At 36.2% G+C, this 72,089-nt stretch overlaps 1 protein-coding gene across 1 annotated transcript; it reads left to right on the top strand.

Moving 5' to 3' along the window:
- The first annotated feature begins 16,347 nt into the window (after nucleotides 1-16,347).
- LOC105442888 (hyalin-like) lies at nucleotides 16,348-69,322 on the top strand. Its single transcript, XM_030975937.1, has 9 exons — nucleotides 16,348-16,437; nucleotides 20,927-21,178; nucleotides 45,022-45,273; nucleotides 47,672-47,923; nucleotides 61,103-61,357; nucleotides 63,428-63,676; nucleotides 64,291-64,404; nucleotides 68,340-68,427; nucleotides 69,031-69,322. The coding sequence occupies exons 1-9, from the start codon at nucleotides 16,374-16,376 to the stop codon at nucleotides 69,296-69,298; spliced, it is 1,794 nt and encodes a 597-aa protein (XP_030831797.1). The 5' UTR covers nucleotides 16,348-16,373; the 3' UTR covers nucleotides 69,299-69,322.
- The last annotated feature ends 2,767 nt before the right edge of the window (nucleotides 69,323-72,089 follow it).

Below are 72,089 nucleotides of genomic sequence, written 5' to 3'. Positions count from 1 at the left end.
ATCAATATATACAGAGATACAATCAATTTTCCATAAATATGCTGACGTCATAATATGCAAATTCCTATTTTTAGTTCGAAGGCCATTATGATGATGTCAAAATATTTTTAATAGGCAAATGAGACATTAAATCATATTTCCGACTCATTCTCTATCAAAATATGAAAAAATATTGGGGGTCCAGTTCCATCCCAAAGAGCTATAATGGAATTTGTATAGGCATGTTTTTGCCCATATATGCTATGTATTACAAGAGCTCGCGCGCATGGACATTTATCTTGAATGGACGCTCATCTTGTTATTAATGGTCATAAAGAGATAAACATGGTATCAAATTGTTCGAAAAAATATGAGAAATATCATGACAAAAAAATGGCGATTCTATGTGGTGTAATGGTGTTACGCGCGAAAACGCGCGCGCATGCGCGTGTGCGCGATTTTTTATAAAATGCTTAAAATGACTTGAAACGTATGCAAAATAAATTTGAGACGATTTTGAGCATTTTTAAAATTTGCGCGCGCACTGACGCGCGGACGTACGCGCACGCGCGCGTTTTTTGACCTGAAATTGACCGGACTGATATTGACCTTAATCATGATAAATATGATTGAAAAATCACTTTTGGTTATGAAGATATGATCAAGAGTTTATTTTCAGAAAATTTCACAAAATGGCGCCTAGATGACGTCATCAGTCAAGGTCAAGGTTGAAAACCTTACTGTGTTTTGTCAATATGCCTATACATATGTGTGCCAAATTTCAAAGCATTTGATTGAATAATTTCAAAGATATCTTGCTAACAAAAAGTGGGTCGAAATAAGAAAAATAAATAATAAAGGCGATTTTAACAAAAATATAAGGTGGTCTGTATTAGATACAGCCCACCTGATAAATAATAAACTAGACATATAATACTTGTTTGGAACAAGTATAGGTGGGCTGGTCAACTAAAATTTGAGACGAAATAGAGCAAAAATAAGCGAGATACTGCTTAAAAATGCTTAAAAAACAATATGTAGATTCATGATGTGAACGAAATTCACCTTCTATAGGCATAACACGCAAATTATGAAATGTCCGATATGTGCCCTTTAATCGTAATTTTCACTATGATGACGTCATCCAAATGAAAAATAGTTATTACTGAGCTTGTAGAGAATTATCTTAGCTACAACATATCAAAATTTGGAAGAAAATCGATCATTATTTACAGAGATACAATCAATTTCCCATAAAAATGCTGACGTTATAATATGCAAATTCAAATTTTGAGTTCCAAGGCCATTATGACGACGTTTTGATACTTGTGATGGCCAAATGAGACATGATTTCATATCTCCGACTCATATTCTATCCAAATATGAAAACAAATTGAGGTTCCTGGTTTATCCAAAAGAGCTATAATGGAATTGGTATAGGCAAGTTTTTGCCCACGCGCGTAACACCATTACAAAACATAGAATCGACATTTTTTTTTCTTTCATGATATTTCCCATATTTTTACAAACAAATTGATACCATGTTTATCTCTTTATGACCATTAATATGAGAAATATCATAAAAGAAAAAAAAATGGCGATTCTATGTTTTGTAATGATGTTACGCGCGAAAACGCGCGCGCATGCGTGTGTGCGCGATTTTTTATAAAATGCTTAAAATGACCTGAAACGTATGCAAAATGAATTTGAGACGATTTTGAGCATTTAAAAAATTTGCGCGCGCACTAACGCGCGGACGTACGCGCACGTGCGCGTTTTTTGACCTGAAATTGACCGGACTGATATTGACCTTAATCATGATAAATATGATTGAAAAATCACTTTTGGTTATGAAGATATGATCAACAGTTTATTTTCAGACAATTTCACAAAATGGCGCCTATATGACGTCATCAGTCAAGGTCAAGGTTGAAAACTTTACTGTGTTTTGTCCATATGCCTATACATATGTGAGTTAAATTTCAAGGTATTTGATTCAACCATTTTCAAGTAATCTTGCTAACAAAAAAGTGGGTCGAAATAAGAAAAATAAACTAGACATATAATACTTGTTTGGAACAAGTATAGGTGGGCTGGTCAACTAAAATTTGAAAACAAAATAGAGCAAAAATAAGCGAGATACTGCTTAAAAATGCTTAAAAAACAATATGTAGATTCATGATGTGAACGAAATTCACCTTCTATAGGCATAACACGCAAATTATGAAATGTCCGATATGTGCCCTTTAATCGTAATTTTCACTATGATGACGTCATCCAAATGAAAAATAGTTATTACTGAGCTTGTAGAGAATTATCTTAGCTACAACATATCAAAATTTGGAAGAAAATCGATCATTATTTACAGAGATACAATCAATTTCCCATAAAAATGCTGACGTTATAATATGCAAATTCAAATTTTGAGTTCCAAGGCCATTATGACGACGTTTTGATACTTGTGATGGCCAAATGAGACATGATTTCATATCTCCGACTCATATTCTATCCAAATATGAAAACAAATTGAGGTTCCTGGTTTATCCAAAAGAGCTATAATGGAATTGGTATAGGCAAGTTTTTGCCCACGCGCGTAACACCATTACAAAACATAGAATCGACATTTTTTTTTCTTTCATGATATTTCCCATATTTTTACAAACAAATTGATACCATGTTTATCTCTTTATGACCATTAATATGAGAAATATCATAAAAGAAAAAAAAATGGCGATTCTATGTTTTGTAATGATGTTACGCGCGAAAACGCGCGCGCATGCGTGTGTGCGCGATTTTTTATAAAATGCTTAAAATGACCTGAAACGTATGCAAAATGAATTTGAGACGATTTTGAGCATTTAAAAAATTTGCGCGCGCACTAACGCGCGGACGTACGCGCACGTGCGCGTTTTTTGACCTGAAATTGACCGGACTGATATTGACCTTAATCATGATAAATATGATTGAAAAATCACTTTTGGTTATGAAGATATGATCAACAGTTTATTTTCAGACAATTTCACAAAATGGCGCCTATATGACGTCATCAGTCAAGGTCAAGGTTGAAAACTTTACTGTGTTTTGTCCATATGCCTATACATATGTGAGTTAAATTTCAAGGTATTTGATTCAACCATTTTCAAGTAATCTTGCTAACAAAAAAGTGGGTCGAAATAAGAAAAATAAACTAGACATATAATACTTGTTTGGAACAAGTATAGGTGGGCTGGTCAACTAAAATTTGAAAACAAAATAGAGCAAAAATAAGCGAGATACTGCTTAATTTTTTTTTAAAAACAATATCATGTAGATTCATTACGTGAACGAAATTCACCTTCTATAGTCATGACATGCAACTTAAGAAATTTCTGATATGTGCCCTTAATTTTTACTCTGATGACGTCATCAAAATGAAAAATGGTTATTAAACTTGTAGAGAATTATCTTAGCTACAACATATCGAAATTTGGAAGAAAATTGATCGATATTTACAGGGATACGGTCAATTTTCCATAAATATGCTGACGTCATAATATGCAAATACGTATTTTGAGTTCCAAGGCCATTATGATGATGTCACGATACACTTAATGGGCAAATGAGACGTGGAATCATATCTCCGACTCATACTCTATCTAAATATGAAAACAAATTGAAGGTCACGGTTCATTTCAAAGAGCTATAATGGATTTTGTATAGGCATGTTTTTGCCCATATATGCTATGTATTAAAAGAGCTCGCGCGCACGGACATTTATCTTGAATTGACGCTCATTTTGTTATTAAAGGTCATAAAGAGATAAACATGGTATAAAATTCCTCGAAAAAATATGAGAAATATCATGAAAGAAAAAAAATGGCGATTCTACGTTTTGTAATGGTGTTACGCGCGAAAACGCGCGCATGCGCGCGTGCGCGATTTTTTAATAAAATGCTTAAAATGACCTGAAACGTATGAAAAATAAATTTGAGACGATTTTGAGCATTAAATTTTTTTTGCGCGCGCACTAACGCGCGAACATACGCGCACGCGCGCGTTTTTGGACATGAAATTGAACGGGCTGATATTGACCTTGATCATGATAAACATGAATGAGAAATACCTTTTGGTTATGAAGATATGATCATGAGTAAATTTTCAGAAAATTTCACAAAATGGCGCCTAGATGACGTCATCAGTCAAGGTCAAGGTTGAAAACCTTACTGTGTTATGTCCATATGCCTATACATATGTGTGCTAAATTTCAAAGCATTTGAATGAACCATTACAAAGTTATCATGCTAACAAAAAAGTGGGTCGAAATAGGAAAAATAAATAAATAATAAATAAATAACTAGACATATAATACTTGTTTGGAACAAGTATAGGTGGGCTGGTCAACTAACATTTGAGACAAAATAGAGCAAAAATAAGCGACATACTGCTTACAAATTCTTAAAAGACAATATCATGTAGATTCATAACGTGAAATAAATTCACCTTCTATAGGCATAACACGCAAATTATGAAGTTTTTGACATGAGGCCTTTAATCAAAATTTTCACTATGATGACGTCATCAAAATGAAAAATGGTTATTACTGCGCTTGTAGAGAATTGTCTTAGCTACAACATATCGAAATTTTGAAGAAAATTGATCAATATTTACAGAGATACAATCAATTTTACATAAATATGCTGACGTCATAATATGCAAATTCGTATTTTGAGTTCCAAGGCCATTGTGATGATGTCACGATACACTTAATGGCCAAATGAGACATGGAATCATATTTCCGACTCATACTCTATCTTAATATGAAAAAAAATTGAGGATCCCGGTGCATTCCAAAGAGCTATAACGGATTTTGTATAGGCATGTTTTTGCCCATATATGCTATGTATTAAAAGACCTCGCGCGCACTGACATTTATCTTGAATTTACGCTCATCTTGTTAATAATGGTCATAAAGAGATAAACATGGAATCAAATTCCTTGAAAAAATATGAGAAATATCATGAAAGAAAAAAAAATGGCGATTCTATGTTTTGTAATGGTGTTACGCGCGAAAACGCGCGCGCATGCTCGTACGCGCGATTTTTTGTAAAATGCTTAAAATGACCTGAAACGTATGCAAAATAAATTTGAGACGATTTTGAGCAATTAAAATTTTTGCGCGCGTATTGACGCGCGGACGTACGCGCACGCGCGCGTTTTTTGATCTGAAATTGACCGGACTGATATTGACCTTAATCATGATAAATATGAATGAGAAATACCCTTTGGTTATGAAGATATGATCATGAGTTTTTTTTCATAAAATTTCACAAAATGGCGCCTAGATGACGTCATCAGTCAAGGTCAAGGTTGAAAACCTTACTGTGTTTTGTCCATATGCCTATACATATGTGTGCCAAGTTTCAAAGCATTTGATTGAATAATTTCAAAGATATCTTGCTAACAAAAAGTGGGTCGAAATAAGAAAAATAAATAATAAAGGCGATTTTAACAAAAATATAAGGTGGTCTGTATTAGATACAGCCCACCTGATAAAGGCGATTTTAACAAAAATATAAGGTGGTCTGTATTAGATACAGCCCACCTGATAAATAACTAGACATAATACTTGTTTGGAACAAGTATAGGTGGGCTGGTCAACTAAAATTTGACACAAAATAGAGCAAAAATAAGGGAGATACTGCTAAAAAACAATAACATGTAGATTCATGATGTGAACGAAATTCACCTTCCTTAGGCATAACACGCAACTTAAGAAATGTCTGATATGTGCTCTTTAATCGTAATTTTTACTATGATGACGTGATCAAAATGAAAAATGATGGTGACTGAGCTCGTAGAGAATTGTCTTAGCTACAACATATCGAAATTTGGAAGAAAATCAATCAACATTTACAGAGATACAATCAATTTTCCATAAATATGCTGACGTCATAATATGCAAATTCGTATTTTGAGTTCCAAGGCCATTATGATGATGTCACGATACACTTAATGGCCAAATGAGACATGAAATCATATCTCCGACTCATACTCCATTTAAATATGAAAAAAAATTGAAGGTCACGGTTTATTCTAAAGAGCTATAATGGATTTTGTATAGGCCTTTTTTTGCCCATATATGCTATGTATTAAAAGAGCTCGCGCGCACGGACATTTATCTTGAATGGACGCTCATCTTGTTATTAATGGTTATAAAGAGATAAACATGGTATCAATTTGTTTGTAAAAATATGTGAAATATCAATGAAGAAAAAAAATAGCAATTCTATGTTGTGTAATGGTGTTGCGCATGCGCGTGCGCGATTTTTTATTAAATGCTTAAAATGACCTAAAACGTATGCAAAATAAATTTGAGACGATTTTGAGCATTTAAAAATTTTGCGCGCGCACTTACGCGCGGACGTACGCGCACGCGCGCGTTTTTTGACATGAAATTGACCGTACTGATATTGACCTTGATCATGATAAATATGAATGAGAAATGACTTACCGTTATGAAAATATGACCATGAGTAAATTTTCAGAAAATATCACAAAATGGCGCCTAGATGACGTCATCAGTCAAGGTCAAGGTTGAAAACCTTTACGTGTTTTCTTTATATGCCTATACATATGTGTAGCAAATTTCAAGGCATTTGATTCAGCCATTTTCAACTTAACTTGCTAACAAAAAAGTGGGTCAAAATAAGAAAAATAAATAATAAATAATAATAAAGGCAATTTTAACAAAAATATAAGGTGGTCTGTATTAGATACAGCCCACCTGATAAAGGCGATTTTAACAAAAATATAAGGTGGTCTGTATTAGATACAGCCCACCTGATAATAAAGGCAATTTTAACAAAAATATAAGGTGGTCTGTATTAGATACAGCCCACCTGATAAATAATAAATAATAATAAAGGCAATTTTAACAAAAATATAAGGTGGTCTGTATTAGATACAGCCCACCTGATAAATAAATAAATAAATAATAAAGGCAATTTTAACAAAAATATAAGGTGGTCTGTATTAGATACAGCCCACCTGATAAATAATAAAGGCAATTTTAACAAAATTATAAGGTGGCCTGTATTAGATACAGCCCACCTGACTAGAATTTAATTCGTCACGAGGACGAATAAGGTGGTCTGCCTTCAAGTTATATAGACATGTAAACAATGATGATCATGATGATGATCATGATGATGATGATCTTGATAGTAATGGTGATGACGATGATAATGATGATGATGATCATGATCATGATGATGTTGATGATCATCATCAACAGACCATGAACAGACCATACTCGAAAATCAACATAATCCAAGCAGAAATAATGTCGATATCGCTCGCAGAAGATAGGAATGTAGATTCCAGATTTGAGAAAATGTCATCTCCCTTAGGAATTACATGCAAAAAGTAATGGATCAAGTGAAAATAGGGTTATAATAAAGTAAATATGGCTGTTTATTACGCGATTTGCGATTCTACGTGTTTTAATATTCAAAGGAGATGGTACAGTGAAAGGTCAAAAAGATTGTTGGAGACGCCCGGACTCGAACCAGGGACCTCGAGGTTGGAAGTCAAGTGCGTTACCGATATACCAAAACATTTCCCATTACGATAACACGTAAACGGAAAATGAAATTCTCAAATCCCACTTTGCAAGTGAAATATGAGCATGATCCCAGCATCTGATCGAGAAATAAATGAGACATTTGTGATAGCTTATTGTCTCAGCTACAACATACTCGATGCTCAGCAAAAACAAAGCTAAGACGACGGACATATTGCTCGTGAAAGACGGAAATGTAGAATCCATTTTTCAGAAAAAGTCTTGTCCCATAGAGAATACACGCAAAATGTAAAAAATTGACATGCCTCCTTTAATCGCCATGATGTTTTCATCAAAATGAAAATTTGTGGATACTGCATGTGTAGAAAATTGTCTCAGCTTAAACATATCAAAACTTGGATGAAAATTGATCTATATTTACAGAGATACAATCAATTTTCAAAAAATATGATGACGTCATAATATGCAAATTGAAATTTTGAGTTCGGAGGCCATTATGATGACGTCACAAGTTAATTGAAGATCAAATGAGACATGAAATCATATTTCAGACTCATACTTTATCAAGATATGAAAAAAAATTGGGGTCATCTTGCATCCTAAAGAGCTACAATGGATTTTATATAGGCATGTTTTTGCCCATATATGCTATGTATTACAAGAGCTCGCAAGCACAGACATTTACCTTGAACGGAGGCCATCATGATGACGTCATGAGTTAATTGAGGGTTCGAACGGACATATACCTTGAATGGATGCTCATTTCGTTATTAATGGTCATAAAGAGATAAACATGGTATCAAATTGTTCGGAATAAAATGGGCAATACTATGATAGACAAAAAAAGGCGATTCTAGGTTGCGGACGACCATTATGAACACAAACGTGCGCGCAAACGGAAAATGGAATTCTCAAATCCCACTTTGTAAGTGAAATATGAGCATGATCCCGGCATTTGATCGAAAAATAAATGGCACACTCATGATAGCTTATTGTCTCAGCTACAACATACTCAAAGCTCAGCGTAAACAAAGATAAAACGACGGAGATATTGCTCGCGAAAGACGAGAATGTAGAATCCAGTTTTGAGAAAAAGTCATGTCCCATAGAGAATACACGCAAAATTTGAAAAATTGACATGCCTCCTTTAATTGCAAAAATACGCCATGATGCCTTTGTCAAAATGAACACAGTTAGTAACTGCATTTGTAGAAAATTGTCTCGGCTAGAACATATCAAAATTTTGAAGAAAATTGATCAATATTTACAGAGATACAATCAATTTTCCAAAAATCTGCTGACGTCAATATATGCAAATTGAAATTTTGAGTTCGGAGGCCATTATGATGACGTCATGAGTTAATTGAGGGTCAAATGAGACATGAAATCATATCACCGACTCATAATCTATCTAAATATGAAAGAAAATTGGGGGTATCTATCCATTCTGAAGAGCTGCAATGAAATTTGTATAAAATCTTTACTCTGAAAATAATTATACAAATTCTGTGATCTATGCCAACATATTCAAAGTCCAAGCTTCTGTTTTATTGGTCTTTTCATGAAAACTACCTCGAAATAACAACAATAATAACGCAAATAGATCTGTGATAGTACGCCTAACCAATCTGCGATTTTTGCACACACACAAAGCATACAGAATTTCAAATGCCTTCCAGCGCACAACTCAGGCGGGTCATCACGGCGCTCAAGCCATCGTTTTACACAGCGCTGCAGTTACTGCACTACACTGTATAGATTTGATATCTGTATGTTTGATTTCGTTTAGCATTGGTTATTTGAAACTTTTGAACTGTAAATATTTTAAATAGACTCTTGATGTTGGATTTCTTTTCTACTGACCTGTTAACGAAAGCATGAGGGATAAACAAAAAAAATAAGGACTGCTCTGTAATTGGATGGTGGTGGAAATTATCACTCCCTCGATTTCGTTCAAATACTGGCCCTTCTATTACCCCCTCGGCTTTGCCTCGGTTGATAGAAGGACCGGTATGAACACCACCTTGGGAATGATAATTTCATCCTCATGAGCAGTCAATATTTGTATATTTTCACTGAGACCTCCGGGACCTCTCTGAAGTTCTTTGTATCATCCATGCAAACTATCATTTTGTTGATAATTTTGTTTGATAGAACATGTAGTTTTAATAATGTATGTTAAGCCAAATTAAACAATTATTGTTACTCATGTTTTGATTTGGAACAAGTTCTAATTAGAGATGAGTGAAAATATGAAAAATGAGAATGGGAGGATTGAGAACAGTATTCGTAAGAAACTGGATGGGAAATGGATAATTAGAATAAGGATGGGAATGAATGAAAAACAATCATAAATAATGAAAGTGAAAACGAAAGTTAAAGCGGAAAATAGTTTGCATCAGTTTGTTTACAAATTACTAATTTCATTTTTTCTTTTAATCTTCAAGCTTTATTATATGTTAAAAATTGAAAAAAACATTTCAAAATGATATATGAAACAACAAACAAAAGGTTAATATTCTATCGAATTAAATATTAATAACAAGAGTAGAAAAAGAATAAAAGAAAAAAAGTAGGCCTAAACCAAGAGGGAAAATGAAATTGAAAATAAAAGGGGGAAAAAAACAGAAAAACAAACATGAAAATTTAAAAAATCGATAGCACATCATTAACAAACACCCACCCCCTAGAATCCTGTGGATTTTCCACGGGTCCTCCTAGTACATATGGAATACACATCAAAGTGAACTGAGTTAATAAATCATCGAACGCAATAAATCATCGAACTACAACTCATGCAGCTTTTTTGATAAAGCAGACTACTAAAATATACCAATCCATTCCTCCGATACCTATATAGGCATTTTATTTATTTTACATATTCCATTTTTATGTCCATTTTTATGTACGATTTTAAATACATTTTTTAAGCACATTTTTAAGTACATTTTTAAGGTGACTTAGCCTTTGTTCAGTACTGTTTGTTTGTTTTCTTGAACATCAATTTTTTTTTTTTTTTGTTGTTGGTTGTTGTTAAATGTCTACCTGTAACAATTTGAGAGAATGCCTAAGTAAATGCAACCATGACTTAAACACCTTGCATGAATTTTTATCGCTTGATAATATTGATTTTTGTCCTTGTAAGAAATATTTTACACCTGATGAGTTTAATACATACATTACAAACAAAGCAAAATCTGCAAATCCACTTTCATGTATCCATTTTAATTCAAGAAGTCTTCTTCATAGTTTTGATAATATCACTGAATTCTTAAACAGTGTGAAACTAGAGCCTACAGTACTATGTGTCACAGAAACCTGGTTCCAGGAGCACACCATACACCCTTTGTGTAATATAGATGGTTATGAATTTGAAGGCGTTAGCCGCTTGTCAAGAAGGGGTGGAGGAGTTGGGATTTTTGTAAACAATAATGTGCAATATATAAGACGTCCCGACTTAGAACAGACCGATAGCTGTATTGAAAGTGTATTTGTGGAAATTGTCAATAAGAATTCTGGTATAATTGTTGGGTCAATTTATAGGCCTCCGGATCAGTCTGTTGATGATTTTTTAGAGAGATTCTCAAATGTTTTTAGCGTTGTAAATAGGGAAAATAAAATAATTTATTTATTAGGTGATTACAATATCAATTTATTGAATGTAGGTAAAGTGCAACATGTTGATAATTTCATCAATTTACTATTGTCGCATCATATGTATCCGTTGATAGACCATCCTACCAGAATCACTGACGACACAATTTCTTTGATTGATAATGTAATTACTAATAATGTAGACAATGTTGAATCAGGAATATTTATAACAGACATCAGCGATCATTTACCTGTATATTGTATTAGCTGGAATGATATTCAATCTCAGCAAAATTTGAATAAGCCTTTAAGAATAATCAATGATAAAAGTATAAATTGTTTTTTAAGATCCCTTCAGATGGTCCAATGGTCTTGCCATAATAACAATCCAAATGTAAATTATGTGCAATTTTTAGAGAGGTTTTTAAATGTATATAATCTGTGTTTTCCTTTAGAATGTTTGAAAAAAACACCCCAAAAAAATAAACCATGGATCAATCCTGATATTCGTAAGTTGTCAAAGAAAAAATGTCGTTCATATCGACTTTATCTGAGAAACCCAACACCGTATCGAAAAGAAGTGTACAGAAAATGTCGGAATAAAGTCAATAATATGATTAAACAAGCTAAAAAACACTATTTCATGGAAAATTTTGCAACAGCCAAAGGGAATATGAAAAAGACTTGGAACATAGTTAATTGTGCAATGGGTCGTGTAAATAAAAAGTGCAGTATTAATTTTTTGATATCTAATGATCAGGTGTTACATGATACCTCCAAAATTTGTAATGTATTTAATGAATATTTTATTAATATTGTATCTGAATTGAAATATCCTGTTGATCAGGGCAATAATTTAAATTTGAATCCTTGTCGTTATTTGGATAGGAATTCTAATACGTGTTATTTTAAACCAATCACATGTTTCGAGATCATTGATATTGTGTCTAATATAAAGAGAGATTGCAGTCCTGGGTACGATGATATAAGTATCAAGGTTATAAAGAAATCTATACATATTTTATGTCAACCCATCTGTGCAATATTCAATCAATGCTTAGATTTAGGTATATTTCCTGATGAATTAAAGATTGCTCGTGTGGTTCCTGTATATAAAAATGGTTCAAGTGAAAATGTTGCAAATTACAGACCCATATCAGTCTTGCCAGTTTTCTCTAAAATTTTAGAAAAATGTATGTACAATAGATTATTTGATTTTATAAGCAAGTACAATATATTATCTTTGAACCAATATGGTTTCCGTCCTGGACATTCGACGTCATCGGCTCTTATTGATTTTGTTCACACTGTTGTTAATGCTCTTGATAACAAGAAATATATGATTGCAATGTTTTTAGATTTGAAGAAGGCTTTTGATACAGTAGATCACGCTATTTTATTACACAAACTTGAATTATATGGCATAAGAGGTATTGTACTTAAATTATTTGAAAGTTATTTATCAAATAGAAAACAATATGTTGAAATTTCTAAATGCAAATCACAGCAAGGGACTATCTCATGTGGGGTACCACAGGGTTCTATCTTAGGACCACTGTTGTTTCTTTTATTTATAAATGACCTTAGTAAAGTATCTAAATTATTACATTGTATTATGTTTGCTGACGACACCAGTCTGTTTTTATCCCATCCTAACTGTCAGGACTTACATAATCTATTCAATTCTGAACTTGAATTAAAGAGAAGGTTGAGTACTGGTAAAAAAAAGAAAATTATTTCTCACAGAATCAAACGAAACTTACACTGAATGTTCAAGATTACAAATAAATGACATGTGCCAAACAATTTTGGAAGAAAATGTATACTGGCTGAGTAATGAGCATAGAAAGACAAGGAATCAAGGTAGTACCAACCCCGACACCATGCGTGTTGTCCCATACATAGCTTTCTGTGTATGTGCTTGTTACTTTACCAAGACTCGGTCAAATTTATTATGATTTTGATGACTCCAGAACCTTGCAGTGCACACCAATACTTACATGCTACATGATCAACTGTTTCTGATCCTTTCCACACCTTTTCTTTCACAATGCAATCGCATTACCAGTACTAAAGTTTATCTTTAATATCTGAGTGGTTTTACGCAAATAAAATGATAATCAATGTAGCAAAAACCAGTTATATTATTTTTAGTAATTTATTGATACCAGATTATCTTTCAATTAGATTGTGCAATACAGATATTAAGTGTGTAACGTCAGTAAAATTTTTAGGCATTACAATAGATCATAACCTTACATGGAAAAATCACATTGATAGTCTGTGCAATAAGCTGGCAAAAAATATAGGAATAATGTATTGTTTAAGATCATTTCCAAAGGAGATTTTAAAAATGATTTATTATGCAATTGTATATCCGTATCTTAATTATGGTATTCTTGTCTGGGGTAATGCAAGTAATAATCACATTGATAGATTGTTTATTTTACAAAAACGTGCAATACGAAATATGTCTCATGCACCTTACCTTGCCCATACCAACCCTTTATTTATTGAATCAGGTGTTTTGAAATTTCATGATATATATGTATTTCAGGTACTTATATTTATGTACTTATGTAACAATCACCTCTTGCCAGACTATATTAAAACATTCTTTCAGTTCAATAATGAATATCATGGATACAATACAAGAAATGCTAATGATTTTCATTTACCCAAACCGAGGCTCTCATCTTTTAAAAATTCAATATTATTTAAAGGACCCCAAATCTGGAACTCTCTTTCTTCAGATATTAAACAAGCAGTTTCGTTAAATGTTTTTAAGTCAAAATCTAGGCACTTTATTTTAGACAGGTATTCACCAAGTTTGTTTGTTTAAATGTATAGGTATACCCCCCCCCCCCTTTATGTTGTTGTAAGTGATTTGTTATTTTTTGTAGCGTCCTTAATGTATTATGTTACAGGGTCAGCTAATCACAAGGCTTGTTCCTTTCTTGCTGTCCCTCTCATACTTAATCCAAATGTATACTTTGTTATTAATTTTTCTTGTGAATTTTATCCTTTGTATCATGTTGATTTATGAATGTTTGCACGTGTTTTCTGGATTTTTATGAGCAAATAAATTGAAATTGAATTGAATTGAAATTGAATAAATGTGTCTTGAGACTATTTTTGAATAGGTTAACGGTTTGACAGTTTTTTACATTTAAAGGTAATCTGTTCCAAAGTTCAAAGTTTAGTAAATGCCCAGATTAGTTGGGTCATCTTTTCTCCAATGAAAAGATGTTTATTGTTGTGAAAGGATTGCAAAAATGATCTGGCAGATTCAGTGCTCTTCCATGTACTACCCTGTGCTTCTGTGTGCTCTTCATTGTGTTATGATACATGTCCTATCCAGCGGGTGTGTTTTCCCTGACCAAACTACATCAGCTGTGAATAGTACACATCTTAATGTGTTCAAATGTTATATATGCTAACTTCCTTCCTCCCCCACCACTACCCCTTCCCCTCTACCACCACCCCTCCCCCACATAACCTAAGAACAATTTCTTGCTTTGTCAGATATTTATTTTAGAGATGTAATTATGCTTTAGAAAAGTGTGACAATGAGTGTGAATCTAATTTCTGTTCATCAGTCTAGAGTGATACAGAAGTAGGATTCTGAAAAATGTGAATATCTCCCCCCCCCCCCCCCCCCACTTTTGCCGCGCCTGCAGTACCCCTTTACATTGAGAATTCTGTATCTGGTTTCCCACTTTCCTGTGCCCTGTACTTCATGTAAATTAATTCAAAACTCTCCTGCTGAATCACTTTTTTTCTTCAATCTTGCCCGTTTCTGCAGAATGGTGTGCGCTGAACCAGTGTTCCAATGGTGAGATATGCTACGACAGACCAGGATCTGCAGTGTCAACATACGCTTGTGTATGTACAAATTTGCAAGTGGGTTATGATTGCTCTCAGAATGTCTGTAAGTTATTTTGTAATTTCTCATCTTTGTAATTAACTTTCATGGCTTGATGACCTCCAAGAATATATTCATGTGTGGATGAAAGATTCATTTCACAATTAGTTTCCAACTCATTATTTAGTTTTTATTACATTATATATATATATATATATATATATATATATATATATATATATATATTAGACCACCCACAACAAGGGCATTAACTTGAACAAAATCTGAACTTAAACTAATGATTAGATAACTATTATGTGCTCAGACAAACAGCAAAAGATGGTGCTTAAATTCTCATTGAGCTCCATTGATATCTCAATGAGAATTTGAAGGATTCGTCCCCACATAAACAACCACATATTTCTCTTTCAAATTTTGTAACTTGCTATGCCCTACCTTGCTGTTTTGATATTTAAAATATCAGTGTGGCCATCTTGATTGAAGGTCACTTTGAGGGCCCTTTGAACCTAGACATTTCTTAAAACCATGTTCCTAAGTCATAAAACACCTGCCTATATGCCCCCCTCAAATAGTCAAATGGAATCATAGCACCAGCATGATCATATTAGGTCCACTGTAAAATACCAAGTATGTAACTGTTAAATGAGATAATATTATGCAAGCTCAGTGACAGAATTATCATCACAATTCTAGGTGGCCTTTAACTTTTGCAAATGACTGTGTTTGTGTGAGTGTGTGTGTATATATATATATATATATATATATGACAAAAAACTTAACCAGTGTTTCTTTCTTATTTATGACAGAACGGTTATTTATCAAAACATATTGTATTTGTTAAACTGTTGTATATTTAACTTGCTTTCTATTTATGTGCAATGGACCTTGTGGCAGATTAGCCCTGTGCTAAACAAGTTATCCAATAAAGTCTACTACTACTACTACTACTACATACATATAACATACTTTTGAATCTGAAACTAGATATGTTGTTGTTTTTATGTTTTTTCTTTCTTTTCGTTTGCATAACCAGTTACCAGGGTTTTAGACATTTGCTATGGAACACAGTGTCAAAGCGGTAGTTACTCTTCACCAAACTACCCAGGTACATATAATTTCCGGGATATAAGGGTCTACCTCTTGTTCATTCCTGGAGCTACTGAAATCACCTTCGTTTTCAGTAGTCCGTTTGAAGTAGAAGTAAACCACGATGAACTTTATGTTGGAGCAGGTCTATCTTATGATGATCTACTGGATTTGAACGGGGAAAATGTGCCATCGAAACAGATATATTTTTACGAGAATAATATTGTGCCACAACCTCTAACGCTGTTCAACACGGATTCTGCATTCATGACCTGGAAAACTGACAAAAATATTGAGCTACAGGGCTTTGAAGTTACTTGGACGACAATATGTAAGTATATTGTTTTTATATTATTTTGCCTTCAGGACCCTGGTGACAATATCTTATTTAGTCTCTTCCTTAATATGCCCCCCCCCCCCATTTTAGTCTTCTGATGTTGATGGCTGTGCAGATAATTATCTTTGAGCTGCTAGATAATTTGTTCAAAGAAATAAAATATTTTAATACCAACATCAATATGTCCAATATCCAGATTTCTTAGGATGAGAGAGGTGAATGGTAATTATCCAAGCATACCCAGCATACGGATGGATCACTATTAAACCCAGGTCCAATGACCTGATTAGATTTTGGGTCATAAGATCAAAGATAGAAATGGCTTGTTATCATGATATTCTGAGAACATGTAATGGATTACAATCAAACTTGAGTTGTAAAAATACAATTTGGGTTGGAAAATCGCTCTATGGCAGAGGCATCATTTTCAACTGCGTGCGTCATCTAGTCTCTTCGATTTCTTATGCATCTTTTGTAAAACATACATAAGGTATTCCATGTGCCACAAAGGGTCTTCTTTTCATGCTCTTTGTACTCATTCAGCCATACCTGTCCAATATCCAGATTTCTTAGGATGAGAGAGGTGAATGGTAATTATCCCAGCACACCCAGCATAGCAATTTTAAAACTAAGTTGTTGTTTTTTATTTAGGAAGAAAAGGAAGGAAAGGTTTGTATGCCTCCGCCCACCTGAGGTGGTGCCAGAGGCATGCTATCTTTGGGTTGTCCGTCCTTCCGTATGTCCATCTGTTCTGCTTTCTCGTTACACAAGGTTCTATCCTAGGTCCTCTACTGTTTTTTAATTTACATTAATGATCTTACACATTCAGCTGCACCTCGCCGTTAAATGAAAGGCCTTCCCGCGTGGGTTTTTTTAACACAAACCTTTTTTTTTTATAGGGCAAAAAAGAGGGGTGCGGTTAATACACGAGGGCGGTTTATACAACGTTAATTACGGAACTTCAAATTGGCTGAATCGGTAATGTCACTGTGATGTAGTGCCGGACAACTGTCCCATTTGTTCCAACACACAAAATTACTGAAATATATAGTTTTTATGCCTCCGCTACAAAGTAACCAGAGGCATTATGTTTTCTGGTTGTCCGTCCATCCTTTAAAGGTCATAGGGCTTATTATGTATGCAAAAAATAGCTTGTGAACACGTTATCTGAAGAACCGATTGATGGATTACCGCGAAACTTGGGCCATATATGTATCTTGGAGAGCCAATGAACTGATTAGATTTTGAGGTCGTGAAGTCAAAGGTCATGGGGATCATTATGTATGCAAAAATAGCTTGTGAACACATTGTCAATACCGACGGATGGGTTACTTTCAAACTTCAAAGGGTCATACATATAATATGAAAAATCGCTTGTAATCACGATATTCTGTGAACCTGTTAATGGATTACAATCGAACTTGAATGTTTAAAATTGCTCCTGTTTTGATTTGTAAAATCGCTCTATAGTGGAGGCATCCATTTCGACTGCGTGCAGTTGAACATCCATCTAGGTTAAAAATGTATGGCTCGGGAGGGTCTTTTCTCTTTAAAGGACCTAAATTAAACACTATCCATAACACATTTGGAGTACTGCCCCGAGGGTGAACAACTTACATTTAAGATATTTTTGTACACAACAAAACGGAAGAGTGATCCACTGACAAAATTGCCAATTTGAGATTTTGCATAGCTTTAGTGATTTTCATATTTCAATCATTCATAGAAACTCTCTTATTATTGGTCAGATTTATTTCAAACTGTCGCCATTATGTTTCTCTTATTTTTCTGCTTTCATGCAAATGAATTACAAGGGTTGGATTACCCTTTAAAGGTATGAACTTTGAATTTGGTGATACATGTAGTATGTTTCACCACAGGAATTTAGACGGTCTGATTAGAATTGAGATTAAGTCGATCAAAGTCAAAGGTTATAGACATTAGCCTCGTTGTCACCGTATCTCAAGAACCAGAAGAGGTATGGGCTTCAAACCTGTTGATGTCACCATAGGACGACAATCCTACCAATAGGCCAGTTTCGTAATGTATTCACAGACCTTTAAATCGCATTACGTAATCGGAGGATCGATCAAACAAAGAACTTGCGGTGCATAGCAGCCTGCACTTTTTGTGCATACAATACATGACTGTGTTCGCTAGCTGTGATTGTATTGTTTGCTTTCGCTAGTTTGAGAGAGAGAGAACAAAAAGGAGGCAATTTCAAACTTGAATAATAAATATCTTTGAGATGTGATTTTGTTCATCATATATACATTTGATCTTTAAAATCACTAAGTTTTAGGCAAGAATAATGGGAAAGCATTGCTGTTACGGAACGTGCAATAGCGATTCACATCTTGCAGCCAAACCTGTTCGGCCAAGTCCCCGGTACAGGCAGCGCACGATACCCCCTCAAAAAAGAAGAAAATCAAGGTCGATGATACATGCGACATTGACTTGAAAGCCAGTGATGAAACAGAAAGCGAAGAACCAAAATATCAGTAAGCAGATATCGGTAATTTCCATTCAATATTGCATTTACCTTAGCTTGAAACTGAGTACAAATTTGGACATAGAAATGAAAGAAGTGACAAACTATTCTCCACCCGTTCGCACACACAGTCACCTCTGCTTGCAGAAGAACGTGCGTACGCACGCATACCACGTGTTCATGTACGTGTAGACGCGATTCACATTTCATAATAAAACAAATTTACGGATTAAAAATGTTTGTGAAACGCCTCGATACAAACTATATCAAGGCGGACGAGAAATGGCTAACGAGAAGCAAGCAAAGTGACCACAGAATCAATATTATTAACAAACTTAATGAGAAATAATGATAATAAAGGTAATGATGACAGTATAGGGTCTTTGTATTAATAAAATAATAATTATAAAATAATGTCGTCCAATGACAGAGAGCTAGAATAAGAATAATGAATAATGATAAACAAATAATAATAGCTTAAGACAATCCTGCCCACTGTTTATAATTAATAATACCCCTTAAAATGAAGTAGGTAATAAACACTCCTTTGTATCCCCTTAACGCCCCTTCCTGGTCCCCTCCCGCCCCACTCGCCACTTACCACTAGCCCTTAAGCATCAAATCTATATGCCTTCCCTCTTCTCATCACCTTTAGACAATCCTGTCCACTTTTCATAAGAAAACCTCTTTAAACTAAGTAGATAATATACACTCATCCTTAACACCCATCTTGCGGGGCTCTCCCCCCCCCCCCTTCCTGCGCCTCCAGCTAGCCCCTACCTATCCAGGCTACATGACTATAGGCCCTTCCTCTTTTCGCCAACCTTAGACACTCCTGCCCACTGTTAATAATTAATAAAAACCCAAATGAAGTAGGTAATAACGCTCCTTTTTATCCCCTTAAAGCCCCTTCATTTTCTGCAGCTGTGTAAATGGCAAGAACGTTGAATCTGCCCAGAGAAAAATGAACATATCCAGTGCCACAATTGACCCTGGATATTGAAATATACAGCTAGTTTAGAGAGCAAGACATGGTGAGGCATTTTGTCAAAGGCGTTTTAAAATATCAAGGAATACAGCATCTATTCTTGTTCAATGTCTCTTGTCTAGTGAAGTACTCCAGTTGAGTAATACATTAACCGATTGGGTCACACAACTTCTTCCTGCCGTAAACTCATGTTGGTTAGTACAAAGCAAACCATATGAATCAGTGTGATTGTGCAAGGCAGATGCCAAAAATCATTTCAGTAGCTTACTGAGTAAGATTTGAAATTGGTTGACTCCTCATTTATTTATTCTTCTAAAATTTTATCTTTCAGTTGATAGAACGTCACCTGTTGCCACATGCCCTGCGCAACCCCTCTAGAGGGGAAACAATACAATGGGAATCCCTCTAGAGGGGAAACAATTTGCCATTGACTGAAGAAGGAGGGGGGGGGGCATCTTTGCACCACATAATTCCTATTTAATTTACAACATAAATTCCAATTTACAACATTAGGAAGACATTTTAGAGCCTATGTTGCTATATACTGTTATATATAGCCATTCAATTTTTTATAGCTCAATCAGTTGCATGATTGTGATATTTTTTTTCATGTAGTTCTTTGCAAGACAAATTTTCTGCCATTTTAAACTAAATGAATTAATACAATATTGCTATAATTTTACAATCCTGGTTCCTAATATAACTGATAATATATATGCTACCCACCAAATGTTAGTGTTATTTGTTGTTGGTATATAACTCTAAAATCGTTTGAGGTCATAACTTCATTTGAGGTATAATTAGCAGCTCTTTGATAGCTCTGGGGATAATACAACTAAAATGTTAAGCTTCCAGAAAATTGTGGGTCTCGTTATCGAGAAAATGTAGGGAAGGACATTTCCTATGGACACATGTATGAAGGTAAAAATGTGAAAATCTTGTGATGAGATTTGAAATTAGACTGACTCCTCGTACATTTATTCTTCCCAAATGTTATCTATCAGTTGATAGAACGCCACCTGTTGCCACATGCCCTGCGGATATCCTGCGGGAGGTTTCATTAAGTCAAACGAGGATTCAAGTCTTCTTTACTGCACCTACTGCAATAGACAACAGTGGACAAGTCCCGACAATTACTTCTCAATCTCATGCAACAACGGATTTCTTTGACCTTGGTAACACACAAGTTACCTGGACCTTTGCTGATGCCAATGGAAATCAAGATTCTTGCAGCTTCAATGTCATTATTGTACAAGGTCACTATTACTGAAATAATACTTATTTGAGTTAATGACATAAACCTGCATAAAACATCTAATGATCATTTTTTTTTTAAATAGTAAATTTGATCCAATAAATCTAAAAGTTTGATTCTTTTGCAGAAGAATCACCTTGTATATCTCTACCATTTTATGTTTCAATCCTGTAGTGTTGCAAGTGTTCTTTACAAGCTTGCATACATGTATATGAACTTTTTCATAGATTATAGAACTGAAAAAGTTGAATGTGGTTATAATGGGAAGACATTAAGAGTAACTGTTGCTATACATACATTGCCAATTTTAGTCTCTTCTGGGTGTCAATTTAAAGTACATCAATACTGTATTACTACATATTTGGAGCCTGGTTCCTGATATTCTACCTATTAAATTACAGTGTTTATGTATAAAATGTATGTGTCATCACAATAGCTCCATTCAATTAAATAGGTTGGTTAGTTTGGGGGATAATAAGACCAATAGTGAATAGTGAATATCTAGTTGATGAAACAGTTCATGTAGAACACAAGCATGTGAGCAGGTACAAAAACAGACATTTTTTGATGACATACAAAATTTGTCCAACTTCTTATACCTGTGTACCAAAATGTGGAATAATATTTCTAATAATCAGCTGCGTTTAATGAAATAGTATTTGGATATAAAAAAGTCTTGCTTGGGTCTTTTGATGAACAGTTTCTTCTTACTTTTTGCTATGTTCATTCTTCGAGCTGTCATGGTTAGCGTTGTTTAGTGTTTTTTTAAACTTTTTCATGCATCAATCTATTCATCGAGATTGAATTCTGGAGGCATACATCTGTTTAATGCATGCTTGCATTATATTAATTGTAGCATAGATTATTATTTCCATATTTTGATTCTTCTTACATTTAAACTTAGGAAGACATTTTAGAGCCTATGTTGCTATATACTGTTATACATAGCCATTCAGTTTTTTATAGCTCAATCAGTTGCATGATTGTGATATGTTTTTCATGTAGTTCTTTGCAAGACACATTTTCTGCCATTTTAAACTAAATGAATTAATACAATATTGCTATAATTTTACAATCCTGGTTCGTAATATAACTGATAATATATATGCTACCCACCGAATGTTAGTGTTATTTGTCATTGCTATATAACTCTAGAATCGTTTGAGGCCATAACTTTATTTGAGGTATAATTAGCAGCTCTTTGATAGCTCTGGGGATAATACAACTAAAATGTTAAGCTTCCAGAAAATTGTGGGTCTCGTTATCGAGAAAATGTAGGGAAGGACATTTCCTATGGACACATGTATGAAGGTAAAAATGTGAAAATCTTGTGATGAGATTTGAAATTAGTCTGATTCCTCGTACATTTATTCTTCCCAAATGTTATCTATCAGTTGATAGAACCCCACCTGTTGCCACATGCCCTGCGGATGTCCTGCAAGGGGTTGGATTAAGTCAAACGAGGATTCAAGTCTTCTTTACTGCACCTACTGCAATAGACAACAGTGGACTAGTCCCGACAATTATTTCTCAAAGTCATTCAACAACAGATTTCTTTAACATTGGTAGCACCCAAGTTACCTGGACCTTTGCTGATGCCAGTGGAAATCAAGATTCTTGCAGCTTTAATGTCATTATTTTACAAGGTCAGTATTACTGAAATTATGCTTATTTGAGTTAATGACGTAAACCTGCATGGATTTTCCTCAGAAATGAAAAAAAATCCTTTTGTAACTGCAAAATATCTGTATTATCGGTTTTCACTGACGTTTCTGCAGCTTTGTAGATGGCAAGGACAACATAAAGGTAATACAGCTTTGTTTGTCATACAGGTCAGTTTTACTTGGGAAATAAAGTTTGATTTAAGAATTGAATGTAAAGACATCAACCTAAAAAATAAATGATATCCTTTATAAATATAGAATAGAACATCTAATGATCATCTATTTTTTTAATAGTTAATTTGTAGTGGGCGCAGTTGGCGTGATAGTTGCTGTTGTTGTTGTAGTTGTCAAGGTAGTCGTAGTGGTAGCCATTTTCCTGTACTGAGGTTTCCAAGTACTTCATGCATAAAGATTAAACAAGAAAATATTATCGATGCATCAACTAAATCAAAACATACACGAGCATAAAGATAACTATCAAGTATCTGACCGAGGCTGTTTTAACACAAACCCGGTCTAAAGTTCATGTTCTGTCACTCTGATATGATGTTGCTATCATCGATGCCATCACCGATGCCACGGAGAGGGTGAGTCTGGTATGGACTGCTAAATCGTCTTGGATTGTCCCTCGCTGTCAGTCAAAATCCCACTTCTGAAACCATTGAAAGGGTTCGAGATCATGACGACAAAATAGTGCATCCGGAGTCAGTGAAGTAGAGTCTGTACTTTATTGTTTCTCGTCGTTATAAACAGCCTCTGTAACAATAATAACAATAGCTGAACAAAATATTTAAATCGTGGTGAACTCACATACTGTAAATGGAACAATTATATTGATACCAACAGAACAAATATTTATTCATTGACATCGTTTTTGTAATATCATGCAACTATATCTCAATCAATCCATTTATTATTATACAAAATACATAAAATTTCACAATTTTTTCATTTTCTTTGTATTTATTCGTGTTCTTGATCCGACTTCATAACAAGTAGAATTATCATTTTGCATTTCATATCTTACTTTCAGGGGAGTAGATTATCTCAATCACAAGAAAGAAGGAAAAACATGAAATTTGCTGTACAAAAGGCATGGAGAGTTGTCCACAGATGATGTCATCAAATTGAATACCGCCCTCTAGTGACTAGTCATTTCAAAAAGTTCTTTATTCCTTGCCCGATTTTGTTCAAATTTTCACTGATATTTTTCAAATACTGTACATGTATCTTAAACTTTACAATAAAAGTAACTTGGTATGAAGGTTTTGGTTCCCTTCAATTGTCGGATGTACTGCACCCAAAGTTTCCCTGGCCTACTTTGTCCTGCTGCCTGGTCAAGGAGTTGTGAAATGATCTGACTTTAATAACTGTTTGACACACTTCTCCTCACCTCAGCTACATCAGTCGCCTTCTTGTCCTGGCTGAGAAGTGCACCATACAGATTTGCTAAGTGGTCCTAGGTTTACCCATCAACACACCAATGAGGGCAGCTGCAGTAAGAATTTGAGCATGAAGAGAACTGGAAAATGCATGACCAGATTGCATATGTATAACAGACCCTTTGGCGTACACTGTCTCCCAAAGCTCTGCAAGCCCACTTCCACCCATGATGTGGCCTATGCTGTCGAGATATGACATGAGGAGGTAAAACCCACTAAGACGAACGATTACTTTTTCTAAGTCTTGAGAAGAAGCTACAATCTCTGCTGCCTTGATGTACAAGGGCTGGTCAAATGTTACTGCACATATGCTTTTCACATTGTGACTGTGCAAAGCATAGTGCCGTGTAGATGGTATTCAGATTGGAGGGGTCCAAATTGATGAAGGGCAGAGTTTCAATTCTCATCCTCTCATACTGGTCACTCTGCATGACCACTTTCATGAAACCACTCCATGAAGGACAAAGCTCATGCTGCTCAAGATGTCTATCTGTTCACGTGAGCCATATTTTCGGTGTATATACACAGCTATTCCCAACAATATTGCAACATAAATGACCTGGGTCTACTAGCAGAGATGATGGCATGTGCTATTGAAGTGCATTTCCTGTTTGATACTGTGTGACTTTTGCCTTTGCTGTCCACTTCATTATGTATATAACGCTTTAGCGACCTTGGCACTAATGTGTTTACATTTTCAGTTCCATCTAGGGCCTAAAATAAAAACTTGTTGTATTGCCCTTTGTGACTGACCCAAAAATCTGAAAATCTACAGTCGGCATTTAATTTAAAAAAAAATTTTAACTGTTTTTTTTAGATATTTTCTATTATTAATGAATAAAAAAAAAAAGTATTTTGTTTGTTGGGATAAATGGGATATAAATGCATAGAATCAAATCATTCCCAACATTGCAAACCATGGATTATTATGCGGTAAAAAAGATATGAATGGAATGATGATGCTGAAACACATGTATTAAAGCATTAAAAACTGAGAAATATCAGCCAAAAGAGGGCGGGACAAAAAAGAAAAAAACAAAAACAAAAACATTAAAAACTGAAAAATATCAGCCCAAAGAGGGCGACAAAAAAAAACTTAAAAAAAAAAAAACTGTTCCGACCGAACGACCCATGTTTTGGCACCCAAAGGGCAATACAACAAGTTTTTATTTTAGGCCTAATGTTGAGTACTCTTCACGGTTGTACACTGTCAGTCTTTGAGGATGATGGAAGCAGCCATATGTATGCGCGTATGTGTGGGTGGGTGGGTGTGCATGTACTGATATGTATTTCAATGGTGTTATTCTAGTCTAGACATTTGATAACATTCATAACGTATCTACTTTAATACAATGAAATAAAATTGGAAATGGCAATTTTGGGCAGCATTTTGGATTTTGGAAAGGGCTCTAGTGTGTTAACTGCTACTTGTGTGTTTCAGAATGTGTTAATAAGTACATGTATTTGTTTGAGTTCCTTATGCTGAAAACATAAGATTAGACATTTAAATTTGGTATTTGGGTCATTTAGTTGCAGAGCTATAAGAAATTCAGGAAATGGTGGCAATTTTGGGTGCCATTTTGGATTTTTGGAAGGGCTAAAGTGGTTTATATAATTATAGCAAGCTACTTGTGTGGTTCAAAATTTATCAACATGTATTTTATTGAGTTCCTTATGCTTAAAAACATATATTTAGACATTTAAATTTTGTATTTGGGTTTTCTAGTTCAAAGTTATACAAAATTCAGGAAATGGCAGCCATTTTGGATGCCAGCCATTTTGGAGGCCATCTTGGATTGCGGAAAACGCTCAAGGAGGATTTATAAGGACTTTTAGTATGTTATTCTAGAAAAATTCCTGTACCTACCCTGAAAAAATGAGCTTGTTATGAGCAATGTCCATGTTAAAACTAATGCTCTTGGCCTAATAGCAGAAATATTGAAAATGAATTTACATGTAGTTTCCATTTTTCAGTTTTCATTTCAAGTTGGCTTTAATTTGTAGGGATAATAATAATAAACTAGACATATAATAATTGTTTGGAACAAGTATAGGTGGGCTGGTCAACTAAAATTTGAAAACAAAAAAAGAGCAAAAATAAGCGAGAAACTGCTTAAAAATTCTTAATAAACAATATCATGTAGATTCATTACGTGAACGAAATTCACCTTCTATAGTCATAACATGCAAATTGTAAAATTTCTTACATGAGGCCTTTAATCGAAATTTTTACTCTGATGACGTTATCAAAAAGAACAATGGTGATCATTTAACTTGTAGAGAATTATCTTAACTACAACATATCGAAATTTGGAAGAAAATCGATCAATATATACAGAGATACAATCAATTTTACATAAATATGCTGACTTCCTAATATGCAAATTCGTATTTTGAGTTCCAAGGCCATTATGATGATGTCACGATACACTTAATGGAAAAATGAGACATGGAATCATATTTCCGACTCATACTTTATCTAGTTATGAAAACAAATTGAAGGTCACGGTTCATTCCAAAGAGCTATAATGGATTTGTATAGGCATGTTTTTGCCTATATATGCTATGTATTAAAAGAGTTCGCGCGCACGGACATTTTTCTTGAATTGACGCTCATCTTGTTAGTAATGTTTATAAAGAGATAAACATGGTATCAAATTCCTTGAAAAAATATGAGAAATATCATGAAAGAAAAAAAAATGGCGATTCTATGTTTTGTAATGGTGTTACGCGCACAAACGCGCGCGCATGCGCGTGTGCGCGATATTTTATAAAATGCTTAAAATGACCTGAAACGTATGCAAAATAAATTTGAGAAGATTTTGAGCATTCAAAAAATGTGCGCGCGGACGTACGCGCTCACGCGCGTTTTTGAACATGAAATTGACCGGACTGATATTGACCTTGATCATGATAAATATGAATGAGAAAATCCTTTTGGTTATGAAGATATGATCATGAGTTGATTTTCAGAAAATTTCACAAAATGGCGCCTAGATGACGTCTTCAGTCAAGGTCAAGGTTGAAAACCTTACAGTGTTTTGCCCATATGCCTATACATATGTGTGCCAAATATCAAAGCATTTGATTGAACCATATCAATGTGAAAAACCAAAAAACGGCCTAAAAACCCTCCATCCGGCAGGCGGAGGGCGATGACTTGTCCAAATAAAAATAAACAAAAAGAAAACAGGTTAGTGTCACACTCTTCATCAGTGGCCAGATGTGACAGATGTTAAAAATTAAATCCGTTTCTGATGCAGGCACACATAAGGTGGTCTGCATCTGGCCAGACGGATTTCAAACTAACCTGTTTCTTGAATAATGCGTCTATGTTGTTGCTTCAAAACTGCGCAGCTTGTGATGCTGTGCGTATGTAGCAACGACGTGTTGTCATGTCTGATTAAGTAGATATAGGGCGTGTCCACTCTCGCTCATCCTTCCTTAGCCAGAGATGAAATGACGCCTTTACTGCGCATGAGCAAGAAAGTGACACTATCTTGTTTCTCAGCCTTGCGCCCAAACCAATTTGACCGAGAGCCCGGAGGAGTGTGTTGTTGGAGAAACCACGACAACCTATTTCTATTGGCCAAAGTTCAATTCTCCAACCGTTCTGCTCAGCCTCTAGGAGCAGCTCTTCGTATTTCCTGCTCTTCCTCTCATGAGCTCGCTGCATATTTGCCCCATGAGGTACCGTCAGCTCCAGAAGAATTGCCCTCTTTGAAGTAGGGGACCAAATTACGACATCAGGCCGTAGGTTTGTCACGACAATGGCTGGAGGAAAAATCAACTTCTCCCCCAAGTCGATTCGAATGTTCCAATCGCTAGCTCCATCAAGGCAAGTCCTCTGCCTTCCTGTAGACCTTCTGCCTGAAACGTTTGTAGCCTCTCCTTCCCTAACGAAATGGATAAAGGATGCTTGTGTTTGGGTCGGCTTTTGATTGTGTTCTGATAACCTCGTCTTCAAAGCATCCCCGATGATACCCAGCACACGGTTGTGACGCCAAGTGTACCGGCCTTGTTGGAGACCTATCGGGCAGCCAGCAAGAATATGAGTAGTCGTTGCTTTCTGTTGACAAAACTTGCAAGCATCGTCTTCACTTAATCCCCACCGCTTTAGGTTTGCTGGTGATGCTACAGTGTCGTATGTTGAACCAATCATGAACTGCAGCAATTTAGGGCTGGTATCAAACAGATTCCTCCAGGACAGCTTCTTTTGCTGCACTCCTTCCCATGATGACCAAGCTCCTTGAATTGGCATCTGTACAGCTCTTACAAAATTCAAATTATCATGCTCCTTGACGACTAGTTCGCTAATTTCTGTTCTTACTTCACGTTGAGTGAGCTTCCTTACAGGTTTACGAAATTGACCAGCCCCCAACCCTCGTCGTCCAACCTGACCTCTTACAATGTCCTCCATCCGCAACTGCTCTAGATATTGCCTTCTCAGCATCCCACTTGCGACCATGACGAGACTGTGACCTGATACTTGTGACAACATTGTCTTTGCTGTGTCGCAACTGGAGTGCCGCATTCACCACAGTCTTCTTCATTGTAGTCGTGAGTCCTGCTAACTGGAGACGCAACTTTGTCTGATGGCAGTAGAGTGCAATATTTGTTAAGTTCTTGCTTGCTCCCAGCCAGCGACGTAGCTTCTTTGAGACGAGAGTTTCCATCTTCTCTACCTGTGAGACTGGTACATCATATATCATAAGTTTCCACTGCATTCTTGGTACAATTAGGTATTGATATATCCAGCACTTCATGACGCCAGTCAAAACACACTTGTCGATAGTATGTAGCCATCTCCCAAGCGAGACCATCATGTCCTGACGAGCAACATTGTCTTTAAGGTTCCCATCAATCAGACGTCCTAGAAACTTCACCGGCTTATTATGTACTCCGGGTATCGTCTGGCCGTCGACGGCGAATGGCTCGATATGTTTTACTTTGCCTCCATGCACTACTAAGGAATGCGACTTCACTGGCTTAATCCTCATCTTGCTCCAATCCATGAAGTCATTCACTTTGGAAAGTATAGAACCAGCACTTTCAACCGAAGCAGTAATGATAGTTATATCATCCATATACTCCTTCATCACAGGAACATTGAAGTCCCTTTTCTTCAGATGATATTGCTTTGCGGGCGTCGACTTTAGAAAATCGTTCAAGAGATTGAAAGTGATGACGAAAAGAATTGGTGAAAGGGTGCACCCCATGAAAATTCCTACTGAAAATTTCTGCCATTCTGAGTTCCAGTCCTTGACAGAAAATCTAGCGTAAAGCCCAACATAGTAATTGTTCATCAGTGAAACTAAGGACTCCGGCAGATGGTACCATTTCAACGCGAAAGCAATAGCTGCATGAGGAACTGATCCAAAAGCATTGGCGAGATCCAGCCATATTGCAACCAAGTTCTTTTGAGAAGTTTTTGCATCCTTGATAACTTCCCAAAGCGTAGCAACATGCTCCCAAACGCCAGGATGACCTCCTACACCTCCCTTCTGTACTGTAGTATCGAGATAACCGTTCTTTCGCATGTAGGTTTCGAGACGTTTTGCAGGAATGGCAAAGAACATCTTTGCCTCAACATTCAATAAGGCAATAGGGCGAAAATCTGTAATTGTCTTCTCATTTGGGGTGGCTGACTTCGGAATATATACCCCTTCGGCAACTCTCCACTGTACGGGAATATATTTGGTTCTCCAAACATCCAACATAAGCTTCCAAATAATCTTAAGAAGTCGCGGGCATTTCTTGTACATCTTATAGGGAATCCCATTTTGTCCGGGAGAAGAGGCGTTCCTGGTCTTGTGAAGAACATTCTTGAGCTCCTGAAAAGCTGGTAGCGCATCATCAAAAGGCTCGGACGGTAGATCTGGGGGAATGTTGTCCTGCCAAGGTTCAAACTCCTCATTTGAAGTAGCTGAGTATGTTTGCTGAAGATGACAAAAAAGTTATCTTGGTAACAAAAAAGTGGGTCAAAATAAGAAAAATAACTAGATTTGTAATACTTGTTTGGAACAAGTATAGGTGGGCTGATCTAACAAAAAATCAAGACAAAATAAAGGGCACATTTGAGATATCTTATTGTCTCAGCTACAACATACTTGAAGTTCAGCGTAAATGAAGCTAAAACAAAGTAGATATTGCTCGCGAAAGACGGGAATGTAGAATCGAGTTATGAGAAAAAGTCATGTCCCATGGAGAATACAAAATGTGAAAAATTAACATGCCTCCTTTAATCGCAAAAATACGCCATAATGCCTTTGTCAAAATGAAAAATATTACAAACTGCATTTGTAGAAAATTGTCTCAGCTAGAACATATCAAAATTTGGAAGAAAATCGATCGATATTTACAGAGATACAATCAATTTTCCATAAATATGCTGACGTCATAATATGTAAATTGGAATTTTGAGTTCGGAGGCCATTATGATGACGTCATGAGTTAATTGAGGGTCAAATGAGACATGAACAAATATTTCTGAATCATACATGTACTCTATTAAAATATGAAAAAAAATTGGGGTCACTTTGCATCCTAAAGAGCTACAATGGATTTTGTATAGGCATGTTTTTGCCCATATATGCTATGTATTACAAGAGTTCGTGCGCACGGAAATTTTTGTTAAACGGTCGATCATTCCGTTATTAATAGTCATAAAGAGATAAACATGGTATCAATTTGTTTGTAAAAATATTTGAAATATTATGAAAGCAAAAAAATGGCGATTCTATGTTGTGTAAAAGTTTTACGCGCAAAAATGCGCGTGTGCGCGATTTTTTTTATAAAATGCTTAAAATTACCCGAAACTTATGCAAAAAAAATTTGAGACGATTTTGAGCATTAAAAAATTTTGCGCGCGTACTGACGCGCGTACGTACGCGCATGCGCGCGTTTTTTTATCTGAAATTGACCGGACTGATATTGACCTTGATTATGATAAATATGAATGAGAAATCCCTTTTGGTTATGAAGATATGATCATGAGCTAATTTTCACAAAATGGCGCCTAGATGACGTCATCAGTCAAGGTCAAGGTTGAAAACCTTATTTTGATTTCTCTATATGCCTATATTACTTGTTTGGAACAAGTATAGGTGGGCTGGTCAACTAAAATTTGAGACAAAATAGAGCAAAAATAAGCGACATACTGCTTACAAATTCTTAAAAGACAATATCATGTAGATTCATAACGTGAACTAAATTCACCTTCTATAGGCATAACACGCAAATTATGAAGTTTTTGACATGAGGCCTTTAACCAAAATTTTCACTATGATGACGTCATCAAAATGAAAAATGGTTATTACTGCGCTTGTAGAGAATTGTCTTAGCTACAACATATCGAAATTTTGAAGAAAATTGATCAATATTTACAGAGATACAATAAATTTTACATAAATATGCTGACGTCATAATATGCAAATTCGTATTTTGAGTTCCAAGGCCATTGTGAGGATGTCACGATACACTTAATGGCCAAATGAGACATGGAATCATATTTCCGACTCATACTCTATCTAAATATGAAAAAAAATTGAGGATTCCGGTGCATTCCAAAGAGCTATAACGGATTTTGTATAGGCATGTTTTTGCCCATATATGCTATGTATTAAAAGAGCTCGCGCGCACTGACATTTATCTTGAATTTACGCTCATCTTGTTAATAATGGTCATAAAGAGATAAACATGGTATCAAATTCCTTGAAAAAATATGAGAAATATCATGAAAGAAAAAAAAATGGCGATTCTATGTTTGTTAATGGTGTTACGCGCGAAAACGCGCGCGCATGCTCGTACGCACGAATTTTTATAAAATGCTTAAAATGACCTGAAACGTATGCAAAATAAATTTAAGACGATTTTGAGCATTTAAAATTTTTGCGCGCGGACGTACGCGCACGCGCGCGTTTTTATAACTGAAATTAGCCGGACTGATATTGACCTTGATCATGATAAATATGAATGAGAAATTCCTTTTGGTTATGAAGATATGATCATGAGATGATTTTCAGAAAATTTCACAAAATGGCGCCTAGATGGCGTCATCAGTCAAGGTCAAGGTTGAAAACCTTACCATGTCTTGTCCATTTGCCTATACATATGTGTGTCAAATATCAAAGCATTTGATTGAACCATTTCAAAGTTATCTTGCTAACAAAAAAGTGGGTCAAAATAAGAAAAATAAATAAATAATAATAATAAACTAGATTTGTAATACTTGTTTGGAACAAGTATAGGTGGGCTGGTCCAACTAAAATTTTAGACAAAATGAAGGGTACATTTGAGATAGCTCTTTGTCTCAGCTACATCATACTCAAAGTTCAGCTTAAACGAAGCTAAAACGACGGAGATATTGCTCGCGAAAGACGGGAATGTAGAATCCAGTTTTGAGAAAAAGTCATGTCCCATAGAGAATACACGCAAAAAGTGAAAAATTGACATGCCTCCTTTAATCGCAAAAATACGCCATGATTCCTTTGTCAAAAATGAAAAATGTTGTTAACTACATTTGTAACGAATTGTCTCAGCTAGAACATATCGAAATTTGGAAGAAAATCGATCAATATTTACAGAGATGCAATCAATTTTTGAAAAATATACTGACATCATAATATGCAAATTGAAATTATGAGTTCGGAGGCCATTATGATGACGTCATGAGAAAAGTAAGGGTCAAATGAGACTTGAAATCATATCTCCAATTCATATTCTATCACAATAAGAAGAAAAAAATTCGGGTCACCTTGCATCCTAAAGAGCTACAATGGATTTTGTATAGGCATCTTTTTGCCCATTTATGATATGTATTACAAGAGCTCGCGCGCACGGAAATTTATGTTAAACGGGGGATCATTCCGTTATTAATAGTAAACATGGTATCAATTTGTTTGTAAAAATATGTGCAATATTATGAAAGAAAAAAAATGGCGATTCTATGTTGTGTAATAGTTTTACGCGCGAAAACGCGCGCGCATGCGCGCGTGCGCGATTTTTTATAAAATGCTTAGAATGGCCTAAAACGTATGCAAAATGATTTTGAGACGATTTTGAGCATTTTACAATTTTGCGCGCGCATTGACGCGCCGACGTACGCGCACGTGCGCGTTATTTGACCTGAAATTGACCGGACGGATATTGACCTCGATCATGATAAATATGAATGAGAAATAGCTTTTGGTTATGAAGATATGATCATGAGTTGATTTTTACAAAATGGTGCCTAGATGACGTCATCAGTGAAGGTCAATGTTGAAAACGTTATTGTGCTTTGTACATATGCCTATACATATGTGTGCCAAATTTCAAGGCATTTGATCGAGCCATTTTCAAGTTATCTTGCTAACAAAAAAGTGGTTAGAAATAAGAAAAATATTTAATAAATAAATAAATAAAGGCAATTCTAACGAAATTATAAGGTGGTCTGTACGTTATACAGCCCACCTGATAAATAAATAATAAAGGCAATTTTAACAAAAATATAAGGTGGTCTGTATTAGATACAGCCCACCTGATAAATAATAAATAAATAAATAATAAAGGCAATTTTAACAAAATTATAAGGTGGTCTGTATTAGATACAGCCCACCTGATAATAATAAATAAAGGCAATTCTAACGAAATTATAAGGTGGTCTGTAGGATATACAGCCCACCTGATAAATAATAAAGGCAATTTTAACAAAATTATAAGGTGGTCTGTATTAGATACAGCCCACCTGATAATAAAAACGCCTCTTATAAATTGCTTACCACCGAAGAATCTAAGCGCTTTACACACAAAATAGACTGATATATAAAATTACATCTTATACAAAACTAAAAATGCAAATAGACATACAAATTACAATACATATGGAATACACATCAAAGTGAACTGAGTTAATTAATCATCAAACGCAATTTTGAATAAATGTGTCTTGAGACTAGTTTTGAATATGTTAACGGTTTGACAGTTTTTTACATTTAAAGCTTATCAACACTAGTGTGGCTGGGAGGGATTAGACCACACAGCAAGGTCACTGACAGGTGGCTATCTCATCAACTCAGCTCTCACATAACATAAGAAATAGAGGATCATGGGGGACCAACAGGCACCGATTGGGGAAGTTTTCTTTATAGAGGGAGCAAGTAGCTACAAGTAGGACAGTGGGGCTTTAAAGGTAATCTTTTCCAAAGTTCAAAGTTTAGTAAATGCCCAGATTAGTTGGGTCATCTTTGCTACATACGCACAGCATCACAAGCTGCGCAGTTTTGAAGCAACAACATAGACGCAAAAATGATCTGGTAGATTCAGTGCTCTTCCATGTACTACCCTGTGCTTCTGTGTGCTCTTCATTGTGTTATGATACATGTCCTATCCAGCGGGTGTGTTTTCCCTGACCAAACTACATCAGCTGTGAATAGTACACATCTTAATGTGTTCAAATGTTATATATGCTAACTTCCTTCCTCCCCCACCACTACCCCTTCCCCTCTACCACCACCCCTCCCCCCACATAACCTAAGAACAATTTCTTGCTTTGTCAGATATTTATTTTAGAGATGTAATTATGCTTTAGAAAAGTGTGACAATGAGTGTGAATCTAATTTCTGTTCGTCAGTCTAGAGTGATACAGAAGTAGGATTCTGAAAAATGTGAATATCTCCCCCCCCCCCACTTTTGCCGCGCCTGCAGTACCCCTTTACATTGAGAATTCTGTATCTGGTTTCCCACTTCCCTGTGCCCTGTACTTCATGTAAATTAATTCAAAACTCTCCTGCTGAATCACTTTTTTTCTTCAATCTTGCCCGTTTCTGCAGAATGGTGTGCGCTGAACCAGTGTTCCAATGGTGAGATATGCTACGACAGACCAGGATCTGCAGTGTCAACATACGCTTGTGTATGTAAAAATTTGCAAGTGGGTTATGATTGCTCTCAGAATGTCTGTAAGTTATTTTGTAATTTCTCATCTTTGTAATTAACTTTCATGGCTTGATGACCTCCAAGAATATATTCATGTGTGGATGAAAGATTCATTTCACAATTAGTTTCCAACTCATTATTTAGTTTTTATTACATTATATATATATATATATATATATATATATATATTAGACCACCCACAACAAGGGCATTAACTTAAAAAAAATCTGAACTTAAACTAATGATTGGATAACTTATTATTATGTGCTCAGACAAACAGCAAAAGATGGTGCTTAAATTCTCATTGAGCTCCATTGATATCTCAATGAGAATTTGAAGGATTCGTCCCCACATAAACAACCACATATTTCTTTTTCAAATTTTGTAACTTGCTATGCCCTACCTTGCTGTTTTGATATTTAAAATATCAGTGTGGCCGTCTTGATTGAAGGTCACTTTGAGGGCCCTTTGAACCTAGACATTTTTTAAAACCATGTTCCTAAGTCATAAAACACCTGCCTATATGCCCCCCTCAAATAGTCAAATGGAATCATAGCACCAGCATGATCATATTAGGTCCACTGTAAAATACCAAGTATGTAACTGTTAAATGAGATAATATTATGCAAGCTCAGTGACAGAATTATCATCACAATTCTAGGTGGCCTTTAACTTTTGCAAATGACTGTGTTTGTGTGAGTGTATGTATATATATATATATATATATATGACAAAAAACTTAACCAGTGTTTCTTTCTTATTTATGACAGAACGGTTATTTATCAAAACATATTGTATTTGTTAAACTGTTGTATATTTATTTTGCTTTCTATTTATGTGCAATGGACCTTGTGGCAGATTAGCCCTGTGCTAAACAAGTTATCCAATAAAGTCTACTACTACTACTACTACTACATACATATAACATACTTTTGAATCTGAAACTAGATATGTTGTTGTTTTTATGTTTTTTCTTTCTTTTCGTTTGCATAACCAGTTACCAGGGTTGTAAACACTTGCTATGGAACACGGTGTCAAAGCGGTAGATACTCTTCACCAAACTACCCAGGTACATATAATTTCCGGGATATAAGGGTCTACCTCTTGTTCATTCCTGGAGCTACTGAAATCACCTTCGTTTTCAGTAGTCCGTTTGAAGTAGAAGTAAACCACGATGAACTTTATGTTGGAGCAGGTCTATCTTATGATGATCTACTGGATTTGAACGGGGAAAATGTGCCATCGAAACAGATATATTTTTACGAGAATAGTATTGTGCCACAACCTCTAACGCTGTTCAACACGGATTCTGCATTCATGACCTGGAAAACTGACAAAAATATTGAGCTACAGGGCTTTGAAGTTACTTGGACAACAATATGTAAGTATATTGTTTTTATATTATTTTGCCTTTAGGACCCTGGTGACAATATCTTATTTAGTCTCTTCCTTAACTCTTTGTTTGCTTTGTTCGCCGATTTGCACGGACGTAGGCGTGCCAACTTCGCATTTTTGCACAGATGTATACGAGTCAATTAGACATTCATAATACCGCTCGCAGTGTGTAGCCACGCGTTGCGTTTACTATTGTTTACATTGTATACATCGCACACTTTCCGGTAAACTGTTTTTCTTCATAGTGTTACATTCGAAATTACCGTGTATTTAGCGGTTTTCTTTGGATTTTTTTTACTGATGTTACGATGGCACCTGCTGGAAAACGTCAACGTGTGTTTAGTGTAGAGGAGGCTCGAGATCTTGTTACTATGGAAGCATGGAGCATGGACTCTGATTCCGACGAATCGAGCAGTGACGAAGACTCTAGTGATAAAAGTGTTCCCTGAGAGTAGACTGATAGAATAAGAATGAATAAAAATTAATGAAAGAGCTAGAGATGACAGCAAGAAAGAGAGTAGACTGATAGAATAAGAATGAATAAAAAAAATGAAAGAAGGAGATAGAGATGACAGCAAGAAAGAGAGTAGACAGTGATAGAATAAGAATGAATAAAAATAATGAAAGAAAGAGATAGAGATGACAGCAAGAAAGAGAGTAGACTGATAGAATAAGAATGAATAAAAATTAATGAAAGAGCTAGAGATGACAGCAAGAAAGAGAGTAGACAGTGATAGAATAAGAATGAATAAAACTAATGAAAGAAAGATGTATCCTGTCTTGCCGTCATCTTTATATCTTTCTTTTATTATCTTTATTCATTCTTATGCTATCAGTGTTTACTCTCTTTCTTTCCGTCATCTCTATCTTATTATTATTATCATTTTCCTATCTATATGTACCCTATGTCTTGCCGTCATCTGTATATCTTTTTCTTATTATCTTTATTCATTATTATGCTATGAGTGTAATACTCTCTTTCTTGCCGTCATCTCTATCTCATTATTATTATCATTTTCCTATCTATATGTACCCTATGTCTTGCCGTCATCTCTATATCTTTCTCTTATTATCTTTATTCATTCTTATGCTATCAGTGTTTACTCTCTTTCTTTCCGTCATCTCTATCTTATTATTATTATCATTTTCCTATCTATAATTATGTACCCTATGTCTTGCCGTCATCTCTATATCTTTCTCTTATTATCTTTATTCATTCTTATGCTATCAGTGTTTACTCTCTTTCTTGCCGTCATCTCTATCTTATTATTATTATCATTTTCCTATCTATATGTACCCTATGTCTTGCCGTCATCTGTATATCTTTCTCTTATTATCTTTATTCATTCTTATGCTATCAGTGTTTACTCTCTTTCTTGCCGTCATCTCTATCTTATTATTATTATTATTTTCCTATCAATATGTATCCTATGTCTTGCCGTCATCTCTATATATTTCTCTTATTATCTTTATTCATTCTTGTGCTATCAGTGTTTACTCTCTTTCTTTCCGTCATCTCTATCTTGTTATTATTATCATTTTCCTATCTATATGTACCCTATGTCTTGCCGTCATCTCTATATCTTTCTCTTATTATCTTTATTCATTCTTATGCTATCAGTGTTTACTCTCTTTCTTTCCGTCATCTCTATCTTATTATTATTATCATTTTCCTATCTATATGTACCCTATGTCTTGCCGTCATCTCTATATCTTTCTCTTATTATCTTTATTCATTCTTATGCTATCAGTGTTTACTCTCTTTCTTTCCGTCATCTCTATCTCATTATTATTGTTATTTTCGTATCAATATGTATCCTGTCTTGCCGTCATCTTTATCTCTTTCTCTTATAATCTTTATTCACAGTAAAGTCCTTTCATTTCATATCACTATTTCTCTCTCATAATGTCTCTCACGTCCGTTCTCCATATTTTATTCATTGCATACTCCACTCGTCAATCATTTCTGATAATAAGCTCTCTCACAATAAAGTAAATGGAAAACAATGCAATATAGTTTATATTTTAAGATTGATTCATTCTTTCTTTGTATATCTATGGCTGTGATAAATGTACTTGAAATCAATTTTATTGAGGGGTAAAGAAGGTGAGAGAACAGATGCGGTGAACATTCATAATGAGACATTTCAATAAGATGCTGATTATGTCATGTATATCACATATAATATATTATGCCTATACCATTTTTACATGCTCATACCAGTGGGCAAAATCAATAACATTCTCTTATTTCTTATTGACTTATCATGGCACAACAAAGAAAAACATCCCCACGACGTCCCTTTTCATGCCCCGCTAAACCGGACATTGACAATAACCTGGGGTAATAGGGATTTCAATGGGCAGATTAGCCCATTGTCAAGGGTGGCTGAGCGGGGTACTTTCAAGTCTCTCCCTATTGAACTTCTTTTCTTCAACAACCTAAATACTAACCTTCTGAATTGTTAGAATACTTGAGCAAGGTATGTAAAGAAAGGTAAGAAGTCCACCTTTCTAATAGATTCGATTTGAAGATGTCTTATCATTGCTAAATAAGAAATTCTAGAGGGATAAAAAACTGCCGTAAATAAGAAAAATTAAACATTATATAATTATGATTATTATAAAAATGATAATTCAAAATATAACAAATGACGGTTCATCGAAAAGCACGTTTTCCGGTCTACAACTTTGCTGCACAATATTTTTCATCATGATCATCCAGTGAAGAGTTATAGCCTCTTGATTCAGCAGAGTCAATAAAGATTCCCTCGAAATGTGTGACCCTAAAAGAATGTGGCACAGGGGGTTTTTTTAAGTGGCGCATAAAGAGTTAATATGCCCCCCCCCCCCATTTTAATCTTCTGATGTTGATGGCTGTGCAGATAATTATCTTTGAGCTGCTAGATAATTTGTTCAAAGAAATAAAATATTTTAATACCAACATCAATATGTCCAATATCCAGATTTCTTAAGATGAGAGAGGTGAATGGTAATTATCCAAGCATACCCAGCATACAGATGGATTACTATTAAACCCAGGGCCAATGACCTGATTAGATTTTGGGTCATAAGATCAAAGATAGAAATGGCTTGTTATCATGATATTCTGAGAACATGTAATGGATTACAATCAAACTTGAGTTGTAAAAATACAATTTGGGTTGGAAAATCGCTCTATGGCAGAGGCATCATTTTCAACTGCGTGTGTCATCTAGTCTCTTCGATTTCTTATGCATCTTTTGTAAAACATACATAAGGTATTCCATGTGCCACAAAGGGTCTTCTTTTCATGCTCTTTGTACTCATTCAGCCATACCTGTCCAATATCCAGATTTCTTAGGATGAGAGAGGTGAATGGTAATTATCCCAGCATACCCAGCATAGCAATTTTTAAAACTAAATTGCCTAGTTGTTGTTTTTTATTTAGGAAGAAAAGGAAGGAAAGATTTGTATGCCTCCACCCACCTGAGGTAGTGCCAGAGGCATGCTATCTTTGGGTTGTCCGTCCTTCCGTATGTCCATCTGTTCTGCTTTCTCGTTACACAAGGTTCTATCCTTGGTCCTCTACTGTTTTTATGCCTCCGCCACCGAAGGTGGTGCCGGAGGCATCATGTTTTCGGGTTGTCCGTCCGTACGTCCGTACGTCCGTCCCGTTTGACCGTTATCACAATATCTCAAGAACCATTTTAGATTTAAACTTAAGACTCGGGAATAGTATTTATCACCATAGGAAGACGATCTGATTAGATTTTGGAGTACGTAGGTCAAAGGTCACAGGTCACAGAGGTCAACTTATGAAATTCCTTGTATTGAGTTTGTTAGCGCGATATCTCAAGAACCATTTGAGATTTAAACTTCAAACTTAAGGATAGTATGTATCACCATAGGAAGACGATCTGATTAGATTTTGGAGCACGTATGTCAAAGGTCAAGGGTCACAGAGGTCAACTTATGAAATTCCATACATTGAGATTGTTATCATGATATCTCAAGAACCACTGGAGATTTAAACTTCAAACTTAGTGATAGTGTGTATCACTATAGGAAAACAATCTGATTACATTTTGGAGCACGTAGGTCAAAGGTCAAGGGTCATAGAGGTCAACTTATGAAATTCCATACATTGAGATTGTTATCATGATATCTCAAGAACCACTGGAGATGTAAAAACTTCAAACTTAAGGATAGTATGTATCACCATAGGAAGACGATCTGATTAGATTTTGGAGCACGTAGGTCAAAGGTCAAGGGTCACAGAGGTCAACTTATGAAATTCCATACATTGAGATTGTTATCATAATATCTCAAGAACCACTGGAGATTTAAACTTCAAACTTAATGATAGTGTGTATCACCATAGGAAGACAATCTGATTAGATTTTGGAGCACGTAGGTCAAAGGTCAAGGGTCACAGAGGTCAACTTATGAAATTCCATACATTGAGATCGTTATCGCGATATCTCAAGAACCACTGGAGATTTAAACTTCAAACTTAATGATAGTGTGTATCACCATAGGAAGACAATCTGATTAGATGTTGGAGCACGTAGGTCAAAGGTCAAGGGTCACAGAGGTCAACTTACGAAATTCCATACATTGAGATTGTTATCATGATATCTCAAGAACCACTGGAGATTTAAACTCCAAACTTGTTTAAATTGCTCTATGGCGGAGGCATCATTTTCGACTGCGCGCAGTCAAAATTCCATCTAGTTTAATTTACATTAATGATCTTACACATTCAGCTGCACCTCGCAGTTAAATGAAAGGCCTTCCCGCGTGGGTTTTTTTAACACGGACCTTTTTTTTTTATAGGGCAAAAAAGAGGGGTGCGGTTAATACACGAGGGCGGTTCATACAACGTTAATTACGGAACTTCAAATTGGCTGAATCGGTAATGTCACTGTGATGTAGTGCCTGACAACTGTCCCATTTGTTCCAACACACAAAATTACTAAAATATATAGTTTTTATGCCTCCGCTACAAAGTAGCCAGAGGCATTATGTTTTCTGGTTGTCCGTCCGTCCTTCAAAGGTCATAGGGCTTATTATGTATGCAAAAAATAGCTTGTGAACACGTTATCTGAAGAACCGATTGATGGATTACCGCGAAACTTGGGCCATATATGTATCTTGGAGAGCCAATGAACTGATTAGATTTTGAGGTCGTGAGGCCAAAGGTCATGGGGATCATTATGTATGCAAAAATAGCTTGTGAACACATTGTCAATACCGACGGATGGGTTACTTTCAAACTTCAAAGGGTCATACATATAATATGAAAAATCGCTTGTAATCACGATATTCTGTGAACCTGTTAATGGATTACAATCGAACTTGAATGTTTAAAATTGCTCCTGTTTTGATTTGTAAAATCGCTCTATAGTGGAGGCATCCATTTCGACTGCGTGCAGTTGAACATCCATCTAGGTTCAAAATGTATGGCTCGGGAGGGTCTTTTCTCTTTAAAGGACCTAAATTAAACACTATCCATAACATATTTGGAGTACTGCCCCGAGGGTGAACAACTTACATTTAAGATATTTTTGTACACAACAAACGGAAGAGTGATCCACTGACAAAATTGCCAATTTGAGATTTTGCATAGCTTTAGTGATTTTCATATTTCAATCATTCATAGAAACTCTCTTATTATTGGTCAGATTTATTTCAAACTGTCGCCATTATGTTTCTCTTATTTTTCTGCTTTCATGCAAATGAATTACAAGGGTTGGATTACCCTTTAAAGGTATGAACTTTGAACTTGGTGATACATGTAGTATGTTTCACCATAGGAATTTAGACGGTCTGATTAGAATTGAGATTAAGTCGATCAAAGTCAAAGGTTATAGACATTAGCCTCGTTGTCACCGTATCTCAAGAACCAGAAGAGGTATGGGCTTCAAACCTGTTGATGTCACCATAGGACGACAATCCTACCAATAGGCCAGTTTCGTAATGTATTCACAGACCTTTAAATCGCATTACGTAATCGGAGGATCGATCAAACAAAGAACTTGCGGTGCATATAGCAGCCTGCACTTTATGTGCATACAATACATGACTGTGTTCGCTAGCTGTGATTGTATTGTTTGCTTTCGCTAGTTTGAGAGAGAGAGAGAACAAAAAGGAGGCAATTTCAAACTTGAATAATAAATATCTTTGAGATGTGATTTTGTTCATCATATATACATTTGATCTTTAAAATCACTAAGTTTTAGGCAAGAATAATGGGAAAGCAATGCTGTTACGGAACGTGCAATAGCGATTCACATCTTGCAGCCAAACCTGTTCGGCCAAGTCCCCGGTACAGGCAGCGCACGATACCCCCTCAAAAAAGAAGAAAATCAAGGTCGATGATACATGCGACATTGACTTGAAAGCCAGTGATGAAACAGAAAGCGAAGAACCAAAATATCAGTAAGCAGATATCGGTAATTTCCATTCAATATTGCATTTACCTTAGCTTGAAACTGAGTACAAATTTGGACGTAGAAATGAAAGAAGTGACAAACTATTCTCCACCCGTTCGCACACACAGTCACCTCTGCTTGTAGAAGAACGTGCGTACGCACGCATACCACGTGTTCATGTACGTGTAGACGCGATTCACATTTCATAATAAAACAAATTTACGGATTAAAAATGTTTGTGAAACGCCTCGATACAAACTATATCAAGGCGGACGAGAAATGGCTAACGAGAAGCAAGCAAAGTGACCACAGAATCAATATTATTAACAAACTTAATGAGAAATAATGATAATAAAGGTAATAATGATGACAGTATAGGGTCTATGTATTAATAAAATAATAATTATAAAATAATGTCGTCCAATGACAGAGAGCTAGAATAAGAATGATGAATAATGATAAAAAAATAATAATAGCTTAAGACAATCCTGCCCACTGTTTATAATTAATAATACCCCTTAAAATGAAGTAGGTAATAAACACTCCTTTGTATCCCCTTAACGCCCCTTCCTGGTCCCCTCCCGCCCCACTCGCCACTTACCACTAGCCCTTAAGCATCAAATCTATATGCCTTCCCTCTTCTCATCACCTTTAGACAATCCTGTCCACTTTTCATAAGAAAACCTCTTTAAACTAAGTAGATAATATACACTCATCCTTAACACCCATCTTGCGGGGCTCTCCCCCCCCCCTTCCTGCGCCTCCAGCTAGCCCCTACCTATCCAGGCTACATGACTATATGCCCTTTCTCTTTTCGCCACCCTTAGACACTCCTGCCCACTGTTAATAATTAATAAAAACCCAAATGAAGTAGGTAATAAACACTCCTTTTTATCCCCTTAAAGCCCCTTCATTTTTCTGCAGCTGTGTAAATGGCAAGAACATTGAATCTGCCCAGAGAAAAATGAACATATCCAGTGCCACAATTGACCCTGGATATTGAAATATACAGCTAGTTTAGAGAGCAAGACATGGTGAGGCATTTTGTCAAAGGCGTTTTAAAATATCAAGGAATACAGCATCTATTCTTGTTCGATGTCTCTTGTCTAGTGAAGTACTCCAGTTGAGTAATACATTAACAGATTGGGTCACACAACTTCTTCCTGCCGTAAACTCATGTTGGTTAGTACAAAGCAAACCATATGAATCAATGTGATTGTGCAAGGCAGATGCCAAAAATCATTTCAGTAGCTTACTGAGTAAGATTTGAAATTGGGTGACTCCTCATTTATTTATTCTTCTAAAATTTTATCTTTCAGTTGATAGAACGTCACCTGTTGCCACATGCCCTGCGCAACCCCTCTAGAGGGGAAACAATACAATGGGAATCCCTCTAGAGGGGAAACAATTTGCCATTGACTGAAGGAGGGGGGGGGGCATCTTTGCACCACATAATTCCTATTTAATTTACAACATAAATTCCAATTATCAAATATCAAATATCTTTTGGATTGGATTGGATTAGGAAGACATTTTAGAGCCTATGTTGCTATATACTGTTATACATAGCCATTCAGTTTTTTATAGCTCAATCAGTTGCATGATTGTGATATGTTTTTCATGTAGTTCTTTGCAAGACACATTTTCTGCCATTTTAAACTAAATGAATTAATACAATATTGCTATAATTTTACAATCCTAGTTCGTAATATAACTGATAATATATATGCTACCCACCGAATGTTAGTGTTATTTGGCATTGCTATATAACTCTAGAATCGTTTGAGGCCATAACTTTATTTGAGGTATAATTAGCAGCTCTTTGACAGCTCTGGGGATAATACAACTAAATGTTAAACTTCCAGAAAACTTTGGGTCTCATTACCTAGAAAATGTAGGAAGGACATTACCTATTGACACATGTATGAAGGTAAAAATGTGAAAATCTTGTGATGAGGTTTGAAATTAGTCTGATTCCTCGTACATTTATTCTTCCCAAATGTTATCTATCAGTTGATAGAACGCCACTTGTTGCCACATGCCCTGCGGATATCCTGCGGGAGGTTGGATTAAGTCAAACGAGGATTCAAGTCTTCTTTACTGCACCTACTGCAATAGACAACAGTGGACTAGTCCCGACAATTACTTCTCAATCTCATGCAACAACGGATTTCTTTGACCTTGGTAACACCCAAGTTACCTGGACCTTTGCTGATGCCAATGGAAATCAAGATTCTTGCAGCTTCAATGTCATTATTGTACAAGGTCAGTATTACTGAAATTATGCTTATTTGAGTTAATGACGTAAACCTGCATGGATTTTCCTCAGAAATGAAAAAAAAATCCTTTTGTAACTGCAAAATATCTGTATTATCGGTTTTCACTGACGTTTCTGCAGCTTTGTAGATGGCAAGGACAACATTAAGGTAATACAGCTTTGTTTGTCATACAGGTCAGTTTTACTTGGGAAATAAAGTTTGATTTAAGAATTGAATGTAAAGACATCAACCAAAAAAATAAATGATATCCTTTATAAATATAGAATAGAACATCTAATGATCATCTCTTTTTTTAATAGTTAATTTGTAGTGGGCGCAGTTGACGTGATAGTTGCTGTTGTTGTTGTAGTTGTCAAGGTAGAGTGGTAGCCATTTTCCTGTACTGATGTTTCCAAGTACTTCATGCATAAAGATTAAACAAGAAAATATTATTGATGCATCAACTAAATCAAAACATACACGAGCATAAAGATAACTATCAAGTATCTGACCGAGGCTGTTTTAACACAAACCCGGTCTAAAGTTCATGTTCTGTCACTCTGATATGATGTTGCTATCATCGATGCCATCACCGATGGCACGGAGAGGGTGAGTCTGGTATGGACTGCTAAATCGTCTTGGATTGTCCCTCGCTGTCAGTCAAAATCCCCCTTCTGAAACCATTGAAAGGGTTCGAGATCATGACGACAAAATAGTGCATCCGGAGTCAGTGAAGTAGAGTCTGTACTTTTTTGTTTCACGTCGTTATAAACAGCCTCTGTAACAATAATAACAAAAGTTGAACAAAATATTTAAATCCTGGTGAACTCACATACTGTAAATGGAACAATTATATTGATACCAACAGAACAAATATTTATTCATTGACATTGTTTTTGTAATATCATGCAACTATATCTCAATCAATCCATTTATTATTATACAAAATAAATTACACTGATTGTTTTCTTCTTCTGTCCACTATCATGAACTATATGGTACAATATTATAGTATTGATTCATTCACATATATAATCATACAGCAACATAACACAGTAACTTCAACTCACCGGCCAATACTAGCCAAAATGCTAAACAATAGTGACTGTATGCATGCTACCAAGTATCATATCCACAGCTCGTAGAATTACAGCACACCTAGAAATAAGATCAAATGGCATATCTTACTAACAAATAATGACATACATAAAGGGAAGCTTATACTCATCAAAGTTGTAAGGATAAATTGTTCAATTTAACACAATATACATGTACTGCAATTCCTTCATATCATGTAACAAAATAAATGACAAGAGTATTTCAACAGAGCATCATTGTTCCCATGCAAATACAGTGCAAGACATGTTTCAAATATACTGATCTTACTTTCACCATCAAAACTCTCATTAGTAATGCTTATAGGTACATGTACATGTATATATCATCATTCAAATTAAAGTTTAATGAAATACAATCGTAATTATTAACAATCCAACTTACTTTAAACAAAGTCTGACCACATTTCCTCCTACAGCAGGCCAAATGTACATATGTGCTTGCAGTCCTCATAACAGAGCTTAGAATGGCTGCCTGCCTGCTATAGCATGCACCAATGCTAGAAATCACACAAAAGAAAAGCACTCATGCAAAGAGTTCAATAGAATCCTTATAGGGGGTACTCCAATTGAGTAATAGAGATACCCCCAAAAAGGCGAGAAACAATACAATGGGAACCCGTCTAGAGGGGAAACAATACAATGGGAATCCCTCTTGAGGGGAAACAATTTGTCATTGACTGAAAAAGCAGGGGGGGCATCTTTGCACCACATAATTCCTATTTAATTTACAACATAAATTCCAATTTACAATATTAGGAAGACATTTTAGAGCCTATGTTGCTATATACTGTTATATATAGCCATTCAGTTTTTTTATAGCTCAATCAGTTGCATGATTGTGATATTTTTTTTCATGTAGTTCTTTGCAAGACACATTTTCTGCCATTTTAAACTAAATGAATTAATACAATATTGCTATAATTTTCTGCCATTTTAAACTAAATGAATTAATACAATATTGCTATAATTTTACAATCCTGGTTCGTAATATAACTGATAATATATATGCTACCCACCGAGTGTTATTTGTCATTGCTATATAACTCTAGAATCGGTTGAGGCCATAACTTTATTTGAGGTATAATTAGCAGCTCTTTGATAGCTCTGGGGATAATACAACTAAAATGTTAAGCTTCCAGAAAACTTTGGGTCTCATTACCTAGAAAATGTAGGAAGGACATTTCCTATGGACACATGCATGAAGGTAAAAATGTGAAAATCTTGTGATGAGATTTGAAATTAGTCTGATTCCTCGTACATTTATTCTTCCCAAATGTGATCTTTCAGTTGATAGAACGCCACCTGTTGCCACATGCCCTGCAGATATCCTGCGGGAGGTTGGATTAAGTCAAACTAGGATTCAAGTCTTCTTTACTGCACCTACTGCAATAGACAACAGTGGACTAGTCCTGACAATTACTTCTCAATCTCATGCAACAACAGATTTCTTTGACCTTGGTAACACCCAAGTTACCTGGACCTTTGCTGATGCCAATGGAAATCAAGATTCTTGCAGCTTCAATGTCATTATTGTACAAGGTCAGTATTACTGAAATTATGCTTATTTGAGTTAATGACGTAAACCTGCATGGATTTTCCTCAGAAATGAAAAAAAAATCCTTTTGTAACTGCAAAATATTTGTATTATAGGTTTACACTGACGTTTCTGCTGCTTTGTAGATGGCAAGGCGACATTAAGGTAATTGCAACTTTGTTTGTCATACAGGTCAGTTTTACTTGGGAAATAAAGTTTGATTTAAGAATTAAATATAAAGACATCAACCTAAAAAATAAGTGATATCCTTCATAAATATAGAATAAAACATCTAATGATCATCTCATTTTTAATAGTTAATTTGATCAAAAAAACTAAAAGTTTGATTCTTTTGCAGAAGAATCAACTGGTATATCTCTACCATTTTATGTTTCAATCCTGTAGTGTTGGAAGTGTGCATTTACAAGCTTGTATACATGTACATGAACTGTGTCGTAGATTATAGAACTGAAAAAGTTGAATGTGGTTATAACTTGGGAAGACATTAAGAGTCACTGTTGCTATAAATACATGGCCGATTTTAGACTCTTTTGGGTGTCAATTTAAAGTACATCAATACTGTATTACTACATTCTTGGAGCCTGGTTCCTGATATTCTACCTATTAAATTACAGTGTTTATCTATAAAATGTATGTGTCATCACAATAGCGCCATTCAATGAAATAGGTTGGTTAGTTTGGGGGATAATAAGACCAATAGTGAATAGTGAATATTAAGTTGATGAAACAGTTCATGTAGAACACAAGCACGTGAGCAGGTACAAATACAGACATTTTTCGATGACATTTAAAAATTTGTCCAACTTCTTATACCTGTGTACCAAAATGTGGAATAATATTTCTAATAATCAGCTGCATTTAATGAAATAGTATTTGGATATGAAAAACTCTTCTTTGGTTCTTTTGATGAACAGTATCTTCTTACTTTTTACTCTGTTCATTCTTCGAGCTGTCATGATTAGCGTCGTTTAGTGTTTTTGACCTTTTTATACATCGATCCATTCATCAAGATTAAATTCTGGAGGCCTTCATCTGTATAATGCATGCTTGCATTATATTAATTGTAGCATAGATTATAATTTTACATATTTTGATTTTTCTTACATTTAAACTTAGGAAGATATTTTAGAGCCTACGGTATGTTGTTATATACGCATAGTCATTCAGTTTTTGTATAGCTCAATCAGTTGCATGATTGTGATATGTTTTTCATGTAGTTCTTTGCAAGACACATTTTCTGCCATTTTAAACTAAATTAATTAATACAATATTGCTACAATCTTAGAATCCTAGTTCCTAATATAACTGATAATATATGTGTATATGCTACCCACCGAATGTTAGTGTTATTTGTCATTGCTATATAACTCTAGAATCGTTTGAGGCCATAACTTTATTTGAGGTATAATTAGCAGCTCTTTGATAGCTCTGGGGATAATACAACTAAATGTTAAGCTTCCAGAAAACTGTAGGTCTCATTACCGAGAAAATGTAGGGAAGGACATTTCCTATGGACACATGTATGAAGGTAAAAATGTGAAAATCTTGTGATGAGATTAGAACTTAGTCTGACTCCTCGTACATTTATTCTTCCCAAATGTTATCACCTTGTATATCTCTACCATTTTATGTTTGAATCCTGTAGTGTTGTAAGTATTCTTTATAAGCTTGCAGACATGTATATGAACTGTGTCATAGATTATAGAACTGAAAAAGTTGAATGTGGTTATAACTTGGGAAGACATTAAGAGTAACTGTTGCTATACATGGCCGATTTTAGACTCTTTTGGGTGTCAATTTAAAGTACATCAATACTGTATTACTACATTCTTGGAGCCTGGTTCCTGATATTTTACCTATTAAATTACAGTGTTTATCTATAAAATGTATGTGTCATCACAATAGCGCCATTCATTGAAATAGGTTGGTTAGTTTTGGGGATAATAAGACCAATAGTGAATAGTGAATATCTAGTTGATGAAACAGTTCATGGAGAACACAAGCATGTGAAGCACGCTCCTTATCGGCAGAGTCCAGCAGCCTAACATGTACGTTAGCCTATGGACTTTTACCCCCCAAAATCGTTAAAAATTCATTTTTTGTTTAAACATATCCAACCCGACATACGTTATCACTAGCTTTTTCTTTGGAACCCTCATGTCCCATCAAATTTTGAAAGTTCATCCACCGTAATTTGATCGAAATAGGTCACAAGCTCGCCTATTTAATTGCCTATATAACACATGTACAACAAGTCAAACTTTGGACTCAATTTACCACACAATTGTAAAGTTATAAGTCAAGCACACGAGGGATAAGAAGCATGAATTATCATAGATCAGTTCTGATTTGTTCATTATGTCCATTTCATCCAACCCCCACCGTAATTTTTCCACTTAGTATAGGCAAGCATTTTGCCGAGGTAAGCAAAAACATGAATATTCATGAACACCATGGACTATTCGATTATTAACAGAGGGGTGCAATTGTGCACCAATTCAAACTCCCCTACTTTCAGTCGAGTATTTCATTGTATTATGTAGTTTGGTAGGGTTATTTTACTAACTGTTTAATTATCAGATATCAATGATAGTTTAAAGATATGGAAAAGATTCTTGTATTTTATATTTAGCTAAGCAATCTCACATACAAAATCACTATCAAGTGTCGTCTGATCCGCGGATTGCCGTCTGCTATAGACGCGAACTAGCTATGTTTGTGCTGGCGAAAATGAAACAACCGGAGCAATATGCTCTTGCCGAACCTGCCAGATCATGCTGCAAAAGCTCAGCTCCTGCCGAACCTGCCAGGGTGCGCTGCCAAAGTTTGGCTCCTGCCGAACTTGCCAGAGCACGCCAAGGTTTGGCTCCTGACGAACCTGCAAGACCACCCTGCCAAAGTTCGGCTCCTGCCGAACCTGACAGATCATGCTGCAAAAGCATGGCTTCTGCCAAACTAGCAAGACAAAGCAGCCAATTCTCGGCTCCTACCGAACCTGCAAGACCACGCTGCCAGAGCATGCCAAGGTTTGGCTTCTGCCGAACCTGCAAGACAATGCCAAGTTTGGCTTCTGCCAAACTAGCAAGACAAAGCTGCAAAAGTTTGGCTTCTGCCGAACCTGCCAGAACACGCCGCAAAAGTCTGGCTCCTACCGAACCTGCAAGACCATGCTACCAAAGCTCGAACCTGCCTGAGCATGCCAAGGTTTGGCTTCTGCCGAACCTGCAAGACAACGCCAAGTTTGGCTTCTGCCAAACTAGCAAGACAAAGCTGCAAAAGTTTGGCTTCTGCCGAACCTGCCAGAACATGCCGCCAAAGTCTGGCTTCCGCCGAACCTGCCAGACCACGCCAAGGTTTGGCTTCTGCCGAACCTGCCAGAGCACGCCAAAGTTTGGCTCCTGCCGAACTTGCCAGAGCATGCCAAGGTTTAGCTTCTGCCAAACTAGCAAGCCAAAGCTGCCAAAGCTCGGCTCCTGCCAAACCTGCAAGACCATGCTACCAAAGCTCGGCTCCTGTCGAACCTGCCAGAGCATGCCAAGGTTAAGCCTTTAAATCAAGGCCACATGTCTGATAGACGCCGAGCAACTAAAACAAGACTAATCGCGAAAACCCGAGTGAACGACAGAGCGAGTAGCGCATCCAAGTAGCCTTTGTCAATCCAGGTGGGATTTCTTATGTTAACCTTTGTTTCCGACTGGAATTCTCTACCAAAATGGAAGCATCCAATCAGCTAACGTATATTCGCATGTAGTTAGGATATAGTATCCATCACACACACACACAGTAAACTTTACGTAGTACGAACCTGGACCTACCATGAACTAAGAATAATGTACAGGCTAAGACCACTGACCTCTACATGGAACGAAAACGAGTTAGACTGGTTCATTTCATATACAGGGAAAGTCCAATTATCTCACTTATGTTTGTTAGCATAAGTCATCAAATGCTTCCTATTTTTTATTGTAATTTTGCATGTAAAATAGATTTGAATGTGATAATTTGTATCTATCATTTATATGTTCATCTCATAAGCAAAACTTATTTACGTCGTTTACCTTTTCTTACATGTTTTGGTAATGAACGAATCACGAACGAAGCCAACTGGGAGATGGCCGCTCTGATTGGTCAATAAATCCAAAGTAATGAATAATTCATGCAGAGCAGTAAAGCCTAGATTGCAAAAGGCCTCATGGCTACCGCCATTCGATCGCGCGTTCACAATGGGTCTCTAGATTCATCTCACCCGCTGATTTGGGTGGAAAATAGCCAGAGTCACGAGGCCTTGTCAAAAGGCTAGCCAAGGTTTGGCTTCTGCCGAACCTGCAAGAGCACGCCGCCAAAGTTTGGCTCCTACCGAACCAACAGATCAATCCTAAGTTCGGCTTCTGCCGAAACTGCAAGACCACGCTGCCAAAGCTCGACTCCTGCCGAACCTGCAAGACCAGCATGCTGCCAACGTAAGGTTGGATTTCCCTTTAAACTTTAATGTAGCATCTTCGTGAGAGGGTTTTTTAATGTTAAAGGGATAGTTGAGTTCTGTTGCAGAGGGCGCTACACAAAATATTTTTTTTGTGAGATAATGAGAAACTGAGTATCAAATTTGATAGAACATAATATTTAAATGACAAAATCATTTTTGTTTGATCAAAATCGGTTCAGAGACGGCTGAAATTTAATGATTTCTAATACTTGTGTACCACCACGAATATTAGATATTTTGAAAAATTTGAAAAAAACCATTGAAAAAACGAAATAATGCCTTTTACGTCGCATTTCAGCCAATGCCGATTTTGGCTTTTTTGTTGGCATTTTCGTGTTGCTTATATTACGTACAACCAGCTGGCACATGTTTTGTGAGATAATCAGAATCATAATCATAATCAGATCCACCTCTGGGAAGAAATGTTTAATTTTACTCCGGTGTTACATGAAACCTTCTTACATAATCGTGTATCATAGGATTTCTATGTCAGACGGTCATCAATTATAATACCAACAAATTTGGTATTAGTAACCTGGGTGAGTTCATGTGTGTTGAGAATTGTAGGTTCAGGGAGTGTAGTAGGCCTAATAATGATTTATTTCTGTTTATATTGTATTTGCCCCTTTAAATTGATGATCTAGTCCCATCGCTACTCCTGTATTCTTACGGATAGCAAGCCTTGTGTTCAGGCTTTTGAGAATCTTTGTTGTGGTGAAATCTCTGCTAGTCCTTGGGTGTAATTCACGCTTCTCGATCTCTACCATAAGCAGATACCAGTGCTCCATCCAACACCTCACTGGGTCTGCTAATATTACCTCTGATTTGTCTAGCTGCAATGCTGCTGCCTGCACTGTCCCCACTTGGCAGGTGTGTCTTTTCATTCAGAGGACACAGAGGAGTCTGTGGTCCATAGAGTCTCACAGTGCTCCATCCAACACCTCACTGGGTCTGCTAATATTACCTCTGATTTGTCTAGCTGCAATGCTGCTGCCTGCACTGTCCCCACTTGGCAGGTGTGTCTTTTCATTCAGAGGACACAGAGGAGTCTGTGGTCCATAGAGTCTCACTCAGTGACTTTATGTAATGATCAACGGTTGACGAGCCTAGGGATATCTATCAATTGGGCCAGACAAAAAACCCAACAAGAACCATGTGGCTGAAAAGGCTATACAGGAACTGGACGACAAAATTATACGCCATGAGCCCGAAGGAGGGCCCCTCGCCGTGGATTTTGTCTCTTGTCATCTTGCCTGAATAGCTGCCTTCATTTATGAGGTCTTTCGGCATAATGGATTCGGACTCAATGTGACTAATCCACCTACGATCAAGTCCCTATAATCTATTTCTGATGATAAATTACAGCAATAATAATGATTTTCAAAGGGACATACCCATTTGCGCAGGAATGCTGAAAAATATAAACTACATGTGTAGTATAACGTGCCTCATTGTAACTACTTGAAATAAGACTACACTTCACCAGATACAAGACTGGGCTATGTGGTATTAAAATGGTTAAAACTAGATCACGCCTCACCACCTCGTCTGTTGACTTACAGTAATTGTTAGGTGGTCTAACCACCACAATATGGCACCAGCGTTAACAAAAAGTGAGCCATGGAAAATTTACTCCCATTACCAGAGACTTTTGAGAAGGTTGCTGGCCTCAATCAAGCTGATGCATAATAATAATAATAATAATAATAGCCTAATAGTCCACTCCAAATTTTATTAAACCGAAACGGAAATTCTTTTTGCCCAATTGATCGTGAGCCCGGCAGCCACTGAGCAGCGCCAGATCGACGTTGCTCTATCCCTTATTGTTGAACGCCAAACAAGGTAGCAACAACTCCCATCTGTTAACGTCTTTTGGTATGACGCGGCCGGGGTTCGAACCCACGACCTCCCGGTTGTGAGGCGGACGCTCTACTGACTGAGCCAACACTCCAAAATGGTACTGTGTGTTCAAGTGATACCGGACTGCATCACGGCTGGCTACACAGCCGGATGGAGAACAGGTCAGTACACTCTTGTATGCCATGGGTGACTGCGGACGACGTAATTATGACTCGGTATTGATGAAAGCACCGCAACTTACACCAGCGTTGTCGCAGCATTCGAAGCACATTTCAACATTGAAAAGAACACTATCGTTGCAAGGGCAAAGTTTAACAAGGGTAGTCAGCAGTCTGGGGAAAATGTTGATACTTTAGTTAACGATTTATATCGGCTAGCTCAAGACTGTGAGTACAAAAAAAAATTAAATGATGAAGTGATCCGAGATAGGATAGTTGCATGTCGGTGTGCTGGATAATGGATTGTCTGGTTGACTCCAAGCAAAGGATGATAGGAGAAAGCTGTTTAATTGAGCAGGCAAGCAGAAGCTCGAAAAGCAAATAGAACTGTTGTTCAAAGTGAAACAAAGAAATGTAACTGACACAAATGTACGTAAGACCAAAACGTAGTCAGCAAGACATATGAACAAGTCAAATGCAAGGTGGTTGTACATGTCATAAGTGTGGAAAATCTGGTCACTTTCGGTCGGTATGCCGCAGTTCATCATTTGGATACAGTGCATGAGTTAGAGGATTCCCTTGATGTGGAAACTGTTTTCCTGAGTGAGATTAAGGACACCAGCAAGAACTATTGGGGTGCTTATGTTCAAGTAGATGGCAACACTACGCACTTCAAACTAGGCAGTGGTGTCTGCGGTAACTGTACTGTCAGATGGACTTCAGTGGCTTCGTGGAAGGAAACTGAAGCTTGCAGATACGAGACTCTGTGCAGCAGGAAAAATAAAACTAGAAGTTTTTGGAGAGATAAAAGCCATTCTCCAACACAAAAACAGGAGAGTCTCAGAAACCGTCTACGTTGTCAGGAATCAAGATTGCTCATTGCTCAGCAGAAAGGGATGTGAAGAGCTGAATATATTGACCAGAGTAGAGGAGCTTGGAGATACCCAGAAGGAGCAGGCGAATTTCAGGGCTGAATTACCACAGCTATTCACTGGATTGGGGAATGTGAGTATCACATCTCTACACACCTCAGAGTTCCTCACTACTTTTGCCAAAAGTGAAGAAGGAAATTGACTTGATGTTAGAACAAGAAGGATTTTTCTCCTGAAACAGAGCCTAGAAAATGGTGCTCCAGAATGGTACCATTCCCAAAACCTCGCGGAGCAATCAGGATTTGTGTTGATCTTACACAAATCAACAAAGCAGTAGAGCGGGAAGTGCATCCGATGGCATCAGTTGATGAAATCCTTGTCAAGCTAGGGAGAGGCACTATCTTCACTAAGCTGGATGCTTGGAGGTGCTTTGAATCCATGAGTGGGGCGTTGTGTCGGTGAGACGCTGTGTGTGTTCCCGACGTAGGCGGCGTTGTAGTGTCTGCAAGATTGTTGTATCGAGATCATTGCCATTGATTAGGAGAGTTTGGCCAACCCTGTTAAATTGGATACAATAAGCGATTTCGTGATTAGACCATGGGCTGCCGGCGAGTCACGTGACTTGGCTGGGTCACGAGGTCATTTCCCCTAAAAAATCTCGCTTTCGAACCCGCTGTGTGTGTGCGTACATGCACGCTTCGTATACCGGTACAACTTACGTGTTTGTGTACATCTAGTTTTCAGCGTACAAACTCTCGGAAATTCAATCATACGATCGCCCATTCTTATCTAATTTACTGCTTTTTTATTCGTATTGACAATGGAAGACGATACTGTGGTGTCTATAGATGACATAAAGTTGTGGACAGTTCCTGCCCTCAAAGATTATCTTCGCAAAAGGAACTTGAAAGTCAGCGGGCGAAAGGAGGAGTTGGTAGCGCTTGTGTTTGCTGCGAAGATGATGCCGGAGCTCGCGGCGCCAGCCACCTCAGCCGGTGTGGCAGAGCAGCAGAAGAAGGAACATTACGGAGACTTGTTGAAGACCCCAACAGGTATCTTGCCGGACCCTGATGGACTTGTACAAGGATGGGAGTCTGAGCAATCAATCATTTAAAATGAAGCATCTAATCACATGATGTTGCAAAATTTATTACAATTTCAGGTTTAATTGAACCAAAAATAATTCCCAGGAAAGCAAAATCAAGACACACATGACAATATCATTGATATCCCCATCCCCGGCCCCCTCCACCCAAAATAGATCTACCTTAGATTTTCAAACATGAAAATTCATGCGTGGGACAGACATATGAAATTTCATGAAATATGAAAATTGGATTGAATGTCAGATTTCAAGTCGGTAATCAAATTGCATAAGTGTAATATGTTCTAACATAATCATAACAGTACTTGATAATAACTATTTATTCTTGTCTTCCTATCATCCGGGGTGAATTTATCGCATTTTTCTTCTGAAACATCGCCAAGAAATTTAATTTCGGACGACACTGATGACTGGTGAAGCAGGTCGGTCGTCGACGGGATGAGATCACGAAACTCGCTGTCAAAAGCCTCAAAAATCCATCAAATATACTTTTTTTCAACGATCTATTGCTAAAATCTAAGAAACAAATAAAAAAGGTTAACCTTTCAACTATTTGTTCCTGAGATGATCGCAGGGATTCAACAAAGACAGTAAGAAATTACACGCTCATAATAACCGCAGCACAAATGAATTGAGTTAAACACACGATCTCCAGGAAAAGGGCAAAACATGGCAATTTTACTTCTTTTGACCTTTGACCCGACGAAGCTGGCGCATGCGCAAAGGGAATTACGAAATGGCTTATATGGCGACTACTGCTTTGCTGTGCAAGCACAGAACAAAAGAATATACGCCATGTTGCGACCCAGTGAAATCAAGCTGGCCAAACTCGTGCAGCTACAGCACGGATTGTTCTACCTATATCGGTCAAGCCTCTCACAAGATCCAACGTATCCTTCAAGCAACAGACATCCGAGTTCCTTTATCAAACTCCATTCGATACTCCACTCCTACAGAGACAAGAATCCAAACCGCAAGAAAGCTGGAGTCCACAAAATACCATGCGAATGTGGAAAAGTCTACATTGGTGAAATGAGGAGAAATCTGGAAAACAAGACTCAAGGAGCACAGAACCAGCTTCAGACTCAGCGATTGGGATAAGTCTGCCATCATCAAAAACGCCCAACAACACAAACACACCATCGAATGGGATAACAGTCATCTCATCTCCAGAATGAAGCACTGGCATACACATCGAATCCAAGAAGCCATCGAAATTCACCATGCTCCAAGACTTAGGATTATACATCAACGACATCTGGAAACCCCTCATTAACAAGTACCCGGTCACACCTCCACCACTACATCAACCACCGCCATCCGTCGAACCCAGTAAGCAGCGGCCAGCCTCTCAGCTACAATGCACAGCAGACCACAACGTCGCCTACGTCGGGGACACACACAACGTCTCGCCGACACCACACCACCTACGTCGGGGATACACACAGCATCTCACGGACACAACAATGCCGCCTACGCCGGCAATACACGCAGCATCTCGCGGACACCACAATGCCACCTACATCAGGAACACACACAGCATCTTGCCGAAACCACACCCCAATCATGGATTCGAAGCACCTCCAAGTCCAGACGGACAAGCAGACAACCCAAGTCCATACCCCAGTGACTCAAGCCCACACGATCATGTATTCCCCCGTTCCCACCCCGGTGACTTAAGCTCACGCACACCAGCTATTCCCCACTCCTGACAACGGATAGTCAACCTGTTCGAGCCACTCCAGCCACCCATCTTCTCTAATCGGCGCTATAGTTCTCCTTAGAACTATATGCTAAGAAAGATAACCAACAGTCTTTTTCAAGACTACACATCCTCAAGAAAGATTACAGAGAGTCCTTTTCAGCACTCCTCAATCCTCCCTCTCCCTCACATGGTGCAACTGCAAGCTTACTGTATATCTACATCACCATGCAAGCTGATACTTACAAGCAGCATCTAGGTACAGATATGAAAATCTTTTGATGACATTTGTCCAACTCCTCATACCTTCATGCTTCCCAAATTTCATCTTTTAGTTGATAGAGTGTTACCTGTGTTGTATCATGCCCTGTGGATACACAGGTGGAGGTTGGATTAAGAAACAAGTAGACAAGCCTTTTTTTAGTAATTTGACACTTTTTTGGATGTCAATTTAAACGGGATTCATCCTGTATGACTACATTTTTACAAATCTGGTTCCCGATATTCTTCTCACTGAATATTAGTGTTCATGCAATAAATGTATGTGTCATCCCAATAGAGCTCTTCAATGAAATAGGTTGGTTAGTTTTGGGATAATAAGACCAAATGTTAAATGTTGTGGGTCAAATTAGATGAAAATTATAGTTCTATTTTATAGATGTAAATTGCAATAAAGGGCACATGAACAATACAAATTAGAGTGTACATTGAAAAATAAGTTGACAAAAATATACATGAAAGACAAAGATGAAATTGTGGAAATATTGAATTGATTTAAAGCGGTTTTGAACAGGTGAGTTTTGAGAGAAGACTTGAATGAGTTTACAGTATATATTTCAGTAAGAGGCTGTGGTTATTCCACAGAGCTGATCCAGCATGGCCAAAAGATCGATCCCCCGTGATTATATTGTTTCGGGAAGTAAAAGAAGAAAAGGGTTTGAAGCAGGGCTCAAATTAATTTTTTGTCCACAGGGGCTCTTCCAAAAGAAAAAGAGCCCCCGTGAGCCTTCTCACGGGTGCTCTTTTAGTGCTGACGGGGGCTCTTATTTTAATACAAATTTCCATTGTATTGATACCCATGAAACTCCTAAATTCCTTGGTATTTTATCATTATCATTTATTTAAGTCGGCATTTTCCCTCTTAGAAATTTACTTGTTACACAGCTGTTATTGACTTTTATCCACGTGGTGACATTCTCTCCATTTCTTCCTGTTCTGCACATAATGTCCTCATTATTCGAAGCAACCTTATTTACATTCTTTCTTTACTTTTAGTCTTTACCATATCCTTCCAAAACACAGGGGCGGATCTAGCTTTTTGCTAAGGATTGGGGGGCGGGGTAATCCAAATACGATGTGGAGCGATTTTTGTTGTTGCTATTTTGAACCCCCGTTAGTGATGTTTTCCTGGCATCTACTGACATCTACTAATACTGTGTACGTCTGGACAAATGATAACATTTTTCTATGCACATCACTTTTCACTTGGCAGCCCAAGATGGGTGGGGAGGGGGGGGGGGGTTAAACCCCCTATACCACCTAGATCTGCCCCTGCAACATCTTTGGTGATCTTCTTCTCAATATTGATTTACTGGTCGAGTTTCATTATTTGCTGGTCTTTTAGAATAACCAGATTTCAGAGGATTCACACTTTTCACAACGAAAAACTTCTCCATGTTTCAGTCCTTGTGCGATCATCTCCAGCTCCAGCAGAAATTGGGCATCAGCGTGCCCACCGGTACTTCTTCTTCTTCTTATCGAGTCACTACACAAGTCCCGTCCAGTGGTCCACACAGGCTTTGGCACGGCAATTAACGGCTTCCAGGTCATCTTGGGTGCATGGCTCTGGCAGGAGTGGGCAGACTAGCAGGTGTTCCATTGTCTGTTCCTGGCCGCATTCACATGCCGTTTGTTCGTCTCTTAGACCCCACCTCTGCATTAGGACTCTGCATCGACCGTAGCCAGTTCTTAGGCGGTTGAGGTACTACCGGCGCAGTATAGTCGTTGCTGATGGCCGCATTGAAAATTGATACTCAATATTGTGTTACAGTTATATCAGAAAAGATAATCTTTATTTTATAATTCCACGGGGGCGATTTTTAATTTTGCAATCGCCCCCGTGAGCAACCTGACGGGGGCGATTATGGAGCTCACGGGGGCGAATCACCCATCGCCCCCATGTATTTTGAGCGCTGGTTTGAAGACCTGACTTGTCTACAAATATTATTGAAAGTGAACAAGGTAGAGCTGTACTTTGGAGAAGAAGCATGCAAACAATCAAAGACCTCTAAATATGCGACCAATCCGTCAAAATGGGAGAAAAGTCACATTTTTCAAATTCTAATTTTTGGTTTATTCTTATTCTTCATTTTCTCTGTTTTTCTCTCCTTTTCTCCTTTTCTCCGTTTCTCCTTTTCACCTTTTCGCCTCTTTCTTTTCCCTTTCTCTCTATCCTGGTGCTCCTTGTTATCACATATATTATTACACTGTAATCTGTATTGTTATTGTTAATGTACTTTGCTATTGTATATATTGTTCATAATAACCTGCTGCCTAACCCACTGGGTTGACCGGGCCTGGATTTTGTGTGTACATGATCTCTAATAAAGACTTGATTTACCACCAATAATTTTCTTCAAAATTGAACCAATGAAGTGATGATATTTTGGGAAATCATGCTGAAAATCAGCCAGATTAAAGATAATTTTGTGTTATGGATGCAAGAAATTTGTGTCAATCGATCATGTTTTTCTTCTGTTTTGGGGAGAAAGAATATTATCAAAATATAGAGGATGACTAGATTGGATACATGTTAACATGCATTATATACAACACCATATGGTACATAGGCATTAAGTGTTCAACATTCATGTATCTCATTATATTTTTTAAGCCTTTGCAGATTTTAAATTTACATCTCTCTCTCTCTCTCACACACACACACTTACTCATTCTTTTTTTCAATGTTTTTATCATAATCAAGAAACTGTTGGAAACCAGGCACCGCAGCTTTTCAATTGCCCAGCATCTGCTTCTGGAGTTTTAATTTCACCAGCAAACTCAGTTGCTGTATTCTGGACACCACCCACTGCAACTGATGATTCTGGCACACTAGCAATAACAGCTTCTTTCCAACCTGGTAGTCAGTTTTTTGGTGGTGTAACTACGGTTACGTACACAGCAAGGGATGCAGCTGGGCTGACAGATAGCTGTTCATTCCGGGTCACAGTTACACAAGGTTTGTACTGACCATGATTTGTATATATTTCAATGTGTAAGACAGTCCAACGTATGTTGTCATTTTGTGACCGATTCTTTAACCCATTTCCTATTGGAACCAGGTGGTCTCTTCATCAAGCCAATGGGAATGAAAGAATTCAGTAGTCACTGGTTTAATCATCACAGTATTAAACATACTTCACATTAAGTGTATCAACACCTATAGGATACTTACAGGTTACTGTGTCCTTACATTACTACACTTGGTTCATTTATGCCATTAGAAACAACAGCCCTTACATCATACGCTTTCATTTGATATTTAACTCGACTCTAAATTAAGGATGGAGATAATAACTTTTAAACTGTGAGAAAAAATATAGTTTCAAAATGGTGATTTTGCAAGTAAAATTGCTTGAGTTCCATTTCGTTTTGAAGCATGAGCATTTTTATTTTAATTGTCAATTTTATTTTGAACAAGGCCCTAGCAACTTCTTTTCATTTTGAATAAGACATAGTTTTAACTGTTTCTTTAGGATCTTTTCCCATATTTCATTTTTGGGGAAGTATGAACCATTGGAAATAATGCGAGTAATGTATCAATAAAGTCATAAATTTAAAAAGTCATAATTAATGTGAGCTTAGAATCTAACTCATGGCAAAGATTAACTTGTTTTATGTCCAAGGATATCCTATTCATATTTTATCTGCCACGGATGACTGAGCAGCAGGGTGTAATAAAGATACTATCAAAAAATCCTTTTACCAAGTATTGGCCGATTTACCGAATGTGGGTCAGGCTATATCACTATGAACATGACGGACAAAGAAAGCGGACAAAATATACAGTTCCTCAGGTAGACAAAGGAACATCCCTTCACTGCTATTATGTACAATGTGTAGAACAGGTGAATATGCATGTGACACCTGTTTTACACATCTTTACATAATAGCAGTGAAGGGATGTTCCTTTGTTTACCTGACGAACTGTATATTTTGTCCGCTTTCTTTGTCCGTCATGTTCATAGTGTATGTATGCGTACTGAAATCCTTTTAAGAGTTAAGTACTGCTACATATTTCTGTGCTTCATTGTTTAAAGTGATCCAATGTATCCAAGCTTTTACAGGACCTTGTTTCAATCCACACGATAACCTAAACTTTTTCTAAACATCCTTAAAACTTTTTCTTTCATAATATCCAAAATCTCACTTCTTACTTGTCCATTGCAATATTTGATGTGCATGTATTAAAGGTGCATACTACAAAATGGAGGTTTACTATATTTAAAGATTCAGTAAATGCAAGAAAGAAAGTCATGATAATAACTACCAAAGATATTGACAATAGACTTTCATAAACTTACATGATAGGTAGATAGCCTTCATAAAAGTAAACTGTGTCCGTGTTGAATGACCCAATGACAAGGCTTACCTTAAACAAGGGACATGTGAGTTGCCAGGGTTGTGTCATCATAACAAAGGGGATATCATTAACATTGCTTGTAAATGAGCCTTTCCTTGAAAAGGAGTTGACATTACTACCTTTTCTATTATAATGCACAGAATTAATGCGGTTAATGATATCAGCAATTTGTTTTCGGACTGAAATAACAATGGGTAAGGGCTTTTGACCCTCATTCATTGCTTCAGCACAAACTTGGTACAAAAGGATTTTAACATAATTTTGTTAAAAGTCTGTTGCTCAGCTATCCATGGCAAACTTAGGTATACTTTTTTCTAATATTCACTTTATAAATGTGGATGTACAATAGATCCATACTTAACAATGATAGTGCATGTTGTGAAACACATTTAAATTGAGTATGATTTGATAATTTGTTGGAATAAATGTGTATAGTTACATCTGGAATTGTCAGGCTTGTATTGAAATCATTCATAAATATTTCCATACAGAAATATTGCAACGTCTGTAACTTAAATTAAATGAATGTTGTTTTATAAACAAATAAGACCTTTATTACTGCTTCTTTATTTCCAGATAGTTACATAAGTTACAGAGTATAGCATTATCTAATTGAATATGTAGGTAACTCTCAGTAATACACATCCCATTTACTTTCACTGACAGAGGAAAATATACCACCACAAGTGATGTGTCCTGCAGACATTCAGCAGACTGTGATAGTAGGCTCAAATGGTACTTACGTAACCTGGGACCCTCCTGTTGTATCGGATAACTCTGGCACGGTGGTGTTTGTATCGTCCTCCTCCAGTTCTGGTGACCTCTTCACCGTTGGAGTGACTCCAGTCACGTACACATATTCTGACTTCTCTGGCAACTCAAACAGCTGCACGTTCACAGTCACCATTAACACAGGTATCTACATGTACAACATCAAGTGTCAAAGAACCTTTGAAATGCATAGGGTAGATTAGAGGTTGTGTCGGCCATTTGTGGACCATAAAGACTACTAATGGTTTTCACTTGATATATGTATGTACATGCACTCGGCTGGAGATAGCTGTGAAATTTCATGTATGCGGAGTCAAAGATAGATTTATCCAGATAAATGATGATGGCCTGCAGATGGCTGCACTGATCCAGATGCAATTTCACACTTACCGGTACCTTTTGCTGCAGATTTGAAAGAATTCTTGTTAATTGAAGAAACGTGCATCGGTTGCAAACAGTAGGATCAATGACATTTTAAAAATATTTGAAATTCTATCGATTGATGGATGGAAGGTATTGTGATATTTCTCAATAGAAAAGCAGAAATATTCATTCAGACATACTGTATTACTGCCTTGAGCATTTCACTTTTATATCAAATGGAATTGAATTTCCCCAAGTATATTTGGGACACATGTTAGCCAATTTATCACAACAATTGTTTTCAATCGATTTCATTTTTGTTTGTATGTGAATGTATCGTTTTTTGTATCTTGATGTATGTTGCCAAATGATTTTTTTTTTAAAAATCCCCTCAGGTACCCCCTGCAACCCAAATCGCTGTCAGAATGGTGACTTATGTGTACCAACAGATCTGACTAACTACCAGTGTATCTGCAGAGAATGCCTTTCAGGGACCAACTGTGAGACAAGTAAGTAGTCTAGCTTAAGGGATAGTTGAGTTCTGTTGCAGAGGGCGCTACACAAAATAATTTTATGCGAAAATGAAAAACTGAGTGTCAAATTTGAAAGAACATACAATTTAAATGACAAAATCGTTCCTTTATTCATTTCATTTTCATAAAACACACAGCAAATGCAAATAAACATACTATACAAATAATGCATGTCCCAACGTGGAAAAGCGGTGAATGCAGCACATGCGAGTTTCTTTAGATTGGTGCCGCTCTGTGCAACGAGCCGCTTGCGCAGAGTTCACAGTGCGCACCATCTGAAGAAACTGAGCGTACACTGCATTTACGTTTCGCACAACAGGGTCAAGTGCGTTATTTGTTTTATAAAATAGCGACACAAATAGCAACAAACAAAAGTTTAGATCTACGTTAGAGTCTACGTACGAGAGTTCGATCTAGAGTTATGTTGGTTCTAGACTAAGACCTTGCAGGCTTCCCAAAAAATCCACGGGATTCATTGCCTTGATTAAAAATAAAATCCATAGGGGGTCTAGAGATGAGTCTACATCAGACTGCTGAAATTCCTGGCTTCATTATAAAATCAAAAAGTCAAAACAGGCCTAAATCCAAGGCAAAAGTAAAATAAAAATTTGCTTTCTAATAATACCCCTCTCAGGGCAGAAACCCAACTTTCTAGAATTGTGATTTTCTCTTTGAAATTTAGATACCGCCCGCCAAATGACTTTTCGGTTTCCTCTCTTCAAATTGATTTTAATCGCTCATACATGAAATATGCATCATATGACTTACATCAAATCAAAGAGGAGGATCTAAGCTTTCCAAATATGTGTCATTTATTAATTATAAATGTGATTAAGTTATGATAAAACATCGATAATTCTCGGTTTCTTTTTTCTGGGACTTACTGTATATAAAGCAAAAATATTATTATTATTATTGATTGGTTTTATATTTTTGTCAGAATTTACCCATTCACATAAGTTGTTTTATGAGACAAATCCAAGCAAACGTTTCCATATGTTGACATAATAAGTGTGGTCGCAATGACTTACATTAAACAGTGATAATATATGAAAATAATTTGTACACATAGTCAACTATGTGTGGGAATTATGTGTTCACATTGAAGATGACATAAATATTGATGAAACATTTTCTATAAATTAAACAGTAGAAAAAAAATTAAAGAAATGAATTGTTGATGCAAAAATAGACTGATATTGAATAAACTAAATGTCTTTCAAAATGGTGGCACTGTTTAGTAGGAAGAGGAAGAGTTACTAACGCCGAATACATAATTCATTGGGATTCAATGAAGTCATGATTTGACAAGCATGCAATTAGGATATAAAAAATACATTTTCAATCCTATTCATTGTATGAGGAAAGCCACATCCCGAAAACATATAGGAAAAAAGAAGTGATTGTTTAGAAAAATAAGACAAACTTCATATACCTATCATAAGCGAATGATTACGCTCGCATTAATTATACTTAGAAAAGTAAAACTAAATAACAGATCTAAACGTGTAGTTGTCTTTGATATCTATTATTCTCCAAAATCTTGTATTCTTTAGACAAATTGCACTATCAGTGATATCAAGCTTGAAACTCTCCCTGCATAGGGTTTGGATATTTTCTGATAGTTACTTTAATAGACTGCTGAAACGAACTGATTATTTTTCACCTTGCTTTTGTTGTCTTTTGAATGTGTCCTCAATCTCCTCTATCTATAACATGCTTTTTTGCTATAATTATTGTTGAGGGGGGTGGACAAGGGGTTCTGTTTAAAGAACCCTGAAAGGGGGTGGCTATAGAGTTGTTGATGTTTGAAAATGCTTGTTATTTGAGATTAATGATCAAGTCCAAGCTAATTTCCCTCGCCTCCAGCCTGTTCTTCAGAGCGTCATCTTTGCATCAGCAACCAGGTTATATACAAGCATGATCTCTGGTAGATGTTTACATGTCCATACAAGATACAAATTATGAAACAGAGATAGATAGATCTTCCTAAAAAGCATTGCATCATATTATTTACCATGGGCGTCAATCCTTACGTAATACCTATTGTTCAGGGGGGGGGGGATGAATGAATAGATCATCCCTCCTGAACAATAGGTATCAATTACAGATTTACGCCCATGTTATTTACACAGCTTTAAATAAAAAAATCTTTCATTTTACATGCTCAGCTGTTTAAGATTAGTTGAGATAAGATTTCTCTTATAATTTCTTAATGAATTATGCAATGAACAAATTAAAGCTAAATTACATTCATTAATGATAAAAATTAATAGCAACTAAACATTTTATAAAAGGAAAATAAATATGATAAGACAAGCAATTGGCACTAAGCATGGTAAGTGACTAATAACTTATGCATTCAAGATCAATTTGTATGATTTGGTATGTCCATATCATGACAATTTCCATCTCATCATCATTCTGTAAATGAAATGGTTGGTTCTAAATGATACCGCTGCTAAGCTAGAACAAATGACATTTTTAAAGATTCATTGTAATACTGGAATGATCTACTACTTAAAATTAAACATTGGGTCTCCATTGGTTATTACCTTGAGGAAGGCCTTGAAAATAATTTTTTGTTTGCAGTTTTTTATTGTAAGATTGTTTTTATTATTGAATGTTTTTATTATTGAATGTTTTTATGTGATTGTCATATACCGTAAGCGCTGTGAGCAAAGAAAAAGCATGGTATAAGTAGTAATAATAATATAATAATGATAATAATAATAATAATAATGAAAATGATAATAATAATAATAATGTCTTAATTGTCCGTCACCTTTTTGTGAATGATTGAAAATTACTATGACATGTTACATAATAATCCAAACACTTCTATACGCGATGGTATAGAATTATTGCCTTTGATTAATTTCTTTAAAGCCTTTCAAAAAGTTGTTCTCAAATCTTGTTAAGGTCGTTCATGTTATTTTTCAGTCAATAACTTTAATCATTCATCTGGTTTCTCTCAAAAAGGGCTACTGAGTAGTTGGTATACTCAAGAAAATGAAATTTCTTCTTTTTCTGGGGACAGTTTTTTAACAATAAACTTCTAGTTTTTTTTGGAAATAATGGATTTAAGTGACAAATCTGATAGGCTTGTCCCTCAAGCAATGGAACCTCATTATAAAGAGCACTAATGAAACACACTAGATTCAAACATCATTCCCTCAATTTCAGAATCGGTATACAAAATTGGAAAGCCAATTGTACTTTAACATGAATAGATCAACTAAAACAATAACAAAGCGATAGTAATGAAGTAAAACTAAGCTATCATCATAAGTGGTTGTTTTCAAATGTAATTCTTGATTCGTAGGATTCATGATTATGTTTATCATTTTGTGAATTGATATTAAAGGCATCGTTAAACAACGTTAAATCTGAGATACATGGCCCTACATGTACATGTTATCAGTGTCTATGATGTGTAATATTGAAGCCCTAAAAAAATTGCACTTGAAAATGATCAAGAAGTGTTATGAAAACCGTTAGGAAAACGCAAAATTTGGTTTCGATTTCCAATCATAAATATCTTGATAACCAGACAGGCGATCGGCTTGTAAAAGTCATGGGATTCCTGACTGACCAACAGGTTTATAATTACCATTGCAGCATGAGCTAAATCCAGGATTCTGTTTCAGAATCTGAGAAAAAGTTGCCGGATTCCTTTAAAGGTAAAGTCATGAAACTTGTTAGAATGGCCCCTAGCCTAGACAACGAGATTATACTTAGAAACATATTTTAATGGTGAAAATTCATATAAGTGTAAACACAAAAGTTGCTGTGATTCTAGGTATCCATATGGGGTAGTGACTATAAAGATTATGATGTTTGTGCATTGTGAAGTTTAACAGCCTTGTACATTGTCTTTAATTTCATTATTTTATATTTTTCTTCCCCAGAAATGATCAGCATTATCGCTGTGGGCATACTGCTTGCTTTTGTTGCCTTGTATGGTCTTATCATAACATTGATGTACCTGCATCTCAGGTGAGATAAAGTTGACATTTGACCCACCCCTACCCAATAGACTTATAGAACAGCCAAACTTACCCCCTCCAAACACACTTTTTTATATATTTTTTTTATTCCTCCAATTGTGTAATGCAAACATACAATTGAATAAAATTAATAAATCTTTTCAATATTGATTGCTTGTACATAAACATAATTAAACAAAAAACATTTGCAGTATATATAACTGAGCAAAAATTTAGTAAAAAAAAGTACATAAATATAATTTCCCCCTTCCTCACACAATAAATAAAAAATACTGATAATATTATCATCACCATCATCATCATATTCATAACTTTAAGAAAGAAGAACTACAATTAACATAATAACATTTGTAATGATGATAATAATAATAATGATACTAAAATCAATGATAATGATAATAACAATGATAATAAAAAATCAATTATATAATGATATTAATAATAATAACAATCAAGATGATATAAATTATAACAATAAAATATATTTAATGATAACAATATTGATACTAATGATTGGATATATATAGTCATTTTAATCTCAAAAGAATACAATGTTATATTTCACCAAAAATCATTCTTTCCTTTATTTCAGACGCTCTAACATCGCTCTAAAGCAGTCGGTCAGTGACAGAGAGGGCCAGGAACTCGATCCCTACACGTCCTTAGATGCAACAACTATGAAGCAGGCAGCCTACGAGGACATAAACGCAACTAGAGATGGAAATAGAGGCCACACAAATGCAATTGAGGGGTTAGAAAATGAAAATCAAACAATAGTGAAGCAAACAAATGGAGTGAAGAAATCAAACTTAGGAGTGGCCAATGGAAATACTGAGCCGGAGTACGAATTTATTCCATGAAGTACCGGTAGGACACAGAACGAGTTTTAATACAGTTTACACCTGTCTACAAAGGTCACCCAACAAACCGCCCCCCCCCCCAAAAAAAAAAAAAAAAAAAAAAAATGGCCACTAAATGCAGACAGCTTCTGCAAAATACTACTCTTTCTCAAGGGGAACAAAATGCTTGACCTCTACAAACAGGGGGCCTTTATAGAGAGGTGGCCACAAGGACTTGTTTGCCTGTATAACATAAGTTCTATATAAAGTGATAAACGTAGCTAATTTGTCAAAATACTATAGGCCGTTACTTGATGATAATCTTTGTTGTTGTTGGCCTTTTTAAAAAAAAAAATTTTAGCAGATGGTTCTGCGTTTATTGATAAATCAAATACAAAACATTCAAATAACAATAACAGTATATCACTGTTGTAAACAAACAATTTTTGAAATGCCAAAGGTATAGTATTTATCAAAATTCTATACATAAAGATTGCAGTTTGAAAACTGTGAATATCAGTGATTTTTAATGTTTTAGTTTATAAAATATTGGATCGGTATGGGCTAAATAATATGAATGTGTACAAAGACAGAGAGCTTTCTTTTGGAGATGATATATTAGCATAATGTTCACTTTATTACTATTACTGCACACTATGTTACAATAAGATATGTATGACAAAATGAAAGAACTGTAAAGTATAACTAGTGACTTTTGTGATAGATTAAATTTTAATTTATATAAAATGCCTAGGTATGCCTCTCGAGACTAACATGCAAATGTTGTTAATGACGACTCCAAGTTATATTTTAATCAATCATTACACCTAAGAATTTTGTAACTTCTTTTCCAATTATTGGGATATCTATAACAAATATTATAATGAAGTACATGTTTAGAGTGGATGTTTTTGAAATAAATACAATTAGTCCTATCAATATTTAGAGAGAATTTTTTTATTTGAACAAGATGAAAATTTATTTAATTCTAAATTGAGGGTTGTAATAAGAATGCTTAAGTCTTTATGTGAAGAAATTACGTTGGTATCGTATGCGAACAAAACGTGTGTTAGGAGTGGTGATGTTTAAACAATATCATTAATATATATATATATATATATATATATATATATATATATATACTAAAACAGTAAGGGACCTAAGATAGAGCCTTGAGTACTCCGCAGTCTACGGTGGAAATATTAGATTTTTTAGATTTAAAAATAACATATTGATGTCTATTACGCAAATAGTCTTCAAACCAAGACAGGAGCGTCACATATGACAGACATGAGCGCTATACAAGAACCCACTACTATTATTGCATCCCCCGGCAGTATGCCGGTGGGGTACTTTGGATTCAGCAGCATTACGCCGCCGCGTCAAAGGTCATATTCTGATAGGTGACTATACAACTTTCAAAAGTAAAAGTGCTTACCTTGACCATGAACATTAAAAATGGCTGCCATTTCGGTGACAAACATTTAAAAACTTCTTATCCATGGGTTTGGGGGAAATTTCAAGGTTATGGTAACCACTTTTGATTTGAAAAGTTGCTTATTTGAATTTTTTATGTCAGAAAACATATTATTAGACACTTAAATCATTAGAATCGGACGATGTTAACTGTGTTGGAGAATTTGACCACCAGTCTAAAGTGCATTGACCTTTTTGACCATAGGTCGGAGGTACAACAAACTATACATTTTTGGAATCCTCATGACCAGACGAGTAATTTGATATGCATATCGACATGATTTGAATATATATGAATTTTGACCCCTGTTTGACCTTTGTTGGCCCCTCACGAAAATGCCCGAAATTTTCAAGTGGGCAACCCAAGTCAAAATTGTTTGGTATTCATCAGGGAACACAAAAACACTTTGATTTGATATGATTTATTGGTTTCTGCATCTTTTTTCTTTTTTTCATCATACATTTTCATGAACATAATATGGTTTGATACAATATTTTTAAGTGTATATAATTTTATACAGCTAATAAACGAAATTAAACAATATATTGAATGCATAATTAAAGGAGCTACACAAAGAAAATTTACTAACAACTGATAATTAGAACAAATTACATATGGATGGAAAGATTTTCTCTTGAAAAACACGAATAATTTGCTGAGAAATCATATAGATATCATGGAAAGGCGTAAAATGCAATTTTCAAGACCCTTCTTGACCCCCAAGCGCCCCCGAATGTAAGCCAAACACACGGGCGTAGCGAGCTCTGAATAGTGACGTCACACCCTGGACAAACAGCTCGGTACTGGCCGCATACCGGAGTCGCGCATGTATTAGTCTGCAGCTAGACAGCCGTGTCCAGGGGGTGATGTCACAATAGTGACGTCATACGAAGGACTGCTGAAGGCAGTAAATCTGGATCTCAAAACTAACATTTTTGAAAGTTGATTTCTTAAATTTGTTGTATTTGATCAGTAAGGCTTCCCATCGCAATGATATGAATTTTGCATCAATTCAATACACTTTTGCTTCTTGGTGTGACTCCTTTAACAGTCATTAGATGCAGAAGGGCTACAGAAATATAGCAAAGTAGCTTGACGTGCCCATAGCCCTCAACTTAGATACAACAATAAAAATTAAAAAGAGTGACTTGCAGAGAAGAAAAGGAAAGGGGAGAGAAGAAGCGTTGGTATTAATAAAACAAATCTCATACATCTGCTGATTGAATGCAGTTTCATTCATGAATGGCTAAACGATGCTAGGTCATGGACGATTACACATCATTGTTGAATATATAGTCAATGTACACACGAACATGAATACAATAAAATTACACA

Source organism: Strongylocentrotus purpuratus, unplaced genomic scaffold (assembly GCF_000002235.5).
Source record: "Strongylocentrotus purpuratus isolate Spur 01 unplaced genomic scaffold, Spur_5.0 spur5_scaffold_8, whole genome shotgun sequence".
In the NCBI taxonomy this organism is placed as follows: Eukaryota; Metazoa; Echinodermata; class Echinoidea; order Camarodonta; family Strongylocentrotidae; genus Strongylocentrotus; species Strongylocentrotus purpuratus.
Note: the sequence above shows the minus strand (reverse complement) of the source record. Positions and strands in the feature narration are given on the sequence as shown.

What these genes read in the sequence shown, in the direction of transcription:
- LOC105442888 (XM_030975937.1), top strand. Translation starts at nt 16,374, where the DNA reads ATGACCTGGAAAACTGACAAAAATATTGAGCTACAGGGCTTTGAAGTT. An exon ending in AGGGACCAACTGTGAGACAA is followed by an intron (nt 64,405 to 68,339) that starts GTAAGTAGTCTA and finishes TTTCTTCCCCAG; the next exon opens with AAATGATCAGCATTATCGCT. An exon ending in TTGATGTACCTGCATCTCAG is followed by an intron (nt 68,428 to 69,030) that starts GTGAGATAAAGT and finishes CCTTTATTTCAG; the next exon opens with ACGCTCTAACATCGCTCTAA.